At 46.6% G+C, this 72,089-nt stretch overlaps 4 protein-coding genes across 6 annotated transcripts; all 4 read right to left on the bottom strand.

Annotated features, from left to right (window-relative positions):
• Window positions 1-11,437: 11,437 nt before the first annotated feature.
• Window positions 11,438-13,060, bottom strand: LOC123099021 (uncharacterized). 2 transcript variants are annotated; one of them, XM_044521134.1, is made up of 2 exons: window positions 12,925-13,060; window positions 11,438-12,747 (listed from the first exon to the last, which is right to left on the bottom strand). In XM_044521134.1, exon 2 carries the CDS (start codon window positions 12,734-12,736, stop codon window positions 11,534-11,536), a length of 1,203 nt encoding a protein of 400 aa, XP_044377069.1. In that variant the 5' UTR covers window positions 12,737-12,747; window positions 12,925-13,060; the 3' UTR covers window positions 11,438-11,533. The 2 variants fall into 2 exon arrangements, with proteins under 2 accessions (XP_044377069.1, XP_044377077.1); XM_044521142.1 differs by having other exon boundaries at window positions 11,438-12,741.
• Window positions 13,061-15,836: 2,776 nt separating this feature from the next.
• LOC123099011 (uncharacterized) lies at window positions 15,837-17,699 on the bottom strand. The gene is made up of 2 exons (XM_044521123.1): window positions 17,565-17,699; window positions 15,837-17,389 (listed from the first exon to the last, which is right to left on the bottom strand). The coding sequence occupies exon 2, from the start codon at window positions 17,382-17,384 to the stop codon at window positions 16,173-16,175; it is 1,212 nt and encodes a 403-aa protein (XP_044377058.1). The 5' UTR covers window positions 17,385-17,389; window positions 17,565-17,699; the 3' UTR covers window positions 15,837-16,172.
• Window positions 17,700-21,144: 3,445 nt separating this feature from the next.
• LOC123099003 (uncharacterized) lies at window positions 21,145-23,026 on the bottom strand. Its single transcript, XM_044521111.1, has 2 exons — window positions 22,876-23,026; window positions 21,145-22,698 (listed from the first exon to the last, which is right to left on the bottom strand). The coding sequence occupies exon 2, from the start codon at window positions 22,691-22,693 to the stop codon at window positions 21,473-21,475; it is 1,221 nt and encodes a 406-aa protein (XP_044377046.1). The 5' UTR covers window positions 22,694-22,698; window positions 22,876-23,026; the 3' UTR covers window positions 21,145-21,472.
• A 43,750-nt stretch (window positions 23,027-66,776) lies between these two features.
• Window positions 66,777-68,649, bottom strand: LOC123098988 (F-box protein At2g26160). Of its 2 annotated transcripts, XM_044521100.1 has the most exons (3): window positions 68,477-68,649; window positions 67,035-68,282; window positions 66,777-66,955 (listed from the first exon to the last, which is right to left on the bottom strand). In XM_044521100.1, the coding sequence occupies exon 2, from the start codon at window positions 68,275-68,277 to the stop codon at window positions 67,042-67,044; it is 1,236 nt and encodes a 411-aa protein (XP_044377035.1). In that variant the 5' UTR covers window positions 68,278-68,282; window positions 68,477-68,649; the 3' UTR covers window positions 66,777-66,955; window positions 67,035-67,041. The 2 variants fall into 2 exon arrangements, with proteins under 2 accessions (XP_044377035.1, XP_044377027.1); XM_044521092.1 differs by having other exon boundaries at window positions 66,777-68,282.
• Between the last annotated feature and the right edge of the window lie 3,440 nt (window positions 68,650-72,089).

Here is a 72,089-nt window from a genome sequence, read left to right as displayed (position 1 = left end):
CACGTGATGATTGGGTGTGATAGATTCTTACGTTCACATACAACGGGTGTAAGCCAGATTTACACACGCGAAACACTTAGGTTAACTTGATGAGCCTAGCATGTACAGACATGGCCTCGGAACACAAGAGACCGAAAGGTCGAGCATGAGTCGTATAGTAGATACGATCAACATGAAGATGTTCACCGATGATGACTAGTCCGTCTCACGTGATGATCGGACACGGCCTAGTTAACTCGGATCATGTAATCACTTAGATGACTAGAGGGATGTCTATCTGAGTGGGAGTTCATAAGATGAACTTAATTATCCTGAACATAGTCAAAAGATCTTTGCAAATTATGTCGTAAAGCTCGCGCTTTAGTTCCACTGTTTAGATATGTTCCTAGAGAAAATATAGTTGAAAGTTGACAGTAGCGATTATGCGGACAGTAGAAAGCTTATGTCCTTAATGCACCGCTCAGTGTGCTAAATCCCAAACGTCGTTTGTGGATGTTGCGAACATCGTACATACACATTTTGATAACTACATGATAGTTCAGTTAAACGGTTTTAGAGTTGAGGCACCAAAGACGTTTTTCGAAACGTCGCGGAACATGTGAGATGTTTCGAGGGCTGAAATTGGGATTTCAGGCTCGTGCCCACGTCAAGAGGTATAAGATCTCCGACGATTTTCTTAGCCTGCAAACTAAGGGAGAAAAAGCTCAATCTTTGAGCTTGTGCTCAGATTGTCTGAGCACAACAAATCACTTGAATCGAGTGGGAGTTGATCTTCCAGATGAGATAGTGATGTTTCTCCAAAGTCATTGCCACCAAGCTGCTAGAGCTTCATGATGAACTATAACATATCAGGGATAGATATGATGATCCTTGAGGTATTCACGATGTTTGACACCGCGAAAGTAGAAGGAGCATCAATTGTTGATGGTTGGTGAAACCACTAGTTTCAAGAAGGGCAAGGGCAAGAAGGGACACTTCATGAAACGGCAAATCAGTTGCTGCTCCAGTGAAGAAACCCAAGGTTGAACCCAAACCCGAGACTAAGTGCTTCTGTAATAAGGGGAACAGTCACTGGAGCAGAATTACCCTAGATACTTGGTAGATAAGAAGGCAGGCAGGGTCGACAGAAGTACATTGGATGTACATTATGTTAATGTATAATTTACTAGTACTCCTAGTAGCACCAGGGTATTAGATACCGGTTCGGTTGCTAAGTGTTAGTAACTCGAAATAACAGCTACGGAATAAACGGAGACTAGCTAAAGGTGACCTGACGATATGTGTTGGAAGTGTTTCCAAGGTTGATGTGATCAAGCATCGCACGCTCCCTCTACCATCGGGATTGGTGCTAAAACCTAAATAATTGTTATTTGGTGTTTGCGTTGAGCATAGACATGATTGGATTATGTCTATCGCAATATGGTTATTCATTTAAGGAGAATAATTGTTACTCTGTTAATTTGAATAATACCTTCAATGGTCTAGCACCTAAAAGGAATGGTTTATTGAATCTCGATCGTAGTGATACACATTTTCATGCCAAAAGATATAAGATAGTAATGATAGTACCACTTACTTGTGGCACTGCCATGTAAGTCATATTGGTGTAAAACGCATGATGAAGCTCCATGTTGATGGATCTTTAGACTCACTCGTTTTAAAAAGTTTGAGACATGCAAACCATGTCTATTGGTGTATACGCATGAAGAAACTCCATGCAGATGGATCGTTTGGACTCACTTGATTTTGAATCACTTGAGATATGCAAATCATACCACATAGGAAAGATGACTGAAAAGCCTCGGTTTCAGTAAGATGGAACAAGATAGCAACTTGTTGGAAGTAACACACTTTGATGTGTGCAGTCCAATGAGTGCTGAGGCATGCAGTGAATATCGTTATGTTTTACTTCACAGATGATTTAAGTAGATACTGTATATTTACTTGATGAAACATAAGTCTGAATTATTGAATGGTTCAAGTAATTTCAGAGTGAAGTTGAAGATCATTGTGACAAGAGGATAAAATGTCTATGATATGATCATAGAGATGAGTATCTAAGTTACGAGCTTTGGCACACAATTAAGACATTGTGGAAATTGTTTCACAATTAATACCGCCTGGAACACCATAGTGTGATGGTGTGTCCGAACATCATAGTTGCACCCTATTGGATATGGTGCGTACCATGATATCTCTTATCGAATTACCACTATCGTTCATGGGTTAGGCATTAGAGACAAGCGCACTCACTTTAATAGGGCACCACGTAATTCCGTTGAGACGACACCGAACTATGGTTTGGAGAAACCTAAGTTGTTGTTTCTTAAAAGTTTGGGGCTGCAACGCTTATGTAAAAAAGGTTTCAGGTTGATAAGCTCGAACCCAAAGCGGATAAAATGCATCTTCATAGGACACCCAAAACAGTTGGGTATACCTCCTAATTCAGATCTGAAAGCAATAGGGATTGTTTCTTGAATCGGGTCCTTTCTCGGGGAAAGGTTTGTCTCAGGAATTGAGTGGGAGGATGGTGGAGACTTGATGAGGTTATTGAACCATCACTTCAACTAGTTTGTAGCAGGGCACAGGAAGTTGTTCCCGTGATGCCTACACCAATTGAAGTAGAAGCTTATGATAGTGATCATGAAGTTTCGGATCAAGTCACTACCGTACCTCGTAGGGTGACAAAGGATGCGTACTACTTCAGAGTGGTACGCAATCCTGTCTTAGAGGTCATGTTGCTAGACAACAATGAACCTACGAGCTATGGAGAAGCGATGGTGGGCCCGGATTCCGACGAATGGCTCGAGGCCATAAAATCCGAGAAAGGATCCATGACTTTGGAAGAAATACTTGATGGTCGTAAGGCCGTTGGGTACAGATGGATTTTAAAAGGAACACAGACAATGATGGTAAGAATCACCATTAAGAAAGCTCGACTTGTCGTTAAGATGTTTTCCGACAAGTTCAAGGAGTTGACTACGGTGAGGCTTTCTCACTCGTAGCGATGCTAGGAGTCTGTTGGAAATGGATTAGCAGTTACTGCATTATTTATCAAATCTTGCAGATAGAATGTCAAAACATTGTTTCCTCGAAAGTTTTCTTGAGGAAAGGTTGTATGTGATACAACCAGAAGGTTTTGACAATCCTGAAAGACGCTAACAAGTATGCTAGCTCCAGCGATCCTTCTAAGGACTGGAGTAAGCATCTCGGAGTTGGAATGTACCCTTTGATGAGATGTTCAAAGATTTTGGGTTTATACAGAGTTTATGAGAAACTTGTATTTCCAAAGAAGTGAGTGGGAGCACTATAGAATTTCTGATAAGTATATGTTGTTGACATATTGTTGATCAAAAATGATGTAGAATTTTTCTGTAAAGCATATAGGGTTATTTGAAAAGTGTTTTTCAATGGAAGACCTGGATTAAGCTACTTGAACAATAAGGTTTAATAATACTTTCAAATGAGCACATACCTTGACATGATCTTGAAGGTGTTCAAGATGGATCAGTCAAAGAAGGAGTTCTTGCCTGAGTAGTAAGGTATGAAGTTAAGAGTTAAAGCTCGACCACGGCAGAAGAGAGAGAAAGGACGAAGGTCGTCCCCTACGTTTCAGACGTAGGCTCTATAGTATGCTATGCTATGTACCGCACCGGAAGTGTGCCTTGCCATGAGTCAGTCAAGGGGTACAAGAATGATCCAGGAACGGATCATTGGACAGCGGTCAAAATTATCCTTAGAAGAATAAGGAAATGTTTCTCGATTATGGAGGTGATAAAGAGTTCGGCGTAAAGGGTTACGTCGATGCAAGCTTTAACACCTATCCGAATGACTCTGAGTAGCAAACCGGATACGTATAGTGGAGCAACCATTTGGAATAGCTTCAAGTGGAGCATGGAAGCAGCATTTACAATATGACATAGAGAATTGCGAAGTACATACGGATCTGAAAGTTGCAGAATCGTTGACTAAAACCTCTCTCACAAGCAAAACATGATCAAACCCCAGAACACATTGAGACTTAATCACATGGTGATGTGAACTAGTTTAGACACTAGTAAACTCTTTGGATGTTGGTCACATGGCGATGTGATCTGTCTGTTTTAATCACATGGCGATGTGAACTAGATTACTGACTCTAGTACAAGTGGGAGACTGTTGGAAATATGCCCTAGAGGCAATGATAAATTAGTTATTATTATTATATTTCCGTGTTCAGGATAATCGTTTATTACCCATGCTATAAGTATTGATAGGAAACTCAGATACATGTGTGGGTACATAAACAACACCATGTCCCTAGTAAGCCTCTAGTTGACTAGCTCGTTGATCAACAGATGGTTACGGTTTCCTGACCATGGACATTGGATGTCGTTGATAAGGGGATCACATCATTTGGAGAATGATGTGATGGACAAGACCCAATCCTAAGCCTAGCACAAAGATCGTAGTTCGTATGCTAAAGCTTTTCTAATGTCAAGTATCTTTTCCTTAGACCATGAGATTGTGCAACTCCCGGATACCGTAGGAATGCTTTGGGTGTAACAAACGTCACAACATAACTGGGTGGCTATAAAGGTGCACTACAGGTATCTCCGAAAGTGTCTGTTGGGTTGGCACGAATCGAGACTGGGATTTGTCACTCCATGTAAACAGAGAGGTATCTCTGGGCCCACTCGGTAGGACATTATCATAATGTGCACAATGTGACCAAGGGGTTGATCACGGGATGATGTGTTACGGAACGAGTAAAGAGACTTGCTGGTAACGAGATTGAACAAGGTATCGGGATACCGACGATCGAATCTCGGGCAAGTACAATACCGCTAGACAAAGGGAATTGTATACGGGATCGATTGAGTCCTTGACATCGTGGTTCATCCGATGAGATCATCGTGGAACATGTGGGAGCCAACATGGGTATCCAGATCCCGCTGTTGGTTATTGACCGGAAAATGTCTCGGTCATGTCTACATGTCTCCCGAACCCATAGGGTCTACACACTTAAGGTTCGATGACGCTAGGGTTATAAAGGAAGTTTGTATGTGGTTACCGAATGTTGTTCGGAGTCCTGGATGAGATCCCGGACGTCATGAGGAGTTCCGGAATGGTCCGGAGGTAAAGATTTATATATGGGAAGTCCTGTTTTGGTCACCGGAAAAGTTTTGGGTTTTATTGGTAACGTACCGGGACCACCGAGAGGGTCCCGGGGGTCCACCAACTGGGGCCACCGGCCCCGGAGGGATGCATGGGCCAAGTGTGGGAGGGGACCAGCCCCAGGTGGGCTGGTGCGCCCCCCCCCCCCTCCCACAAGGGCCCAAGGCGCCTAGGGTTTGGGGAGGGGGCGCCCCACCTTGCTTGGGGGGCAAGTTTCCCCCTCTCCACCCCTTGGCCGCCCCCCTAGATGGGATCTAGGGCTGGCCGCCGCCCCTAGGGGTGGAAACCTAGGTGGGGGCGCAGCCCCCTCTCCCCCTATATATAGTGGAGGCATAGGAGCAGCCCAACACATGAGTTTCTTCTCCTGTTGGCGCATCCCTACCTCTCTTTCTCCTCATATCTCGCGGTGCTTGGCGAAGCCCTGCTGGACTACCACGCTCCTCCATCACCACCACGCCATTGTGCTGCTGCTGGATGGAGTATTCCTCAACCTCTCCCTCTCACCTTGCTGGATCAAGGCATGGGAGACGTCACCGGGCTGTACGTGTGTTGAACGCGGAGGTGCGTCCGTTCGGCACTAGGATCTCCTGTGATTTGGATCACGACGAGTACGACTCCTTCAACCCCGTTCTCTCGAGCGCTTCCGCTTAGCGATCTACAAGGGTATGTAGATGCACTCTCCTTCCCCTCGTTGCTAGTTTCTCCATAGATAGATCTTGCTGACACGTAGGAAAATTTTGAATTTCTGCTACGTTCCCCAACAACCTCCTCCAACGAGTCGGTGGTCCTGCCTGTGCCGCTCCATGCCGGCTTGACCATGGAGTAGGTGCACTTCAATGCCGCCATGGAGGAGGAGCATCCAGAGCCACAACCGTTGTTAGTGTTCTGACAGTCATAGGAGGAGCATCAGTACAACCTCTCCCTCCTTGAGCAGCACCGGCTGATAGAGGACCAGATCTATGCGAGCTCGCGAGCAAGGAGGCCATGGAGTCCATGGCCGCGGAGAAGCCTAACTTCGTCTTTGAGCACCAGGCATTGTAAGAGGCGGCGCGTGTTCGCACCGCCTGCAATGCGGTCGCGGTGTTGATGGTGGTGGCGATCGCGGGCGAGAACGCCGGTAGCTGCACATCATCCGCGCTGCCAAATGTGCTTTGTTGGCGCCGCTACGACAACGAGGCCGACGCGTCCATGTCCATCATCGACCTCACGTCCACTAGCGGCGGATAGGTCGTGGACTCTGACGAGGAGTAGTGCATGGGCGGCGGCGGGGCCTCGAGTCTGAAGTGTGTTGGTCTGTGGCCCATCTCCTATTCTTCCTCACAGGCGACTGCACCTTCACTTCATGGATCTCATCTCTGCCTGACATGGACACGGCCGCCCGACATCGACACAGAGGGGAACAACAAGGACTTGAAGGATGGCCGCCACGTAGATTTAGACTAGGTTTAGGTCTGATTGCTTTTGTTTAATGAAATGTGCTAAAAATCTAATGCATATGCTTCAGTTTAGATAAAAATCATCTGATTTGCATGTATTTCTTCCAGTTTGTTCAAATGCATTTTGAAATGTATGGTGACATGGTTAGATGGTCGGTTCCCATATCACTATCCGCAGACCCGTCTGTATGCGTCCGCGGACGGATACAATGTTTGTTTTAAGGGTCAGTATTGCAGATGCCCTTACAAGGCTTATACCTAGAGCGGACGATCACGTTCTGAACGGTGTGGTGCTCAATGGAGGAAAGGATCCCGCGCATCAAGAATGAAGGATCTCTACAATTTTGATTTTGGAGCTTCACACAGTGTATGGCTTGATAAACTCTAGGGTTTTAGAGGGCAAAGTGGTGCGGGTGCAAAGAGTGGTAGCTAAGGGAGAGTGAATGAGCATAGCCGATGGCCCCTTGCATGCAAGGCGCAGTGAGGCAGGGTTTAATGAGAAGTAGGGCATCCCTTTTAGACGGTTGGTGGTGTGGGTGTTTCTTTACCTGGTGATCAATAGGGTGTTCGTTTTCACCTAAAACCTGTAAATTAATTTCTCCTTCTATCTTAATGAAAAAGAGAAGCAACTTTCCGTTGTTCTCAAAAAAATAAATAGCCATGCATGCATATCATGCCAAAATAAACCATGGTGATGGAGTTAGCATCAACTGCTAACCACTACATGCATGCGTAGACGTCATGCATGGCCTCCGAGCGCACCTCTGAAAACATGGCCAAATAAGAACCACATCTATCCTTTAATATAAGACTTTTTTGCAGTTTAATTTAAACTACAAAAACATCTTATATTAAGAGATAAAGGTAGTACTGGATTAAAAACAAGAATATCATACTGCTACTACTGCAACCTACTTCTAGTGCATATCGATCTTTGTATTACGCGGTTTCTAAATGGCTTTGGATTTAACTTGGAGCATGTCCTGCGTGTTTCCAGTCCATGGTTAATCCATGGCCTGGAAGACATGGCTTTGTCAGGTTCAATTTAGTCGTGTCCCCTTCGATCCCATCGGTAAAGCCGCAGACAGGGTCAAGACGTCAAGTCAAGAAATCCGCAAAAAAAAAAAACTTGGGCTGTTCAGATGTTCACTTGGAGAATCAAACACGAGTCCCTGGCGTTACGCACAAATCTGGTTCGGCGGGGAGTCAGGAGTCCACAAAATGCCTCTTCGGTGGTCTAGCGGACGAGGATGGAGCTCATCTGTTTGTCAAGTGTAAATCCGTGAAGGAAGCTTGGAGGGCCATGCAACTGGAACGAATCAGATCCGAGTAAGAGCAGATCACGTCCATGCATGCAATGCAGGATTACCTATGGGACCTAGATGAAAAAACGCGAGCGCAAGTCCTTGCCTTCTGGTGGCACTGGTGGAATAACAGGAACAAGGTCAGAGAGGGAGACTACCTGTCCATGTGTCAGAGCTAACCCGGCGCACCCTGAGCAACACATTGGAGTATTTGCAGTTGTTCACCATGAAAACAAAACCTCCTTCAGAATGCAAGTGGCAGCCACCGCCACAGGATAGAGTAAAAATCAACCTGGATGGTGCTTTCACTCCGGGTGAGTCCTTTGTGACGTGGGGAGTGGTGATCAGAGATCATACGGGAGAGGTGTTATTGGCTCGAGCTGGGCGCACAGAGCACACCGCCGATCCTTTTGTTGCACAAGTAATAGCCATGTCCCAAGCGATCTCAATGGTTGTCGATGTGGGTGCGCTCAGAGCGATCTTTGAAACGGATTCGAAACTACTTCAAGAAGCGCTCGACTTCACAAAGGCGGACTCTTCATCGCATGCGGCCATCATCGAGGACATCAAGTTCCAGCTTAAGATGTGGTCCTCTGAACAGTCCATAAATGCCTGTCGTCGTAGTACAAATACTGTAGCGCATGAACTAGCAAAACTCGGTCGCTTATGTTGCCCAAACGACTGTATCGAGTGGGACTCTCATGTACCGCCCGTCGTGGTTGTTTGTGTTTCGGGTAATTTACCCGTACACCGTTAAATTATAAAGCTTTGCTTTGCCGTAAAAAAAACTGCGCTGATAACTGAGCCTCCAACATCAGTCGAACCACACAAGAACCAAACGAATCTGCTCCGCCGAGACTACGTGCGGCGCCTGGCTCCGGCTGCAGACCCGCCGCGGACCACCGACCAACTCGGCCGCGAGCGCAAACCGTAGGGTCGACGCCTTGGTTTTCTTTTTTTCGACGCGGGCGAGATCGATTATACTATGTGATAGAGCTTAGACATGGCTTGTCACCTCGGTGGTGCGAAGATGCGGGCTGAGATTGTTGGTTGTATGCGAAGGCGACTTATTTGGTCTCACCTCGCTAGTTTTCAGCGTTACAGGCCAGCGTAAATAGCGACCGGCTAAGCCTATGTCTCGCCGAGCTCAAATGGCGGGAGCTTTGCAGTGGAGCTAGCTGGGCCGAATTTGCGCGGCCAGCCGTTTAATCAACCCAAGCACACCCTGTGTGGGGCAGCTAGCTCGTTCTGAGCTAGCTGGGCCGTTGTCGCGCGTGCGGCCTGTTCATTTAAAAACCAAGCACACTATGTGTGGGGACAGCTAGCTCAGAACTGCATAACACTTTTGTTTCCTGCAATATGTTTCATTTTCCACACCGGCGGGTCATCACAAGGTAAATGTCGATGCTGCTATTTGTAAACAACCTCCTGTTGGGCCTATAAGTGCGGTCTGTCGGGATCAATCAGGAGCATTTGCTGGGTCAGCAGCGGTGGTATTCCATGGCATGACCGACCCGAACATACTGGAAGCTTTGGCATGCCGCGAGGTTATTGCTTTAGCCAGGGACCTTGCACTTACTCATTTGAAGGTAGCTTCGGATTGCCTTTCGGTGGTCAAGGACATACATACTGGCACTATGGGTACAATTGCTCCAATCGTGGAGGAGATCATCGACTCGAGTAGGGAGTTTCAGTCTTGTTCTTTCGTCTATGAGAGACGTCTCTCTAATAAGGAGGCTCATGGCTTAGCTCGACATGCTTTACATTTAGGGGAGGGTCGCCATGTATGGCTGTTATACCCTCATGATACTTCTATTATTCCTGTAATTCGCTCTGTTGATCAATAAAGTAAAGCATGTTCTTCTCAAAAAAAAAGCTAGCTCAGAACTGCAAAATACTTTTTTTTTCTCTGCATTTTTTTTTTTGCCTCGGTTCAGGATATAAATTCAAATTAATATCTCGGTACTTTGCCTCCCTGTGTCTTACTAGTTTGCATGTCACCTTTCTTGGCCGCTTCTTTTTCTCTGAAACAAAGCCTGAGCCTCCAAATTCAGTCAAACCACACAAGAAATACAGCTGCAAAAGAGGAACGCAACTTGAGCATGAAACAACCTGACGTTCAAGAGCTAGCTACTTGCAACAGGGTGACAGTAAAGATAATAGACAGATAAGTAGTGACACGGTTTTAAGATCATTCATAGACCCACGGTAGCTGCAAACCGGTGCAGGTAACAGCTACTAGCTTCTACTTATAGTATACCAAGTTCAGACATGTACTGATGCACTCCACTTAAACAGAGTAACCAAGTTGACATATTTATACCAACGCATTCCCGGCTTGCAGAATAACCACAGAACGACAACATCTATAGCATGGTAAGACAACCAAACCATGAACAACAACATCTATAGCACGGTCAGATAACCTGAAGGGAGCAGCTTGGATAGGGGGCCGGCCTAGCAGTATAACAACCTCTCAACGGTCCTGAGGGAAGAGCCATGCTGCCAGACGCATCTCATCGCAGCGCTTCCATTCCTTTTACAAACCCAAACAAGTAACTAATGATCTTGTAAACGAGAAGATACACTTTCTGGCTCTTCCCTCAGGACCGGAACCTGAACTAGGGAGTAGGGGCACCTGCCACCAACGCGAGAGCAGCGATCGGGGGAGAGGGGACGAACTTAATCTCCAATGGAGATGATAATTCCTGCAAATCATCTAGACCATCCAGGAGCGGCAGTTGTTCACACACATAGGAGAACGGCTAATATTTCAAGTTATTGTCACATAGGATAAACTTTTAATCTCACTGTATTCTGACACACCGCCTTCTACAAAGTTGAGTCATCTATTTTGGAACGGAGGGAGCAACTCCCACTATATCATCTAATAGTGTTCTAGAAGCAATATTTTCCTCACGCCAATAATTGTCCGTGATTCCACAATAAAGAAGAGACAGAGAACAATTTAGATACTCCCCCCGATCCATATTGCTTGTCGCTCAAATGGATGTATCTAGATGGAGCGGAGGGATTTGATACAGAGAACACTTTTTTTCTGCAGTATTTCATTTTCCTGGGTTGATCACACAATGAAACAACCAAATTCCACAGTTGCTTACTTGCTACATGGTGACAACAAAGACCATGCCATAACATGACATTCTCATAAAAAGGAACAAGAGACCGCCATGCCAAAGATAACAGACAGATGGGAAGTGGCAGTCTCAAAGATAAGTTCAGATAATTTCTAGCACAACAATCCACAGTAGCTGCACGCTAACCGCTTTCATCGGACAGCTAGTAGTGGCCACCACAATAAGTTCAGATAATTTCTACTAATGCAGCGACACAGTTTTAAGATCGTTCATAGGCATAACAACCCACAGTAGCTGGATGCTAGCAGCTTTCATAGCGCTAGTAGAGTAGTAGTGACCACCACAATAAGTTCAGGCAAGCACTGATGGAACACGGCACTTAACAAAGTAACAAAGTTCAGATAATTTCTACGTACTAGGTAGGGAAGCCAAACAACACAGCTTGCAGAATAACAGCATAACGACAACATCAATAGCATGGTCAGATAACCTGGGAGCAGCTTGCATAGCGATAACGGGCTAACAATATAAGAACCTCTCAGCGGTCCTGAGGGAAGAGCCATGCTGCCAGATACATCTCAGCGCAGCGCTTCCAGGAAATATTTGGATCACCGGAACGGATGCTGCGGGATCTCATGGAATAGACGCCGAAAGAAGTATTCTCCTCCTCATAGGCATACTCTATGCGATTATCCTCATCATCATCCAAGAAGAAGATGCGATCGCCCGGCAACCCGTACTGCGACACGGACATGGACCTCGAGCACTTTCGCCCCACAAACAGCACTTGGTCATCCCCCACGGTCGACACCTTGACCCACCGTGAACGCTCAAAGTCAGCCTGGAAAACCTCAAACTCGTTCTTTCCAGCAATAACTTCATTGCCTTCTCCAGGTTCAGGAAACTGACACCAAATCGTCCTGCGTACCATCAGCAACATCCCACGCGATTCAACCAGGTAGAGCTTCTTTAAGGGCATACTGTTGTCGTCAAACACACATGAATACCATGGAGGAGAATCACCCCTGATGACCTGTCCAATCCAAGAAACCTGTGGATCGCCGGTGCTATGGTCTTCGCTGATGTTCACCACAAGGAGGTTCTCGTCCTTGGCAATGGCATACAGCTTGCCCTGGTAGAACGACATGTCTTCAAAATCCTTGCACTGGTCGTAAGCGCGTACTGACCACGACAAGGCCCCTGGCTGGCACATTAGAATCTGACTGGTGTGACCAATGCCAACAAGTGCAGCAACGAGATGTGGTGAGCACATGATTAGCTTACTTATGCGCAGCTCCTCTGAGTCATTGATATGCATCCATGTGATGTAGGGGTCAGCAAACTTTGGACCTCCGTACTCTGACCATTTAGCGACAGCATTTGGAGGCCGGAGTCGGACGCTGGAGAGAGCAGGGAGCGCCACGGTGGCCCTGGAGAAGGGGTCTACCAGGAAGCACCCGTGGGCACGTGAGAAGACGAGCCAGCTGCCACAGACATTCTCGTACCCTGGGAAGCCACAGTCAGGGAAGCGGAAGGGCTTGTCGTACATGAGGCTGTAAAAGGTGCCATCCGGCAGTGCGATCAGCGGCAGTGGCGGGGGCTGGAGCTGCCTCGCAGCCGCACGCCACTGGGGGCACACTGCGGCGAAGCGGGCACGGTCGGCGTACGCCGGGAGCAGGCTGAGCACCAGGCCGGCCAGTTCCAGCGGGAGGTCTGACCACGACTGCTTGTCTGCTTCCATCAGTCCTGCTCCTGCAAAGAAGAAACAACATCATCGAAAGCTATGGTATTTGGAACATCGCAACCAGTCCCAAACGCGTCAGGCAATGCGTCGAACACCTGGCGTGCATACCCAGCGGACATGGCGGGGGCAGGTGAGGAGAAGGCCTGAGCGAGCAAAAGGGGACGGGGGGAGGAAGAGGAGGGTACCTGAGAGACCTCGCCGGGGCCGAGGGTCGATTCGCCGGTCGGCGCCGCGCTGGTGGGTAGGCGCCGCTCCTGCTGCTGCCGTCGTGCGGGAGTGGGGAGCGTGGCGTGTGGCTTGCCGGAACGGGACCGTGTGAAAGTGAGTGCTAATGAGCCCAGCCAAGCTTTATGGTCCAGTGTGAATGCTGGAATGGGGCCGCTCTTGCCGAATTTTTTTTATTTAAACCTCCAAACATAGCCCAATACCTTGAGGAAGCAGTGGAACTCAGTAAATATATATATATTTAGAGTAAGGAATTAATTAAGAAATGAAGTAAGGAACTAAATGTGAACATTTTCAATATAAAAATGCCAAAAAAGGAATCTTCAAACATGCATTTCCTCACAAAAAGTGTGCTTTTGATAGACAAATATAATTCTTTAAAAAATGTAGATACTAATAAGTAAGCATATTAATATCAAATGATCAAATACAAGCGCATTATTGATGAGATTTTAGACTATATCAAAAGTTCATAAACCCGCAATATCCAGTAAATGAGACCAACAAAAACACATCCGCGCTCGCCACACGCCACGCCGACGAAGACGCCACCGGGAGAAGATCAACCCGAGGGACTCATTATCCTCTAATTACGTCTCCATGATGTCGCTAATAGGATACCTAAACAGAGAGAACATGTAACAAAATGACCCACCACGAGCAGAAGTATAGGGATCCTTCACAACATCGTTAGCGCGATGATTGGGTGTGATGGGGCATGTTTAATCCCCTTTGGAGATGACGACCGCTCCAAATCATCTGGAACCGTCCAGGAGTGGTAGCTGTTCACACACAAATGAGAGAAGAGTTCCAGTTGTGTGCGACTAAGTTTGTACATGATATACTTCAAAAGTGAAAGAATAATTCACATAAACAACTTGTAATAATTTATTTCCTTTTGGTTCAAAATCTATATTGTGCATGGACGTCTTCACCATCCCTAACAAAAATTTGCGAACAATTCCAAACAATGTGTTTATTTTGATTCAAAGTTTATACATGGACGTCAACCAAGCAAATAATAAAGACTTTGTTTTCAAATGCTGTTGCATAGATTCCAGTGCTGATTATACTCGTGTAAGTCCGAGAACCATAAAGTCATCAATATGTAAAGGACAGGAAAAATAAGCATATTTATGCTTCGAAAAAAAATATGTTCAACGGAATATGGAATTATTTTTAACAACTTATGTTAAACAAAATCTTACATAATTAACATATTTCAAAATTATGAAACACATTACTAAAAATTCTATGACCAATGTTTATTTATTGGAATATCATGAATAGATTTTTTTTACATACATGAACAAATACAATATTCTACTACTAAGAAGTACAATAATAAAGAAATTGAAACAGGCTAAAAAATGTTCTACCATCCATAAAAACAGTTATTTCATATAGATAATAAATAACTACTGTCAACAGAAAAATATTAGTAGGAAAATATCGTTCTATATTTTACTCCCTCCGTTCCTAAATATTTGTCTTTCTAGAGATTTCAAATGGTTACCATATATGGATGTATATAGACATATTTTAGAGTGTAAATTCACTCATTTTGCTTTGTATGTAGTCACTTGTTGAAATCTCTAGAAAGACAAATATTTAGGAACGGAGGGAATATTAGTTTAATTTCAAACAATTGTATGTTTTCTGCACAAGGAGTGGACAATAGGACTTCCTCTTTTTCTTGGGATCATAAAAAGGGAGAAACAAGAAAATGTAAAAAAAAACTAAAAATGGAAAAAAATATAAATTACAAAATAACAATATACAATTAAATAATTAAAACAAAAAATAATAAAGAGAACGAAAAAACTGCCAGAAAAAAATGTTTGTTGCACTCGCCTAACATGAGTGAGGGGGGCACACAAAGGATTCTTCCTTCCCGCAGCAGTTATTAGGAATTCCAACTTGCAGATGAATGCACTAGCTCCCATCCTTGCCACGCCCACACGGGAGAGGGAGGTTCATAATAATCTTTTCATGACTTTTTGTTTGATTAAAAATATAATTTGTAAACCATGTTTCACCAAAACATATTACGAACTTATATAGTAGAATTTACAAAAAAGATGTTTTTATAATCACAAGAAAAATGCTTTGTCAAGGAGAAAATACCAAAAAAATAGACCGATTAATGAGGCTAGTTCTTTTGGTTTTTTAAGCTTGAGATCAAGTATTTTTAGTTCTCGGTGGAAAAATGGAAACAGCTTGTTGACTCCTTTGCCGGCACGTTAGTAAATCTAGGTCCAGGTGTGCATACATATTTGGTATGAGTCCACATACTGGAAATTACTTAGCTGATCAGATCCTGTTCTAAGTTTAATTTGTTCTGCACGGTTACGGTATGCGTGTACTGGAGTAACAAAACTCTATATGAATTATTATTTTCTGGACACAAATGCAGAAAAGGTTATCTAAGAGTATGAATTAAGCAGAGGAGACATGCACTAGATGCTGCCTGGGGCAGTACAAAACAACACCTACAACTCATTCTAGTGGCACTACACCCCTGTCTGCTCCAGGCATATCCATTTTTGCATTACTGGGTTCATAAATAACTATTCAAATTAACTTCGTGCTTTTGAAATAACGGCGCGGAAAGGTGGCTGCCAGGTATGTCAATCCCATTTTACTTCCTGTCAACCGGTGAACAGGAGCAATAATTTACTGCGATTACACAGATAAAATACTTCCAAAGCACTGACTAGCTGAATCTCAAATCAAATTAAACGTACCTCACAAGTAGCACAATGTAGCAATTTGAGCAAAAAAAAAAAAAAAGAGACAACCATGACAATTCATTGCAAAGAAAGAAAGAAAGAAAGAAAGAAAACGAGGGAACCACCGTGACAAAGATTCAAACAAGCAGTAATGCATTTTAAGATCTTTCATGGGCACAGCAAAAGCCACCTTACTAATTGAAAACTACCATAGCAGTGGTAGCCAGCATAATAAGTTCAGGCAGGCACTGATTAATAGCACTTAACAGAGTAACAAAGTTCAGAAAAAAACAGGTAGTACTACTAATGCATTTCATGGCTTGTAGGGAAACCACTGAACACTATACCAACCACCATACATACGACCGTCAGATAGATAACCTAGAGCTGGTTGAAGAATAACCCCGGAACAACACCAACATATAAATAACCTGCAGAGAGCAGCTGCATATAAATAATGCTATGACACATTCTCATCAGTCCTGAGGGAAGAGCCATGCAGCCGGACGCTTCTCATCACAACGCTTCCAGGAAATAAATGGATGAGCGGAATAGACATCGTTGGATCTCATCTCAAAGAAGCAGAAAGAGGTGTTCTCCCCGTCGTATCGGTAATCCATACGATTCTCCTCCTCATCATCCATGAAGAAGATACAATCACCCGACAATCCGCACAGAGACACAGACATGGCCCTGGAGCACCTTCGCCCTAGAAACAACACTTGGTCAGCCCCCACAGTTGACACCTTGACCCACCGTGAATGCTCAAAGTCAGCCTTGAAAACCTCAAACCGTCCAGCAACAACTTCACCGCGCACTCCAGGTCCAGGTACACGGCACAAGATCGTCCTTCGTGCCATCAGCAACACCCCATGCGATTCAACCAGGTAGAGCTTCTTGCAGCGCATAGTGTTGTCCTCAAACACAGCTGGATGCCATGGCTCACCCTCAATGACTTGTCCAATCCGAGAAACCTGTGGATCGCCAGTGCTATGGTCCTGGCTGATGTTCACCACAAGGAGGTTCTCGTCATCAGCAATGGCATAGAGCTTTCCCTGGTAGAATGTCATGTCTTCGAACCTCTTACACTGGTCATAAGCACGCACTGACCATGACAATGCCCCTGGCTGGCACATTAGAATCTGACTGGTGTGTCCAATTCCAACCAGTGCAGCAACAAGGTTTGCCGAGCACATGAGAAGCTTACTTATGTGCAGCTGTTCTGATGTATTCATATGCATCCATGTGATGTAAGGGTCGGCAATCTTTGCACTTTCGTGGCCTGACCATTTAGCGACTGCATTTGGAGGCCGGAGTCGGACGTTGGAGAGAGCAGGGAGCGTCACGGTGGCCCCAGAGAATGGATTGACCAGGAAGCACCCGTCATCACGCGAGAAGACGAGCCAGCTGCCACAGACGCTCTCGTACCCAGCGAAGCCGCAGCCAGGGAAGCGGAAGGGTTTGCCGGAGAGGAGGCTGTAGAAGGTGCCGTCCGGGAGCGTGAGCAGCGGCAGTGGCGGGGTCTGGGGCTGCTGCCTCGCGACCGCACGCCACTGGGGGCACACCGCGGCGAAGCGGGCGCGGTCGGCGTACTCGGGGAGCAGGCTGAGCACCAGGCCTGCTAGGTCCAGCGGGAGGGCTGACCACGACGGCGGTGGCTGCAAGTGTGGTTTCTTCTCTTCTTCCATCAGTCCTGCAGAAGAGAAGCAACATCATCATCAACAACCACCCCAAACGCATCAAGTAATGCGTCGAGCACCTGGCGTGCATAGCCAGCGGACATGGCGGGAGCAGGGACGGATCCCCCATTCCCCCTGAGCGAGCAAAAGGGGACGGTGAAGGTGAGGGGAGAAGGAAGAGGAGGGTACCAGAGAGGCCGCGCCGGGAGTGTGTGTCGATTTGCCGTCCGCGGCGCGCCGCTGCCGGTGAGTAGTCCGCCGCCGCCGCTGCTGCTGTCGTGCGAGAGTGGAGCGTGGGCAGTGCAGTGGCTTGCCCGAACGGGACCAGTAACCAATGAGTGCTACTGAGCCAAGCTTTATGGGCCTGCTCTCGCTGATCCAAAACATCCAAACATGGCCCAATACCTCGAAGAAGCAGTGCAACTTGGAGAAGAAAAAAACTATTTAGAGTGAGGAAGTAATAATCTGAACAAGTGTGTAAAGAATAAAATCAAACATTTTTTAAAGACAAAATGCCACATGGGATTTTATTTATATATGTAAAAAATTGAGAAATCTTCGAACATGCTTTTCCTCACAAAAAAAGTGCTTTTGATAAACAAACATAATTGTCTACTATATAAAAAACAGAGTTGGTGATGATGGTGTGTCTGCCATCCTGCAATATAGGCCGTCATATTTATATCTGACGTATAGGAAGAAAATTATAACAATTTTGCAAAAAGTTACCGCACCCCTCTCCACATTTGCAAATAAGGTCTTCCCTCGTTCATCCTTTTCTCTCACAAGATAAATTACCCATACAAATGCATCTTGCTAGTTTTTTAAAAAGTACTTCCTCTGTAAAGAAATATAAGAGCGTTTAGATCACTACTTTAGTGATCTCAACGCTCTTATATTTATGAACGGAGGGAGTACTATGTGATATGAATAAGTAAGTACTACCTCCATCCTGGTTTATTGGTCCTCTTAGTATTTTGTGTCAAATTTTAACCATGGATTCAATTAATAAAATGTTAATGCATGTCACAAAAAATAGTATTATTGGAAACTATGTTCATACGAATCCAAGGTTATAATATTTTATGACATGCATGAACATTTTGTCAGCTACATCTATGGTCAAATTTTTGCACAAAACAGGAAGAGGACCAATAAACCGGGACGGAAGTAGTAGAACAATATCAAACGATCAGATACAAGCGCGGAATTGATGGGATTTTAGATGGTGTCAGAAGCGCATAAACCCACAATATCGGGTAAACGAGACCCGCAAGGACACACTCGCATTGGCCGGACTTGGTAGGTTTTATACAATTTTTTAATAATAATTAAGAAAGAATACATATGAGAGCAAAAAGGAAAGGAAAAAAAAACAAAAATGGACCAACAGAGTCGGACGCAGGAGAGAGCAGGGAGCGTGACGGTGGCCCTGGAGAATGGATTGACCAGGAAGCACCCGTCGTCACGTGGGAAGACGAGCCAGCTGCCACAGACACTCTCGTACCCTGCGAAGCCGCAACCAGGGAAGGAATAGAGCCTAGGGTACAAGATGCTGTAGAAGGTGCCGTCTGGGAGCGCGAGAAGAGGCAGTGGCGGGGGCACGAGCTGCTGCCTCGCGGCCGCACGCCAGTGCGGGCACACCGCAGCAAAGACGGCACGGTCGGCGTACTCGGGGAGCAGGCTGAGAACAAGGCCTACTATGTCCAGCGGGAGGTCTGACCACGACGACTGTGGCTGCAGGTTTGGTTTCTTGTCTGCTGCCATCATTCCTGCAAAGAAGCAACAACATCATCGAATGCTATCGTACTTCGAACATCGCAACCACCCCAAACGCGCCAAGCAATGCGTCGAACACCTGGCGTGCATACCCAGCGGACACGGTGGGAGCAGCAAAGAAAGCTCCGGTGAGCGAGCAGAAGAGTACGCCGGAATATGAGGGGAGAAGGAAGAGGTGGGTACCGGAGAGATCGCGCCGGCAGCGGGGGTCGAATGGTCGATTGGCCGTCCGCGCCGCGCCGGTGGGTACCCCGCCGGCCGCCGCTCTGGCTGCTGTGCGACTGGAGTTTTTTTTTAGTGGGGGGTACGGTGGGAGTACAGTGTGGAGCCCGAACTGGACCGGGTGACCAAGTGAGTGCAGCCCAGCGCTCAGCCAGCGGGCATTTCAGACAAAATGTAGTACCCCTAAAAAAGACAAAATATAGGAAAATATAGCTCTTGTTTATTTCCCATTCGTGGCCGTCTTCATCAACTTAAAATAAAAAGAGACTTCGTTTTCAGATGTTTTTCTTCGAGTTCCAATGTCGATTGTATTACTTCTGTAAGCTTGAGACTTAATAAAAACAGGTTCATGGAATGCAAAGATGGTGCATACTAAAATTTTGTATAAAACATTTTTAGTATTCGAGAAAATTTACAAATGTGATGTGAATATTTTTTCAGACACACATGGACAAGTAAAACCCTGTGTAAAAACATTATTTCAATTGATATGAATGTACAATATTATGAAATAATTAAATATATTCCACTGTCCATAGATATAACTATTTCTAGAACTTTCTGAAGATATGTTCATTAGTAGGAAAAATATTCTATGCATAAAATAAATACATGTATACATGTCTAATTCATTAAAAAAATGATGCAGAAAAACATAAAGAACAAATTTAGCGGTCGGAAAATAAAAAACAGTAAAGGAATTAAAGAAAAAAACAAACAAAAGGGAAAACCAAATTAATTAATTTATGAAAGGATCCTATTAACTGGGAACGTTCACTGGGGAGGACGTCATTTGCGAACGATTTCTATGACAATTTTAGTTGTAGGGGATGGCAATATGTTCAGACAAGCACGGAAATTCCTTGCTAGAGAAGGCAATATTTTCCAGAACCTGTCATCGTTTGATCCCCGATCGAGTGGTTGCGAGTGCATTCCCTGAGAGTTCCTTCTCAGCGAACATCCGCCAGTTAGCATTACCATTTATGAAATCCGTAAAAAGAAGAAAATAAATTCCAAAAATAAGAAGCAAAAAAACAAAGTCCCACCCTAGGTAAAATGGGTCGGGCCCATGGCAATACAAAATTATGTTGACCATGCTTATTCCACACCACGAGTGTGAGTCAATAGGATTTTCACCATGCGACGAGATAAAAAGAAGAAAAAATAGTTCCTCATAGAAGAACAAGAAAAAAAAGGTAGAATAAAGTAACTACTGAAAAGAAACACAAATGGATATAAATTTACAGAATTAAAACAAAATGTAAATACAGAGAAAGAAAACCAAGCCAAAGAAGAAGCAAAACCCCAAAACGGAACTCCCAAGAAAGAGATGCTTGCTGGGCTCGCCTAGCAAGAGGGATCCATCTTGCAAAGAGCGGATATCAAACGTGAGTTGAGAAGTTTCCCAGCAAACATGACCAGATAGGTACTGGAAATCACTTAGCTAAACAGATCATGCTCCAAGTTTAATATATTTTTCAGGGTTATGGAATCCGTCTACTGGGGTAACAGTATCTCTCTGTAATATTATTTTCTCACCATCACTCGGTGAAGGGAGCAATAAATTTACTGCAATTGCACAGATAAAATATTTCCAGAGCACTGACTAGTTGAATCTCAAATCAAATCAAACGTAGCTCACAAGCAGCACAGGATGCATTACAAGGTAGCAATTTCAGCCAAAAAAAGACCACCATGCCAATTCATGACAAAAAAAGGAAAGAAAGAAAAAGAGAGAGACCACAGTGACAAAGATTCAGATAAGCAATGGTGCATTTTAAGATCTTTCATAGGCCACGTTACTAATCAAAAACCACCATAGTAGTAGTAACCACCATAATAATTTCAGGCAAGTGCTGATTAACAAACAACACTAAACAGGGTAGCAAAGTTTAGATAGATAGTAGCAATACTACTAACGCATTTCACGTCTTGTAGGTAAACCAGTCAACACCATACCAACCACCATATATATATACCACAGTCAGATAGATAGCCTATGAGCAGGTTGCAAAATAACCCCGGAACAACAACATTTATAGCATGGCCAGATAACCTGGGAGCAGCTTGCATATATATAGCATTATGACTCATTCTCATCGGTCCCGGGGGAAGAGCCATGCAGCCAGACGCATCTCATCGCAAAGCTTCCAGGAAATATAGGGATGAGGGAAAAGGACACCGTCGGATCCCATTTTATAGGCGCCGAAAGAAGTGTTCTCCCTGTCGTAGCAATAGTCCATACGATTCTCCTCATCATCATCCAAGAAGAGGATATAATCACCGGGCAACCCGTACTGAGACACAGACATGGCCCTGGAGCACCTTCGCCCTAGAAACAGCAGTTGGTCATCCCCCACGGTCGACACCTTGACCCACTGTGAATGCTCAAGGTCGGCCTTGAAAACCTCAAACCCGCTCATTCCAGGAACTACTTCACTGGGCACTGCTCCAGGTCCAGGTACCCGGCACAAGATCGCCCTTCGTGCCATCAGCAACACCCCATGCGATTCAACCAGGTAAAGCTTCTTGCAGCACATAGTGTTGTCCTCGGACACAGCTGGATACCATGGCTCACCCTTGATGATTTGTCTAATCCGAGAAACCTGTGGATCGCCGGTGCTATGGTCCTGGCTGATGTTCACCACAAGGAGGTTCTCGTCATTGGCAATGGCGTAGAGCTTGCCCTGGTAGAATGCCATGTCTTCGAACCCCTTACACTGATCGTAAGCACGTACTGACCACGACGAGGCCCCTGGCTGGCACATTAGAATCTGGCTGGTGTGTCCAGTGCCAACCAGTGCAGCAACAAGGTTTGGCGAGCACAGGAGTAGCTTACTTATGTGCAGCTTTTCCGATGTATTGATATGCATCCATGTGGTGTAAGGGTCAGCAACTTGTGACCCATCCTCGAGTGACCACTTAGCGACTGCATTTGGAGGCCGGAGTCGGACACTGGAGAGAGCAGGGAGCATGAAGCTGGCCCTGGAGAAGGGATTGACCAGGAAGCAGCCGTCGTCACGTGGGAAGACGAGCCAGCTGCCACAGACACTCTCGTACCCCGCGAAACCGCAGCCAGGGAAGGAATAGAGCTTAGGGTAGAAGATGCTGTAGAAGGTGCCGTCTGGGAGCGCGAGCACCGGCAGTGGCAGGGTCAGGACCTGCTGCCTCGCGGCGTCACGCCACTGCGGGCACACCAGAGCAAAGGCGGTGCGGTCAGCGTACCGGGGGAGCCGGCTGAACACCAGGCCTCCTATGTCCAGCGGGAGGTCTGACCACGGTGACCGGGGCAAGCGCGGTTTCTTGTCTGCTTCCATCAGTCCTACAAAGAAGAAAACACCATGTTATCGTACATCGCAACCAGTCCCAGACGTGGCAAGCAATACGTCGAACACCTGGCGTGCATAGCTAGCGGACATGGCGCGAGCAGGGAAGAGAACTCCGGTGAGCGAGCAAGAGAGTGCGCCGGACAATGAGGTGAGAAGGAAGAGGTGGGTACCGGAGAGATCGCGCCGGGAGCGGGGTCGATTGGCCGTCCGCGCCGCGCCGCGCCGGTGAGCAGCTCGCCGCTCTCGCCGCTGTGCGGGTGGAGTTCTTTTTTTCTTTTTGTTTTTTGAGGGAGTGCGGTGTGGACGGGAGCGGGTGACCAAGTCAAGTCAAGCCAGGCCCAGCCAACCTGTATTTCCCATTCTTCTGTTTTTTTTTTTTGCGGGGGATTTGTTTCCCATCCGATTCAACGTTTGAAATGGACGTGGCCGTCTTCAACTTAACATAAAGCTACAGAGTTTCTTTTCAGATGTTTTTGTTCGAGTTCAAAGGCCTTTTTTCCGGATAGTTTGGATTGCTTACCACGTACGTCACGTGGTTCGGATTCAAAGGTCATCCGGGCTACTATATATCTTATTGATGTTTGGCCCCATGAAATCTATGAATAATTTAAATTTGTTTTGAAGGAACATAAAGGTTCATGGAATGCAACGTTGGTGCATATTAAATTTCGTATAAATTCTTTTACTATTAGAAACAATTTACAAACGTGATGTGCATATTTTGTCAGATACACATGGACAAATAAAACTCTGCTAAAAAATTGTTTTGATGGATATAAATGTACAATATGATAAAATAATTAAATATATCCACTATCCAAAGATATCACTATTTTTAAAAATGCCAAAACATATTCATTAGTAGGAAAAATATTCTATGCATTAGATAAATATATGTATACATGCTTAATTCATAAAGATAGAAAATGATGCAGAAAAATATAAAGACAAATTTTAGCGACCGGAAAATAAAATAACAGTGAAGTAATTAATGAAAAATGAAACAAAAAGGGATACCCCAATAAATTAATTTATGAAACCATAAAAAAGAAGAGGAAAAGAAACCAAAAATAAGAAATAAAAAAACCATCCTAGCTAAAATGGGTCGGCCACCATGACAATACAAAATTATGTTGACCATGCTTATTCCACACAATGAGTGGCAATAGGATTTTCACCTGTCGATGGGACAAAAAGAAGAAGAAAATTCCTTAAAAAGAATTGAAAAAAGGTGGAATAAAGTAACTATTAAAAAGAAAAAGAAAAGAAACACACATGCATATAAATTTACAGAATTAAAAAAATATAAATACAGAGAAAGAAAAGCAAGATGAAGAAGAAGCAAAAACCAAAAACGAAACTCCAAGAAGAGATGCTTGCTGGGCTCGCCTAGCAAGAGAGATCCATTTTGCAAAGAGCGGATATCAAACGTGAGTTCAGAAGTTTCCCAGAAAACATGACCAGATAGGTACTTGTTATGGCGCTGCTAGAAGGAGGGCGCGAGAGGGCCGGCCGGGGGCCTTTCTGCCCACGACTAGGCAAGAGAGAAGGGATTTCCTTCTTAATTCTTACTTGATTAGATTGATACATCTCCTCTTTTTATATAGAGAAGTTTACTTGATTCCCAAGCAGGGACGGAGCTCTGTAGGGGCCAAACCGGGCCATGGCCCGCCTAGGAATTTACCAAAAAATATTTTACCTATATGTCGTCTAAGCCCAACCCACGAACAGTCACAGCATCACCGTCCTCTCGTCTCACGCACGAACAGGCACACGCATCCCCCAATTCCCCATCCTCTCAGCTTGTAGCCGCCGTGGACATGGAGCACCATCCACAGAAGCACGACGCCCGCTGTCTCGCGGAGCCACCGCCGGAGACGCTCACGCCCCGCAGGATGTCACCTAGCCCTCGTCGCCTTGCTCTTGCCCTGCTCCCACTACTAGGAAAAGGCATGCTAGTGGCGCACCCGTTTTGCCTACTAATGGCGCACTACTGGTGCGCCACTAGCATCACGTCATTAGAATTAAACTCTAATGGCGCACCACTGGTGCTGGCGCACCACGTAGTGCGCCATTGGTATTGCCCACAGTGCGCCATTAGAATTCCTCCCAGGGGGCCATATGTACCCATGTGCTTTGGCATACTAATGGCGCACCAGTGGTTGATGCGCCATTAGTGTGATTATCACAGTGCGCCATTAGTGTCTTGTGTGGTGCGCCACTAGTATGAATATTAGGGATTATTTTTTTCTTTTCTGATATTTTCACAGGTTACAAAATATATTATTGGACAAAATTTAGACAACACCAAACAACAATAGCAGATTTATCGAATACAATAGAAGATTAGTCTCCGAATACAATTCATCATATTAGTCTCCGAATTCAAAAGACCGAACAAAGATAGAACATTACAAGTCTCGAGACCGCGAGTAGCGAGTTTGTCTTCACATTATAAGTCGATATCGATTATCTAAACTACCATCACATAGAAGAGAGCTGCGGTCATCACGATGAGCATCATCGTGATGAAACTGGTCTTCATCTAGTTCCTCCAACGCTCCCTCCTCTCTCCTGCTAGATAGCAGGCGTATCTAGATTCCGCCTCCGCCCTAGTGGTGTACCCTTTGTAACTGTTACCGCTGAAACGGTGAACCTGTCTCCGACACTCCTCCCAGTCGTCGTAGACTCCGAGAACCTTACCCTTGTACACGACATACGACGGCATCTCTATGCACAAGCCAAACAACAGACAATACATAAGCAATATATAATTATGCAACAAAAGGATTGGAAGAGAAAAGCAAGACATTAATAGCACGATTCATGGTCCTACTAATAAATAGCATCAATTACATGTAAGTTGAACGACTGTCCAAACCAAAGAGACATACAAGTTCATTAAAGTTTAATTACAACATGAGCCAATCAATGTTTCAGAACTACACATAGCATTGAAGGAAATATGCCCTAGAGGCAATAATGAAGTTATTATTTATTTTCTTATATCATGATAAATGTTTATTATTCATGCTAGAATTGTATTAACCGGAAACATAATACATGTGTGAATACATAGACAAACATAGTGTCACTAGTATGCCTCTACTTGACTAGCTCGTTGAATCAAAGATGGTTAAGTTTCCTAGCCATAGACATGAGTTGTCATTTGATTAATGGGATCACATCATTAGGAGAATGATGTGATTGACTTGACCCATTCCATTAGCTTAGCACTTGATCGTTTAGTATGTTGCTATTGCTTTATTCATGACTTATACATGTTCCTATAACTATGAGATTATGCAACTCCCGTTTACCGGAGGAACACTTTGGGTGCTACCAAACGTCACAACATAACTGGGTGATTATAAAGGAGTACTACAGGTGTCTCCAAAGGTACATGTTGGGTTGGCATATTTCGAGATTAGGTTTTGTCACTCCGATTGTCGGAGAGGTATCTCTGGGCCCTCTCGGTAATGCACATCACTATAAGCCTTGCAAGCAATGTAGCTAATGAGTTAGTTACGGAATGATGCATTACGTAACGAGTAAAGAGACTTGCCAGTAACAAGATTGAACTAGGTATTGAGATACCGACGATCGAATCTCTAGCAAGTAACATACCGATGACAAAGGGAACAACGTATGTTGTTATGCGGTTTGACCGATAAAGATCTTCGTAGAATATGTAGGAACCAATATGGGCATCCAGGTTCCGCTATTGGTTATTGACCGAGAATAGTTCTAGGTCATGTCTACATAGTTCTCGAACCCGTAGGGTCCGCACGCTTAACGTTACGATGACAGTTTTATTATGAGTTTATAAGTTTTGATGTACCGAAGTTTGTTCGGTGTCCCAGATGTGATCACGTACATGACGAGGAGTCTCGAAATGGTCGAGACATAAAGATTGATATATTGGACGACTATATTCGGACACCGGAAGTGTTCCGGACGTTTTCGGAAAAAACCGGAGTGCCGGAGGGTTACCGGAACCCCCCGGGAGAGATAATGGGCCACATGGGCCTTGGTGGAAAGAGAGAGGGGCGGCCAGGGTGGGCCGCGCGCCCCCTCTCCCTCTGGTCCGAATTGGACTAGGAGGGGGGCGGCACCCCCCCTCTTTCCTCCCCCCTCTCCCCCTTCCTTTCCCCTCCTAGTAGGAGTAGGAAAGGAGGAGTCCTACTCCTACTAGGAGGAGGACTCCTCCTCCTTGGCACGCCCACAAGGGCCGGCCGGCCTCCCCCCTTGCTCCTTTATATACGGGGGCAGGGGGGCACCCCAGAACATACAAGTTGATCTACAGATCGTTCCTTAGCCGTGTGCGGTGCCCCCCTCCACCATATTCCACCTCGGTCATATCGTCGCGGAGTTTAGGAGAAGCCCTGCGCCAGTAGAACATTATCATCGTCACCACGCCGTCGTGCTGACGGAACTCATCCCCGAAGCTTTGCTGGATCGGAGCCCGGGGATCGTCATCGAGCTGAACGTGTGTTGAACTCAGAGGTGTCGTACGTTCGGTGCTTGGATCGGTCGGATCGTGAAGACGTACGACTACATCAACCGCGTTGTCCTAACGCTTCCGCTTACGGTCTATGAGGATACGTGGACAACACTCTCCCCTCTTGTTGCTATGTCATCACCATGATCTTGCGTGTACGTAGGAAATTTTGAAATTACTACGTTCCCCAACAGTGGTATCAGAGCTTGGTTTTATGCGTAGATGTCATATGCACGAATAGAACACAAGTGAGTTGTGGGCGATACAAGTCATACTGCTTACCAGCATGTCATACTTTGGTTCGGCGGTATTGTAAGATGAAGCGGCCCGGACCGACATTACGCGTACGCTTACACGAGACTGGTTTCACCGTTACGAGCACTCGTGCTTAAAGGTGGCTGGCGGGTGTCTGTCTCTCTCACTTTTGCTGAATCGAGTGTGGCTACGCCCGGTCCTTGCGAAGGTTAAAACAGCACTAACTTGACGAACTATCGTTGTGGTTTTAATGCGTAGGTAAGAATGGTTCTTGCTAAGCCCGTAGCAGCCACGTAAAACTTGCAACAACAAAGTAGAGGACGTCTAACTTGTTTTTGCAGGGCATATTGTGATGTGATATGGTCAAGACGTGAAGCTATATTTTATTGTATGAGATGATCATGTTTTGTGACCGAAGTTATCGGCAACTGGCAGGAGCCATATGGTTGTCGCTTTATTGTATGAAATGCAAACGCCCTATAATTGCTTTACTTTATCACTAAGCGGTAGCGATAGTCGTAGAAGCAATAGATGGCGTAAACGACAACGATGCTACGATGAAGATCAAGGTGTCGCGCCGGTGACGATGGTGATCACAACGGTGCTTCGGAGATGGAGATCACAAGCACAAGATGATGATGACCATATCATATCACTTATATTGATTGCATGTGATGTTAATCCTTTATGCATCTTATCTTGCTTTGATTGACGATAGCATTTTAAGATGATCTCTCACTAAAATTATCAAGAAGTGTTCTCCCTGAGTATGCACCATTGCCAAAGTTCGTCGTGCCCAGACACCACTTGATGATCGGGTGTGATAAGCTCTACGTCCATCTACAACGGGTGCAAGCCAGTTTTGCACACACAGAATACTCAGGTTAAACTTGACGAGCCTAGCATATGCAGATATGGCCTCGGAACACGGAGACCGAAAGGTCGAGCGTGAATCATATAGTAGATATGATCAACATAATGATGTTCACCATTGAAAGCTACTCCATTTCACGTGATGATCGGTTATGGTTTAGTTGATTTGGATCACGTGATCACTTAGAGGATTAGAGGGATGTCTTTCTAAGTGGGAGTTCTTAAGTAATATGATTAATTGAACTTAAATTTATCATGAACTTGGTCCTGGTAGTATTTTGCAAATTATGTTGTAGATCAATAGCTTGCGTTGTTGCTTTCATATGTTTATTTTGATATGTTCCTAGAGAAAATTGTGTTGAAAGATGTTAGTACCAATGATGCGGATTGGATCCGTGATCTGAGGTTTATCCTCATTGCTGCACAGAAGAATTATGTTCTTAATGCACCGCTAGGTGACGGACCTATTGCAGGAGCAGATGCAGACGTTATGAACGTTTGGCTAGCTCAATATGATGACTACTTGATAGTTTAGTGCACCATGCTTAACGGCTTAGAATCGGGATTTCAAAGATGTTTTGAACATCATGGACCATATGAGATGTTCCAGGAATGAAGTTAATATTTCAAGCAAATACCCGAGTTGAGAGATATGAAGTCTCCAACAAGTTCTATTGCTAAAAGATGGAGGAGAATCGCTCAACTAGTGAGCATGTGCTCAGATTGTCTGAGTACTTCAATCACTTGAATCAAGTGGGAGTTAATCTTCCAGATAAGATAGTGATTGACAGAATTCTCTAGTCACCATCACCAAGTTAGTAGAACTTTGTGATGAACTATAGTATGCAAGGGATGACGAAAACGATTCCGAGCTCTTCGTGATGTTGAAATCAACGAAGGTAGAAATCAAGAAAGAGCATCAAGTGTTGATGATTGACAAGACCACTAGTTTCAAGAAAAGGGCAAAGGGAAAGAAAGGGAAACTTCAAGTAGAATGGCAAACAAGTTGTCACTCCCGTGAAGAAGACCAAAGCTGGACCAAAGCCTGAGACTAAGTGCTTACACTGCAAAGGAAATGGTCACTGGAAGCGGAAATGCCCTAAATATTTGGTGGATAAGAAGGATGGCAAAGTGAACAAGGGTATATTTGATATACAGGTGTTTGATGTGTGCCTTACTAGTGTTTATAGTAACCCCTGAGTATTTAATACTTGTTCGGTTGCTAAAGATTAGTAACTCAAAACAGGAGTTACATAATAAACAGAGACTAGTTGAGGGGAAGTGACGATGAGTGTTGGAAATAGTTCCAAGATTGATATGATCATCATCACACACTCCCTATATTTTTGAGATTAGTGTTAAACCTAAATAAATGTTATTTAGCATTTGCGTTGAGCATGAATATGATTTGATCATGTTTATTGTGATATAGTTATTCATTTGAAGTTAAATAATAATTGTTATTCTGTTTACATGAATAAGACCTTCGATGGTTATACACCCAATGAAAATACTTTGTTGGATCTCGATCGTAGTGATACACATATTCATAATATTGATGCCAAAAGATGCAAAGTTAATAATGATAGTGCAACTTATTTGTGTCACTCCCGTTTGGGTCATATCGGTGTAAAGCGCATGAAGAAACTCCATAAAGATGGGATTTTGGAATCATTTGGTTATGAATCATTTGATGCTTGCGAACCGAGCCTTTTGGGCAAGATGACTAAAATTCCGTTCTCCGGAACAATGGAACAAGCTACTGACTTATTGGAAATAATACATACCGATGTATGCGATCCGATGAGTGTTAAGGCTCGTGGCAAGTATCGTTATTTTCTAACCTTCACAAATGATTTGAGCAGATATGGGTATATCTACTTGATGAAACATAAGTCTGAAATAGTTGAAAAGTTCAAAGAATTTCAGAGTGAAGTGGAAAAATCATCGTAACAAGAAAAATAAAGTTTCTACGATCTGATCGTGGAGACGAATATTTGAGTTATGAGTTTGGTCTTCATTTGAAACAATGTGAAATAGTTTCACAACTCACGCCATCTGGAACACCACAATGTGATGGTGTGTCCGAATGTCGTAATCGTACTTTACTAGATATGGTGCGATCTATGATGTCTCTTATTGGTTTACCACTATCGTTTTGGGGTTATGCATTAGAGACAGCTGCATTCACGTTTAATAGGGCACCATCTAAATCCGTTGAGACGACACCGTATGAACTATGGTTTAGCAGTAAACCTAAGCTGTCATTTCTTAAAGCTTGGAGTTGCGATGCTTATATGAAAGAAAAGGTTTTCAAACTGATAAGCTCGAACCCAAATCGGAGAAGTGCGTCTTCATAGAATATCCAAAGGTAACTATTGGGTACACCTTCTATCACAGATCCGAAGGCAAGTTATTCGTTGCTAAGATGGATCCTTTCTAGAGAAGAAGTTTCTCTCAAAAGAAGTGAGTGGGAGGAAAGTAGAACTTGATGAGGTAATTGTACCTTCTCCCTTATTGGAAAGTAGTTCATCACAGAAATCAGTTCCAGTGATTACTACACCAATTAGTGAGGAAGCTAATGATGATGATCATGAAACTTCAGATCAAGTTGCTGCCAAAACTCGTAGGTATTCCAGAGTAAGATCCGCACCAGAGTGGTACGGTAATCATGTTCTGGAAGTCATGTTACTAGACCATGGTGAACCTACGAACTATGAGGAAGCGATGATGAGCCCAGATTCCACGAAATGGCTTGAGGCCATAAAATCTGAGATATGATCCATGTATGAGAATAAAGTATGGACTTTGATTGACTTGCTCTGATCAGCAAGCCATGTTAAATAAATGGATCTTCAAGAGGAAGGCGGACATTGATAGTAGTGTTACTATCTACTAAGCTCGACTTGTTGCAAAAGGTTTTCGACAAGTTCAAGGGGTTGACTATGATGAGACTTTCTCACCCGTAGCGATGCTTAAGTCTGTCCGAATCATGTTAGAAATTGATGCATTTTATGATTATGAAATTTGGCAAATGGATGTCAAAACTGCATTCTTGAATGGATTTCTGGAAGAAGAGTTGTATATGATGCAGCCAGAAGGTTTTGTTAATCCTAAAGCTGCTAACAAAATGTGCAAGCTCCAGCGATCCATCAATGGACTGGTGCAAGCATCTCGGAGTTGGAATATACGCTTTGATGAGTTGATCAAAGCATATGGTTTTATACGGACTTTTGAAAAGACCTGTATTTACAAGAAAGTGAGTGGGAGCACTACAACATTTCTGATAAGTATATGTGAATGACATATTGTTGATCGGAAATAATGTAGAATTATTCTGCAAAGCATAAAGGAGTGTTTGAAAGGAGTTTTTCAAAGAAAGACCTCAGTGAAGCTACTTACATATTAAGCATCAAGATCTATCGAGATAGATCAAGACGCTTGATAAGATTTTCAATGAATACATACCTTGACAAGATTTTGAAATAGTTCAAAATGGAACAGTCAAAGAAAGAGTTCTTGCCTGTGTTGCAAGGTGTGAAGTTGAGTAAGACTCAAAACCCGACTATGGCAGAAAATAGAAAGAGAATGAAAAGTCATTCCCTATGCATCAGTCATAGGTTCTATAAAGTATGCTATGCTATGAACCAGACATATTGTATACCTTGCTTTGTGTTTGGCAAAGGAATACAATTTTGATCTATTTAGTAGATCACTGGATAGCGGTCAAGAATATCCTTAGTGAGGACCAAGGAAATACTTCTCGATTATGGAGGTGATAAAAGAGCCTATCGTAAAAAGTTACATCGGTGCAAGCTTTTACACCGGTCCAGATGACTCTAAGTCTCAATCTGGATACATATTGAAAGTGGGAGCAATTAGCTAGAGTAGCTCCATGCAGAGCATTGTAGACATAGAATATTTGCAAAATACATACGACTCTGAATGTGACAGATCCGTAGACTAAACTTCTCTCACGAGCAAAACATGATCATACCTTAGTACTCTTTGGGTGTTAATCACATAGCGATGTGAACTAGATTATTGACTCTAGTAAACTCTTTGGGTGTTGATCACATGACGATGTGAACTATGGGTGTTAATCATATACATATATGAATATTGGTGTTAAATCACATGATGATGTGAACTAGATTATTGACTCTAGTGCAAGTGGGAGACTGAAGGAAATATGCCCTAGAGGCAATAATAAAGTTATTATTTATTTCCTCATATCACGATAAATGTTTATTATTCATGCTAGAATTGTATTAATCGGAAACATAATACATGTGTGAATACATAGACAAACATAGTGTCACTAGTATGCCTCTACTTAACTAGCTCGTTTACTAAAGATGGTTATGTTTCCTAGCCATGGACAAATGAGTTGTCATTTGATTAACGGGATCACATCATTAGAAGAATGATGTGATTGACTTGACCCATTCCGTTAGCTTAGCACTTGATCGTTTAGTATGTTGCTATTGCTTTCGTGATGACCTATACATGTTCCTGTGACTATGAGATTATGCAACTCCCGTTTACCGGAGGAACACTTTGGGTGCTACCAAACGTCACAATGTAACTGGGTGATTATAAAGGAGTACTACAGGTGTCTCTGAAGGTACATGTTGGGTTGGCGTATTTCGAGATTAGGATTTGTCACTCCGATTGTCGGAGAGGTATCTCTGGGCCCTCTCGGTAATGCACATCACTATAAGCCTTGCAACCAATGTGGCCAATGAGTTGGTTACGGGATGATGCATTATGTAACGAGTAAAGAGACTTGCTGGTAACGAGATTGAACAAGGTATTGGATACCGACGATCGAAACTCGGGCAAGTAACATACCGATGACAAAGGGAACAACGTATGTTGTTATGCGGTTTGACCGATAAAGATCTTCGTAGAATATGTGGGAGCCAATATGAGCATCCAGGTTCCGCTATTGGTTATTGACCGAGAATAGTTCTAGGTCATGTCTACATTGTTCTCGAACCCGTAGGGTTCGCACGCTTAAGGTTTCGATGACAGTTATATTATGAGTTTATGAGTTTTGATGTACCGAAGGAGTTCGGAGTCCCGGATGAGATCGGGGACATGACGAGGAGTCTCGAAATGGTCGAGACGTAAAGATCGATATATTGGACGACTATATTTGGAGTTCGGAAAGGATCCGAGTGATTCGGGTATTTTTCGGAGTATCGGAGAGTTACGGGAATTCGCCGGGGAGTATATGGGCCTTATTGGGCCATACGGGAATAGAGGAGAGAGGCCGAAAGGAAGGAGGCGCGCAGCCCCCCTCTGGTCTGAATTGGACAAGGGGTGCGGCCCCTTTTTCCTTCCTCCTCTCCCCCTCTTTCCCCCTTCTCCTACTCCAACAAGGAAGGAGGGAGTCCTACTCCCGGTGGGAGTAGGACACCCCTTGGTGCGCCCCTCCTAGGCCGGCCGCCCCCTCCTCCTTGGCTCCTTTATATACGGGGGCAGGGGGCACCCCATGACACACAAGTTGATCTACGGATCGTTCCTTAGCCGTGTGCGGTGCCCCCCTCCACCATATTCCACCTCGGTCATATCGTCGCGGAGTTTAGGAGAAGCCCTGCGCCGGTAGAACATCATCATCGTCACCACGCCGTCGTGCTGACGGAACTCATCCCCGAAGCTTTGCTGGATTGGAGCCCGGGGATCATCATCGAGCTGAACGTGTGCTGAACTCGGAGGTGCCGTACGTTCGGTGCTTGGATCGGTCGGATCGTGAAGACGTACGACTACATCAACCGCGTTGTGCTAACGCTTCCGCTTACGGTCTACGAGGGTACGTGGACAACACTCTCCCCTCTCGTTGCTATGCCATCACCATGATCTTGCATGTACGTAGGAAATTTTTGAAATTACTATGTTCCCCAACAACTCCATGCTGATGGGATTTTGGAATCACTTGATGCTTGCGAACCATGCCTTATGGGCAAGATGACTAAAGACTCCGTTCTTCGGAACAATAGAGCGAGCAACTGACTTATTGGAAATAATACATACTGATGTATGTGATCCGATGAGTATTGAGGCTCGCAGCAAGTATCATTATTTTCTGACCTTCACAGATGATTTGAGCAGATATGGGTATATCTACTTAATGAAACACAAGTCTGAAACATTTGAAAAGTTCAAAGAATTTCAGAGTGAAGTGGAAAATCATCGTAACAAGAAAATAGAATTCCTACGATCTGATCGTGGAGGAGAATATTTGAGTTACGAGTTTGGTTTACATTTGAAACAATGCGGAATAGTTTCGCAACTCACGCCACCCGGAACACCACAACGAAATGGTGTGTCCGAATGTCGTAATCGTACTTTACTAGATATGGTGCGATCTATGATGTCTCTTACTGATTTACCGCTATCGTTCTGGGGTTATTCTTTAGAGACGGCCGCATTCACGTTAAATAGGGCACCATCAAAATCCGTTGAGACGACGCCTTATGAACTATGGTTTGGCAAGAAACCAAAGTTGTCGTTTCTTAAAGTTTGGGGATGCGATGCTTATGTGAAGAAACTTCAACCAGATAAGCTCGAACCTAAATCGGAGAAATGTGTCTTCATAGGATACCCAAAATAAACAGTTGGGTATACCTTCTATCACAGATCCGAAGGCAAGACATTCATTGCTAAGAATGGATCCTTTCTAGAGAAGGATTTTCTCTCGAAAGAACTGAGTGGGAGGAAAGTAGAACTTGATGAGGTAACTATACCTGCTCCCTTATTGGAAAGTAGTTCATCACAGAAACCGGTTTCTGTGACACCTACACCAATTAGTGAGGAAGCTAATGATATTGATCATGAAACTTCAGATCAAGTTTCTACTGAACTTCGAAGGTCTACCAGAGTAAGATCCGCACCAGAGTGCTACGGTAATCCTATTCTGGAAGTCATGTTACTTGACCATGACGAAACTACGAATTATGAGGAAGCGATGATGAGCCCAGATTCCGCAAAATAGCTAGAAGCCATGAAATCTGAGATGGGATCCATGTATGAAAACAAAGTATGGACTTTGGTTGACTTGCCCAATGATCGGCAAGCCATTGAGAATAAATGGATCTTTAAGAAGAAGACTGATGCTGATGGTAATATAACTGTCTATAAAGCTCGACTTGTTGCGAAAGGTTTTCGACAAGTTCAAGGGGTTGACTACGATGAGACTTTCTCACCCGTAGCGATGCTTAAGTCTGTCCGAATCATGTTAGCAATTGCCACATTTTATGAAATCTGGCAAATGGATGTCAAAACTGCATTCCTTAATGGATATTTTAAAGAAGAGTTGTATGTGATGGAACCAGAAGGTTTTGTCGATCCGAAAGGTGCTAACAAAATGTACAAGCTCCAGCAATCCATCAATGGACTGGTGCAAGCATCTTGGAGTTGGAATATACGCTTTGATAAGTTGATCAAAGCATATAGTTTTAATATAGACTTGCGGTGAAGCCTGTATTTACAAGAAAGTGAGTGGGAGCACTACAGCATTTCTGATAAGTATATGTGAATGACATATTGTTGATCGGAAATAATGTAGAATTTTTCTGGAAATCATAAAGGAGTGTTTGAAAGGAGTTTTTTCAAAGAAAGACCTTGGTGAAGCTGCTTACACATTGAGCATCAAGATCTATAGAGATAGATCAAGACGCTTGATAAGATTTTTCAATGAGTACATACCTTGACAAGATTTCGAAGTAGTTCAAAATGGAACAGTCAAAGAAAGAGTTCTTCCCTGTGTTGCAAGGTGTGAAGTTGAGTAAGACTCAAAACTCGACCATGGCAGAAAATAGAAAAGAATGAACAGTCATTCCCTATGCCTCAGTCATAGGTTCTATAAAGTATGCTATGCTGTGTACTAGACCTATTGTATACCTTGCTCTGAGTTTGCCAAAGGAATACAATTTTGATCTAAAAATAGATCACTAGAACAGCGGTCAAGAATATCCTTAGTGAGGACTAAGGAGATGTTTCTCGATTATGGAGGTGATAAAAGAGTTCGTTGTAAAAGTTACATCGGTGCAAATTTTACACTGATCCAGATGACTCTAAGTCTCAATCTGGATACATATTGAAAGTGGGAGCAATTAGCTAGAGTAGCTCCATGCCGAGCATTGAAGACATAGAATATTTGCAAAATACATACGGCTCTGTATGTGACAGACCCGTTGACTAAATTTCTCTCACGAACAAAACATGATCGTACCTTTGTACTCTAGTAAACCCTTCGGGTGTTGGTCACATGACGATGTGAACTATTGGGTATTAATCACATACAGATGTGAATATTGGTGTTAAATCACATGGCGATGTGAACTAGATTATTGACTCTAGTGCAAGTGGGAGACTGAAGGAAATATGCCCTAGAGGCAATAATAAAGTTATTATTTATTGCCTTATATCATGATAAATATTTATTATTCATGCTAGAATTGTATTAACCGGAAACATAATACATGTGTGAATACATAGACAAACATAGTGTCACTAGTATGCCTCTACTTGACTAGCTCGTTGAATCAAAGATGGTTAAGTTTCCTAGCCATAGACATGAGTTGTCATTTGACTAACGGGATCACATCATTAGGAGAATGATGTGATTGACTTGACCCATTCCGTTAGCTTAGCACTTGATCATTTAGTATGTTGCTATTGCTTTCTTCATGACTTATACATGTTCCTATAACTATGAGATTATGCAACTCCCGTTTATCGGAGGAACACTTTGGGTGCTACCAAACGTCACAACGTAACTAGGTGATTATAAAGGAGTACTACAGGTGTCTCCAAAGGTACATGTTGGGTTGGCGTATTTCGAGATTAGGTTTTGTCACTCCGATTGTCGGAGAGGTATCTCTGGCCCTCTCGGTAATGCACATCACTATAAGCCTTGCAAGCAATATAGCTAATGAGTTAGTTACGGAATGATGCATTACATAACGAGTAAAGAGACTTGCCAGTAACAAGATTGAACTAGGTATTGAGATACCGACGATCGAATCTCGAGCAAGTAACATACCGATGACAAAGGGAACAACGTATGTTGTTATGCGGTTTGACCGATAAAGATCTTCGTAGAATATGTAGGAACCAATATGGGCATCCAGGTTCCGCTATTGTTATTGACTGAGAATAGTTCTAGGTCATGTCTACATAGTTCTCGAACCCGTAGGGTCCGCACGCTTAACGTTACGATGACAGTTTTATTATGAGTTTATAAGTTTTGATGTACCGAAGTTTGTTCGGAGTCCCGGATGTGATCACGGACATGACGAGGAGTCTCTAAATGGTCGAGACATAAAGATTGATATATTGGACGACTATATTCGGACACCGGAAGTGTTCCGGATATTTTCGGAGAAAACCGGAGTGCCGGAGGGTTACCGGAACCCCCCGGGGAGAGATAATGGGCCACATGGGCCTTGGTGGAAAGAGAGAGGGGCGGCCAGGGTGGGCTGCACGCCCCCTCTCTCTCTGGTCCGAATTGGACAAGGAGGGGGGGGCGGCGCCCCCCCTCTTTCCTTCCCCCTCTCCTCCTTCCTTTCCCCTCCTAGTAGGAGTAGGAAAGGGGGAGTCCTACTCCTACTAGGAGGAGGACTCCTCCTCCTTGGCGCGCCCACAAGGGCCGGCCGGCCTCCCCCCTTGCTCCTTTATATACGGGGGCAGGGGGGCACCCCAGAACACACAAGTTGATCTACGGATCGTTCCTTAGCCATGTGCGGTGCCCCCCTCCACCATATTCCACCTCGGTCATATCGTCGCGGAGTTTAGGCGAAGCCCTGCGCCGGTAGAACATCATCATCGTCACCACGCCGTCGTGCTGACGGAACTCATCCCCGAAGCTTTGCTGGATCGGAGCCCGGGGATCGTCATCGAGCTGAACGTGTGCTGAACTCGGAGGTGCCGTACGTTCGGTGCTTGGATCGGTCGGATCGTGAAGACGTACGACTACATCAACCGCGTTGTCATAACGCTTCCGCTTACGGTCTACGAGGGTACGTGGACAACACTCTCCCCTCTCGTTGCTATGTCATCACCATGATCTTGCGTGTACGTAGGAAATTTTGAAATTACTATGTTCCCCAACAAGCATCACTACTTTCGACTCGACTCATGGGACCGGAGCGTGGATGAAGCCGCCGTCTATCATGATGGTCATGAAATCGCGGGCGTTGTCAGCCTGCGTTTGTAGCGCTGTGTCTATCTCACTGTTGGACGGTTGATATCTGAGGTAGAATTGCCCCGAGGTACGAAGGACATCTTGATGGATAATTTCCGCAAACTCCGTCTGGATGCGAAAGAATTCTTGTCTGATGTCCGCGTCCTGAATTGCCGACAAGCTCGCGGCCCAATCTTTGAGATTATCTGGTAGCAGAAGGTCATGATGGTCCCGTATGATCGCCTGCATGTGATGGAGGGCGTAGTAGGCATCCTTCTGACCGCCAGGCGGCTGCTTGACGTAGGAGAACTTTGTATTGTGGGCAAACACGTGCGCGCCATACCGCCTACGAACTGGCTTGGCGAAGGTGCCTCCAGATTTGGCATAGCCGGGGAGAACATCATCAAGTACTTTCTTGATATTTGTGTAGTCTATCTTGGAGTCACGGTCTGGGTCGAAATATGTGGCCATGGAATATTTCGGGCTTAAGAGGATGAGTGTGCAATGTGTGTCACTGCACAGAACACGGAATGCTAGAAAAAAAGAACGATCGAAATTTAAGAAATCATATGTTACGGGGCGGTTAGGGGATGACTTACTCGGGAAAGTAAGGCACGAGGAAGTTATCCTTATCTGGGTTTGCCAAAATGACGCCTTCGAGGTAAGAACTCGCGACATGCCAGTCCCCAGCGCTGCACAAGTTCTTGGCACGCATGTAGAAGGGGTCGACTATCACGATGTCCGAGGTCTTGTCTCTAATGATCCGCATCTCCATACTCAGCGAAAACAGCCGAACGAAGGTGTAGTGCAGCGGATGAAGGTTAAACATAACAAAGATGTCATCAAACCGCAGGACGATCGTACCCCCGTTGGGGCCATCCATAAAGCCCTTGCCCTCTGGCACCTTGGCCACGAAAACCGGGTATGCCACATCATTCTCTCTGAGATGCCGCTTCTCCAAAGAAAGAACACTGTCATGCAGACTCCGCATAGCACCGGTTGCAGCATTGAGCATATTTGTTGGTAGCATCGCCCTACCCGCCACATGCACCCTCCTCGAGATATCCTTAGGTGAAGGTGGCCCGTCCTGAGCACGGATCGTACTCGTTGCCGGCTGGCTCGCACCCTTGTTACTCTTTATTTACCGTGATGATGGCATCGAGCTCGGCTAATGTCGAGGCACCGCCAACGGCGGGCAGGCAACTGACGGAGGGGCCGCTTGCTGCAGAGGTGCCGGCCGGCATACACCCGGGTGCATTAAGCTCCAATGCCCGTGCCGGCGCCGGAGACACCAATACCGCCGCCGCCGGTGACACCAATGGCGCCGCCTGCGCGTTGTGCGAGTTGTCGGCCGTGAAGCTGGGAATCCGGGGCGCCCCTGTTGGCCACCCGCAATCCACATCGTCATCCCATGAATCAAGGTAGGCATAACACCGGTGAGCGTCGTTCCCAGTTGTTGTTGCACTTGCTCTTGGATAATCTCTGGAATCCGTGCCACTTGTGCCTTGAGTTCTTCAACCTCGCGCGACTGGCTTTCCGAGCTGGTCTTTTTCTCCTTTCGCCCACCAGCGGTATAGTATGACAACCATTTTGTGGACAAGCCTTTGCCGGCCACATGACCAGCTGACGACGACTTACTGAGCTTATCCTTGTTTTTCATTACGTTCAATGCCCTATTTAGAGTGCTGTCCCAAGCAGGGGTGCTCTGAGACGACCCCGCGCTACTGCTTTCAGTCTCCTTCGCCAGAACAAGCTCAAGCGCCCTGGTCTTCGGATCCGTGGTAAGCTCCTTTGTTATCGGGTCCTCCTTGTACCGGGCCCTGACATAGTTCCTGGTCTGCTTGTCACTGCTGTATTTCTCGAAGCGGGGCGGTAGGCCTTGCTCGGCACGCTCCGCATCCTCCTTGTCCCATATAGGCTCCGCCACTCTGTAACCGCCGGGACCGAGTTTGTGTTCCCCTAAGTTCAACTCCCGCATTTCTTTCCCCCACTGACTTGATTCAGAGGTTGCACTGCTCTCGCACTTGATCTTGAACTCCTTGTAGTCATCTTCATTGATCGAAGGATTGTTTGCCTTGATCTTCTCATAACTATCACCTTTCTCAATCACTCTCTTCACCGCGCTTCTCCAAGTAGACAGGGCCGTGCTCATCCTCGTGAGGGCGGCATTGTTCACTTTATTCCCTGAGAGGCGTGTGTTTTCAAATTCAGCGGGGAACTTGTATTGTTCGTGCAGCTTCGTGAAGAGGAGGTTGCGCAAATTCCCTCGGTCCTTATGCCTAAGGTTCTCGGTGTTGATCGAGACGGTGCTCCGGAGAATGCACCCGAGCTGAACCGAGTACCCCTTGACTATATGTTTGGGCTCCGTTGGATGCCCGTCGGAGTCCGCTTGAGTACATTCCTCCTTGACGGTGCGGAGCGCGTTCGGGCGCCGGTCCTTTCGTTGCTTCTTCGGTTGGCTGCCATCTGTGCGTGCGCCGCCATCATCAGTGGTGGCATCCTCGGCGGCACCATCAGTGGTGGCATCCTCGGCGGCACCATCAGTGGTGTCATCCCCGACGGCACTAGGGGTTGTGTAGTCAGGATCGGTGTCTTCCGCGGCATCCTCATAGCGGTGAGGTTGTTCCTCCATCTCCTGGGACAGCTCCCAGAATTGCTTGCCGCCCGAACCGCCAGCCTCATCGTTGTTGGCCATGTTTCGCTCTAAATAGGAAAAAAGTTTGGTCAAAAAGTTGGTTATTGTCAAGGAACAAGATCATGGTCTCATCATTTAGGGTTTGTCGACACCGAGGCATCCTAAAAGCTAAGCTTTTATCATTTAGGGTTTGTCGACGCCGAGGCACCCTAAAAGCCTAAGCGTACATCATTTAGGTTCTCATCGACACCGAGGCACCCTATAGAAGCCAAGCTTTCATCATTTAGGGTTTGTTGACACCGAGGCACCCTAAATGCCAAGTTAAGTTTTCATCATTTAGGGTTTATCGGTGCTGAGGCACCCTAGGTTGGGCCTAATCACTTGGCACTAATCACTTGGCTCTATTGCCACCTATGTTGGGTTTATCATCTAGGGTTTATTGATGCTAAGGAGAATTCTAAGTTGGGCCTAATCACTTGGCTCTATTGCCACCTATGGTTTAATGCAGCAAGAATGGTGGGGCAGTTGATCCTACTTAACTAAGTACTAAGATACCCCGGCCCATGCATTAGTTGCAAGTACCCCATATGTCCTATTTTTAGCAAAGTCATGCTAAAATTCACTGAAAATTTCAGCATGACCTTTTCTGAAAATAGGACATATGGAGTACCTTAATTTGCCGGAACGGAAGTTAATCGACATTCTAGCAAACTCAAGGGCCTCTCGGGGTACCTGCAAATTCATCACGACACAATGGTCGGAGACAAAACCCAGCAAACTAGCAAAGTTACTGACGTGTTTACAGAAATTGTTTTCTGTAAAAGATGATCATCATCTTTGCAAGTCTTTCTCAATGTGATCATAAGTAATTCAGAGGCATCACAATAAAGCAATACCCTGGAGTACAATGCTTTATAATGTTCCATCATCATTACAGAAAAATAATAACAATATATACACACTGGAGTACAATGCTTTATAATGTTCCATCATCATTACAGAAATCCAAGAAACACATGGTCTTGAGGATATTCTTTATGACTGATTATTTCAGTTTTACATGCAGATTTTGACCAAAAAACACATGGTCTTTTTAACAGTTTTCAGTTTGGACAGAATACTGAAAACTACAGTTTGGACATAATTCCTAACACTTTGGTCTTCTAGTTACCAAACAAAACAGACATAATTCTAGATGCCATAACTGAATTTTTTGACAGTAGCTCAAGTTTTTTTACAGTAGCTCCTAACTGTACCTAACTGATTTTTTTGACAGTAGCTCAAGTTTTTGACAGTAGCTCCTAACAGTAGCTCCTAACTGAATTTTCTGCTTAAAGGGAAGGCTGACTTAAGTGGCAAGATGATACAATTTGCGTAACATAACAATATATGCATCTTAATATGACACCATCTCCTAACAGAAATAGTATCCCAGGTTTCCATCTTAATATCACAAAGAATACCATAAAAAACTTGAGCTACTGTCATAGCTGAATGTGGTTCAGTAGAGGCAGCTGCTCATCTGATAATGATCACCAGCTAAAGATGCCACTGCTCAAACAGACCAACAACTGAATACTGGGGCTTTAAGTTGCTTGCAGAGACTAGATAGCTCTACTCATTCTCAGGAGCCAGCACTACATACTTTATCCTATATTTTATTTTATTGGGATATAATAAAGAGCACAGTTTGCAATTAGTCTATATCTAGTTGCAAACAGGACTGGATCCAGTTTCAGTCCTGCATGTCTCTTACCTTGCAGGACAGTGGTAGCAGCACACTGCTTGCAATGGTTAATGTCCAACAGAGTAGCAGAGAAGATGGAAAACTCACAGGTGCGAAGATGCAGTTAAAACAAGGTTACAGCATACACAACTATATTCTCTAGTGCAAAATAACTCATTTTCATCTATAAACCATGGACAAATACATGATACAGTGCATTTTTCTTCAGTGTGTCCAGTGCATTTTTTCGTCTATAAACCATGGACAAATACATGATACAGTGCATTGTGAAAAGCCTCTAATTTATCTCACGAAGCTAATCTGAATCTAATGCATTGTGACTTTCTAAGCACTAGCGGTCAAGCTGTTCTTGGCCTCTTGCCATGTGGATGACAAGTCCACTGAGGAAAAAACTTAGAATGATCTGTCAGAAATTAACAAGGCTCACAAATACACCAACTTTAGTTTTACTCAAATGGCAGCAACAACATATAGGTTAAGAAAACTTGCGTAGCACCAAAAGAGGGGGGGGCATGAATTTAACTGACAGTACATAATTTCAAACTCTAAAGATTGTAGGTTTAAAATCAGAGGTTTCTATCTGCAGTCTGCAGACTTGGAAACAATCACAGTAGATAAAATGACAGCAAATTAAATTAGATAAACTATCACAGTAGAAACTTGCTGACATAAATAAATGGCATCAAGAGGAGAGTCTGAACTCTGAAGTGACAGACAAGCACACAACAACATTGATTCAAATAGCAACATCACTATTTCTTCAAGGCCACAAGCAGCACAATTCTTCCAGAGGAGAAGAGAGGCAGAGGGAGGAGGGTTACCTGACCATGATGAGGTGGTGGCCGGAGCGGAGACAATGGAAGGCGGAGACGGTGAGCTTGGGGGAGGCGGGGATAGACGGCGGAGAGGTCACGGGCCTCCTCTCCTAGTGGACGTGGGGCCTCCTCTCCTGGTGGACGTGGGGCGGCTCCGAGGCTCCAAGTCTCCGGCGGCTCTGAGGCTCCAAATCTCTGGCGAGTTTCTAGGGTTTCGAGGGAGGCGATGGAGGCGGCGCTCGCGGGGGAGGCGGGGCTCGGGGGGAGGTGGCGCTCGAGGGGGAGGAAGGGGAGAGGGAGGCGGCGGGGGCGCGTGGGCGGCTGCGGTGCAGTGGGTCGGGGCAGCGGCGGCGGCGGCGCGGTGGAGGGAGGGACGAGGGAGGGAGCGGCACGATGGAAGGAGAGGGACAAAGTGTCTGGCGAGAGGGAGGGACGAGGGAGGGACGCAGTGTATGGATGGGGGAAGATTACTAATGGCGCACCCCCTGGCGGTGCGCCATTAGAATGTTTTTTTCATAGCAATGGCGCACTAGCGTGACCGTGCGCCATAAGTATTCTTTTTTTAGATAGCAATGGCGTAGCAGCCAGCCGTGCGCCATAAGTAAGATTTATTATTATTATTATTTTGTTGCATCTAATAATTTTTTAGAAAATGAATATGACTATGAAACAGTAATAAATTTTTATAAAAACAATAATAAATTTTTAAAAAATATCATCATATTTGTTATTTGAAAATATTTATGAATATAAAAAATATCATCAAATTTTTTATTTGAAAATATAATCAAATTTGTTTTTTGAAAATATAATCAAATTTGTTTTTTTTTTGGATTTTTAGTTGCATTCATTTGTGACGGTGGAGCGGGGGAGGGTGCGGGGGTCGTCGGCGGTGGTGGAGCGGGGGAGGGTGCGGGGGGTGCTCAGCAGCGAGGGGGATCTGGTGAGGGGGGATAGCGATCAAGATGGAAGAGGATCGAGATCGAGTGTCCTCATGAATATTCAATATTTTTTCATGAACTCAAAAAGTGCCCATGAAATTTAAAAATATTCATGATAGTTCAAAAAGTGCCCATGAAATACAATCGAGAAATGAAGACTACAATTTAAATACAATCGATCTTAGCTAGCTAGCTATCTGTTCACAATCTTCTTGCCCTTCTTTTTCGCAAATGGAGTTCTTCTGTGGAACGAACGTCCTTTAGGTAGGGTGGTCCTACTTCTTCTTGTGGTGTATGCTGCTACTTCATCGTCGTCGTCATGTTCGATCTTCGGGTCGCCATACTTGTCAAAGTCTTGCTCATTGGCTACTCCATCCATTCCGATGATCTTCCTTTTGCCTCTCCTCACGACAACACGACTCGGCTTTGGCGGATCGGTAATGAAGAAGCATTGGTCCACTTGGGAAGCCAGTACCCATGGCTCATTTTTCGCGGTGACGTTTGCGCCCGCGGTCTTGGATTTGGCTTTGGGTATAACCATGGTGGTGAAATACCAGTCTTCTTTTAGGACGCTCTTGGCCCATCTGACACGGAACATCGGGTCCATCTCTCCTGTGTAGCTCAGCTCCCAGATCTCCTCAATCCTTCCGTAGTATCTGTCCTTGTCGTTACCGGTGTAGGATTCCATCGTTACCCCGGAGTTCTGATAACCATCGCTCTTCATGTCCTTGTCCTCGGTGTAGAATGTGTAGCCGTTGATATCGTACGCCTCATAGGTCATCAGGTTGTTCTCGGCGCCCTGTGACAAGGCGAATATGAGTTGTTCTTCCGCGGAAGAATCCTCATGTAAAGGGTACGACAGAAGCTTCTGCTTGAACCAACGCGTGAAACATGAGTTGTGCTCTTTGATTATATCTTCGTCCGTCCTCTGTTGGCCTCGGTCATTGTACGTCTTCTCAATAAAGGTTTTGTGCTCTACCTATTGGAAATATGCCCTAGAGGCAATAATAAAAGCATTATTATTATATTTCTTTGTTCATGATAATTGTCTTTATTCATGCTATAATTGTGTTATCCGGAAATCGTAATACATGTGTGAATAACAGACACCAACTTGTCCCTAGTAAGCCTCTAGTTGACTAGCTCGTTGATCAATAGATAGTCATGGTTTCCTGGCTATGGACATTGGATGTCGTTGATAACGGGATCACATCATTAGGATAATGATGTGATGGACAAGACCCAATCCTAAACATAGCACAAGATCGTATAGTTCGTTTGCTAGAGTTTTTGCAATGTCAAAGTATCTCTTCCTTCGACCATGAGATCGTATAACTCCTGGATGCCGTAGGAGTGCTTTGGGTGTATCAAACGTCACAACGTAACTGGGTGACTATAAAGGTGCACTACAGGTATCTCCGAAAGTATCTATTGTTTTATATGGATCGAGACTGGGATTTGTCACTCCGTATGACGGAGAGATATCACTGGGCCCACTCAGTAATGCATCATCATAATGAGCTCAAAGTGACCAAGTGTTTGGTCACGGGATCATGCATTACGGTACGAGTAAAGTGACTTGCCGGTAACAAGATTGAACGAGGTATTGGGATACCGACGATCGAATCTCGGGCAAGTAACATATCGATTGACAAAGGGAATTGCATACGGGGTTGATTAAATCCTCGACATCGTGGTTCATCCGATGAGATCATCGTGGAGCACGTGGGAGCCAACATGGGTATCCAGATCCCGCTGTTGGTTATTGACCGGAGAGCGATCTCGGTCATGTCTACATGTCTCCCGAACCCGTAGGGTCTACACACTTAAGGTTCAGTTACGCTAGGGTTGTAGGGATATGTATATGCAGTAACCCGAATGTTGTTCGGAGTCCCGGATGAGATCCCGGACGTCACGAGGAGTTCCGGAATGGTCTGGAGGTAAAGATTTATATATGGGAAGTCCTGTTTCGGGCATCGGGACAAGTTTCGGGGTTATCGGTATTGTACCGGGACCACCGGAGGGGTCCCGGGGGCTCACCGGGTGGGGCCACCCATCCCCGGGGGCCACATGGGCTGTAGGGGATGCGCCTTGGCCTGCTTGGGCCAAGGGCACCAGCCCCACTAGGCCCATGCGCCTAGGGTTTCCAAGGGGGAGGAGTCCTACTAGTGGAAGGCACCTCCTAGGTGCCTTGGGGGGGAGGGAAACCCCCCTTGGCCGCCGCACCCCCTAGGAGATTGGATCTCCTAGGGCCGGCCACCCCCCCTTGGCACCCCTATATATAGTGGGGGAGAGGAGGGACTTCAGACCTTGAGTCCTTGGCCTTTGGTTGCCTCCTTCTCCCTCCCCAACACCTCCTCCACCTCCTTATTGCTTAGCGAAGCTCTGCCGGAGTACTGCAGCTCCATCAACACCACGCCGTCGTGCTGCTGCTGGTGCCATCTCCCTCAACCTCTCCTCCCTCCCTTGCTGGATCAAGAAGGAGGAGACGTGGCTGTTCCGTACGTGTGTTGAACGCGGAGGTGCCGTCCGTTCGGTGCTAGGATCTCCGGTGATTCGAATCACGTCGTGTTCGACTACATCATCCCCGTTCTTTGAACGCTTCCGCTCGCCATCTACAAGGTATGTAGATGCATCTATTCACTCGTTGCTAGATGAACTCCTAGATGATCTTGGTGAAACGAGTAGGAAAATTTTTTATTTTCTGCAACGTTCCCCAACAGTGGCATCATGAGCTAGGTCTATGCGTAGTTCTTCTTGCACGAGTAGAACACAATTGGTTGTGGGCGTAGATTTGTCAACTTTCTTGCCGCTACTAGTCTTATCTTGCTTCAGCGGTATTGTGGGATGAAGCGGCCCGGACCAACCTTACACGTACGCTTATGTGAGACCGGTTCCACCGACTAACATGCACAAGTTGCATAAGGTGGCTGGCGGGTGTCTGTCTCTCCTACTTTAGTTGAAGCGGATTCGATGAAAAGGGTCCTTATGAAGGGTAAATAGAAGTTGACAAATCACGTTGTGGTTTCACGTAGGTAAGAAAACGTTCTTGCTAGAACCCTACTTCAGCCACGTAAAACTTGCAAACAACAATTAGAGGACGTCTAACTTGTTTTTGCAGCAAGTGCTTTGTGATATGATATGGCCAAAGTTGTGATGAATGATGAATGATCTATATGTCATGTATGAGATGTTCATGCTATTGTAATAGGAATCACGACTTGCATGTCGATGAGTATGACAACCGGCAGGAGCCATAGGAGTTGTCTTTATTTTTTGTATGACCTGCGTGTCATTAAAGAACGCCATGTAAACTACTTTACTTTATTACTAAACGCGTTAGTCATAGAAGTAGAAGTAGTCGTTGGCGTGACAACTTCATGAAGACACGATGATGGAGATCATGATGATGGAGATCATGGTGTCATGCCGGTGACAAGATGATCATGGAGCCCCGAAGATGAAGATCAAAGGAGCTATATGATATTGGCCATATCATGTCACTACTTTATATAATTGCATGTGATGTTCATTATGTTTTATGCATCTTGTTTACTTAGAACGACGGTAGTAAATAAGATGATCCCTTACAAAATTTCAAGAAGTGTTCTCCCCTAACTGTGCACCGTTGCTACAGTTCGTCGTTTCGAAGCACCACGTGATGATCGGGTGTGATAGATTCTTACGTTCACATACAACGGGTGTAAGACAGTTTTACACAGCGAAAACACTTAGGGTTAACTTGACGAGCCTAGCATGTACAGACATGGCCTCGGAACACGGAGACCGAAAGGTCAAACACGAGTCGTATGGAAGATACGATCTACATGAGAATGTTCACCGACGATGACTAGTCCGTCTCACGTGATGATCGGACACGGCCTAGTCGACTCGGATCGTGTAACACTTAGATGACCAAAGGGATGTCAAATCTGAGTGGGAGTTCATTATAATTTGATTAGATGAACTTAATTATCATGAACTTAGTCTAAATTTTTACAATATGTCTTGTAGATCAAATGGCCAACGTAGTCCTCAACTTCAACGCGTTCCTAGAGAAAACCAAGCTGAAAGACGATGGCAGCAACTATACGGACTGGGTCCGGAACCTGAGGATCATCCTCATAGCTGCCAAGAAAGATTATGTCCTACAAGCACCGCTAGGTGATGCACCTGTTCTCCCTGCAGAACAAGACGTTATGAACGCTTGGCAGGCACGTTCTGATGACTACTCCCTCGTTCAGTGCGGCATGCTTTACAGCTTAGAGCCGGGGCTCCAAAAGCGTTTTGAGAGACATGGAGCATATGAGATGTTCGAAGAGCTGAAAATGGTTTTCCAAGCTCATGCCCGGGTCGAGAGATATGAAGTCTCTGACAAATTCTTCAGCTGTAAGATGGAGGAAAATAGTTCTGTCAGTGAGCACATACTCACTATGTCTGGGTTACATAACCGCTTGACTCAGCTGGGAGTTAATCTCCCGGATGATGCGGTCATTGACAGAATCCTCCAGTCGCTTCCACCGAGCTACAAGAGCTTTGTGATGAACTTCAATATGCAGGGGATGGAAAAGACCATTCCTGAAGTATTTGCTATGCTGAAATCAGCAGAGGTAGAAGTCAGAAAGGAACATCAAGTGTTGATGGTCAATAAAACCACTAAGTTCAAGAAGGGCAAGGGTAAAAAGAACTTCAAGAAGGACGGCAAGGTAGTTGCCGCGCCCAGCAAGCAAGCTGCCGGGAAGAAGCCAAAGAATGGACCCAAGCCCGAGACTGAGTGTTTTTATTGCAAGGAAAGTGGTCACTGGAAGCGGAACTGCCCCAAATACTTAGCGGACAAGAAGGCCGGCAAAACCAAAGGTATATTTGATATACATGTAATTGATGTGTACCTTACCAGTAATCGTAGTAACTCCTGGGTATTTGATACCGGTGCCGTTGCTCATATTTGTAACACACAACAGGAGCTGCGGAATAAACGGAGACTGGCGAAGGACGAGGTGACGATGCGCGTCGGGAATGGTTCCAAGGTCGATGTGATCGCCGTCGGCACGCTACCTCTACATTTACCTACGGGATTAGTTTTCAAACCTCAATAATTGTTATTTTGTGCCAAGTTTGAGCATGAACATTGTATCAGGATCTCGTTTAATTCGAGATGGCTACTCATTTAAATCCGAGAATAATGGTTGTTCTATTTATATGAGAGATATGTTTTATGGTCATGCTCCGATGGTGAATGGTTTATTCTTTATGAATCTCGAGCGTAATGCTACACATATTCATAGTGTAAGTACCAAAAGATGTAAGATTGATAGTGATAGTCCCACATACTTGTGGCACTGCCGCCTCGGTCACATAGGTGTCAAACGCATGAAGAAGCTCCATGCTGATGGACTTTTAGAGTCTCTTGATTACGAATCATTTGACACGTGCGAACCATGCCTCATGGGTAAAATGACCAGGACTCCATTCTCAGGAACAATGGAGAGAGCAACCAACTTATTGGAAATCATACATACTGATGTGTGCGGTCCAATGAGTGTTGAGGCTCGCGGTGGCTATCGTTATGTTCTCACCCTCACTGATGACTTGAGTAGATATGGGTATGTCTACTTAATGAAACACAAGTCTGAGACCTTTGAAAAGTTCAAGGAATTTCAGAGTGAAGTTGAGAATCAACGTGACAGGAAAATCAAGTTTCTACGATCAGATCGTGGAGGAGAATACTTGAGTCACGAGTTTGGTACACACTTAAGAAAATGTGGAATAGTTTCACAACTCACGCCGCCTGGAACACCTCAGCGTAATGGTGTGTCCGAACGTCGTAATCGCACTCTATTAGATATGGTGCGATCTATGATGTCTCTTGCCGATTTACCACTATCTTTTTGGGGCTATGCTTTAGAGACTACCGCATTCACTTTAAATAGGGCCCCGTCGAAATCCGTTGAGACGACACCGTATGAATTATGGTTTGGGAAGAAACCTAAGATGTCATTTCTAAAAGTTTGGGGATGCGATGCTTATGTCAGGAAACTTCAACCTGAAAAGCTCGAACCCAAATCGGAAAAATGCGTCTTCATAGGATACCCTAAAGAAACTGTTGGGTATATCTTCTACCTCAGATCCGAAGGCAAGATCTTTGTTGCCAAGAATGGGTCCTTTCTGGAGAAAGAGTTTCTCTCGAAAGAAGTAAGTGGGAGGAAAGTAGAGCTTGATGAAGTATTACCTCTTGAACCGGAAAATGGCGCAACTCAAGAAAATGTTCCTGAGGTGCCAGCACCGACAAGAGAGGAAGTTAATGATAATGATCAAGATACTTCTGATCAAACTCCTACTGAAATTCGAAGGTCCACGAGGACACGTTCCGCACCAGAGTGGTACGGCAACCCTGTCTTGGAAATCATGTTGTTAGACAACGGTGAACCTTCGAACTATGAAGAAGCGATGGCGGGTCCGGATTCCGACAAATGGCTAGAAGCCATGAAATCCGAGATAGGATCCATGTATGAAAACGAAGTATGGACTTTGACTAACTTGCCCGTAGAACGGCGAGCCATAGAAAATAAATGGATCTTTAAGAAGAAGACAAACGCGGATGGTAATGTGACCATCTATAAAGCTCGGCTTGTCGCTAAGGGTTATCGACAAGTTCAAGGGGTTGACTACGATGAGACTTTCTCACCGGTAGCGAAGCTGAAGTCCGTCCGAATCATGTTAGCAATTGCCGCATTTTATGATTATGAAATTTGGCAAATGGACGTCAAAACGGCATTCCTTAATGGTTTCCTTAAGGAAGAATTGTATATGATGCAGCCGGAAGGTTTTGTCGATCCTAAGAATGCTGACAAGGTGTGCAAGCTCCAACGCTCGATTTATGGGCTGGTGCAAGCATCTCGGAGTTGGAACATTCGTTTTGTTGAGATGATCAAAGCGTTTGGGTTTACACAGACTTATGGAGAAGCCTGTGTTTACAAGAAAGTGAGTGGGAGCTCTATAGCATTTCTCATACTATATGTAGATGACATACTTTTGATGGGAAATGATATAGAACTTTTGGACAGCATTAAGGCCTACTTGAATAAGAGTTTTTCAATGAAGGACCTTGGAGAAGCTGCTTATATATTAGGCATCAAGATCTATAGGGATAGATCAAGACGCCTCATAGGTCTTTCACAAAGCACATATCTTGATAAGATTTTGAAGAAGTTCAAAATGGATCAGTCCAAGAAAGGGTTCTTGCCTGTTTTGCAAGGTGTGAAATTGAGCTCAGCTCAATGTCCGACCACGGCAGCAGAGATAGAAGAGATGAGTGTCATCCCCTATGCCTCAGCCATAGGTTCTATTATGTATGCCATGCTGTGTACCAGACCTGATGTAAACCTTGCCGTAAGTTTGGTAGGAAGGTACCAAAGTAATCCCGGCAAGGAACACTGGACAGCGGTCAAGAATATCCTGAAGTACCTGAAAAGGACTAAGGAAATGTTTCTCGTTTATGGAGGTGACGAAGAGCTCGTCGTAAAAGGTTACGTCGACGCTAGCTTCGACACAGATCTGGATGACTCTAAGTCACAAACCGGATACGTGTATATTTTGAATGGTGGGGCAGTAAGCTGGTGCAGTTGCAAGCAGAGCGTCGTGGCGGGATCTACATGTGAAGCGGAGTACATGGCAGCCTCGGAGGCAGCACATGAAGCAATATGGGTGAAGGAGTTCATCACCGACCTAGGAGTCATACCCAATGCGTCGGGGCCGATCAAGCTCTTCTGTGACAACACTGGAGCTATTGCACTTGCCAAGGAGCCCAGGTTTCACAAGAAGACAAGGCACATCAAGCGTCGCTTCAACTCCATCCGTGAAAATGTTCAAGATGGAGACATAGAGATTTGTAAAGTACATACGGACCTGAATGTAGCAGATCCGTTGACTAAACCTCTCCCAAGAGCAAAACATGATCAACACCAGAATTCCATGGGTGTTCGATTCATCACAATGTAACTAGATTATTGACTCTAGTGCAAGTGGGAGACTGTTGGAAATATGCCCTAGAGGCAATAATAAAAGCATTATTATTATATTTCTTTGTTCATGATAATTGTCTTTATTCATGCTATAATTGTGTTATCCGGAAATCGTAATACATGTGTGAATAACAGACACCAACTTGTCCCTAGTAAGCCTCTAGTTGACTAGCTCGTTGATCAATAGATAGTCATGGTTTCCTGGCTATGGACATTGGATGTCATTGATAACGGGATCACATCATTAGGATAATGATGTGATGGACAAGACCCAATCCTAAACATAGCACAAGATCGTATAGTTCGTTTGCTAGAGTTTTTGCAATGTCAAAGTATCTCTTCCTTCGACCATGAGATCGTATAACTCCTGGATGCCGTAGGAGTGCTTTGGGTGTATCAAACGTCACAACGTAACTGGGTGACTATAAAGGTGCACTACAGGTATCTCCGAAAGTATCTATTGTTTTATATGGATCGAGACTGGGATTTGTCACTCCGTATGACGGAGAGATATCACTGGGCCCACTCAGTAATGCATCATCATAATGAGCTCAAAGTGACCAAGTGTTTGGTCACGGGATCATGCATTACGGTACGAGTAAAGTGACTTGCCGGTAACAAGATTGAACGAGGTATTGGGATACCGACGATCGAATCTCGGGCAAGTAACATATCGATTGACAAAGGGAATTGCATACGGGGTTGATTAAATCCTCGACATCGTGGTTCATCCGATGAGATCATCGTGGAGCATGTGGGAGCCAACATGGGTATCCAGATCCCGCTGTTGATTATTGACCGGAGAGCGATCTCGGTCATGTCTACATGTCTCCCGAACCCGTAGGGTCTACACACTTAAGGTTCAGTTACGCTAGGGTTGTAGGGATATGTATATGCAGTAACCCGAATGTTGTTCGGAGTCCCGGATGAGATCCCGGACGTCACGAGGAGTTCCGGAATGGTCCGGAGGTAAAGATTTATATATGGGAAGTCCTGATTCGGGCATCGGGACAAGTTTCGGGGTTATCGGTATTGTACCGGGACCACCGGAGGGGTCCCGGGGGCCCACCGGGTGGGGCCACCCATCCCCGGGGGCCACATGGGCTGTAGGGGATGCGCCTTGGCCTGCTTGGGCCAAGGGCACCAGCCCCACTAGGCCCATGCGCCTAGGGTTTCCAAGGGGGAGGAGTCCTACTAGTGGAAGGCACCTCCTAGGTGCCTTGGGGGGGAGGGAAACCCCCCTTGGCCGCCGCACCCCCTAGGAGATTGGATCTCCTAGGGCCGGCCACCCCCCCTTGGCACCCCTATATATAGTGGGGGAGAGGAGGGACTTCAGACCTTGAGTCCTTGGCCTTTGGTTGCCTCCTTCTCCCTCCCCAACACCTCCTCCACCTCCTTATTGCTTAGCGAAGCTCTGCCGGAGTACTGCAGCTCCATCAACACCACGCCGTCGTGCTGCTGCTGGTGCCATCTCCCTCAACCTCTCCTCCCTCCCTTGCTGGATCAAGAAGGAGGAGACGTGGCTGTTCCGTACGTGTGTTGAACGCGGAGGTGCCGTCCGTTCGGTGCTAGGATCTCCGGTGATTCGAATCACGTCGTGTTCGACTACATCATCCCCGTTCTTTGAACGCTTCCGCTCGCCATCTACAAGGTATGTAGATGCATCTATTCACTCGTTGCTAGATGAACTCCTAGATGATCTTGGTGAAACGAGTAGGAAAATTTTTTATTTTCTGCAACGTTCCCCAACACTACCACCCAAGGATCGACCATGTCTATGTGTTGTAGCGCGACTAGGTTTGCTCTTTCAAAGTCGGCAAGTCGACCCTCGAAGTCGACATGCATTTCGCGGCAACCCTCACGGTGACCCCATCCAGCGAGCCTGCCGAGGTGCCTGTTGACGGGCAGACCAACGGGGTCCTCAATGCCTAGATAATTTGTGCAGTAGGAGATGCACTCTTCGGTCAGAAAGCCCCTGGCTATGCTTCCCTCCAGACGTGACATGTTGCGAACATATCCTTTGATGACACCATTCATCCTTTCGAACGGCATCATGCTGTGCAGGAACATCGGCCCGAGTTGGATGATATCCTCCATGATATGGACCAGCAGATGCACCATAACGTCGAAGAATGCGGGCGGGAAGTACATCTCAAGCTCGCATAGTATCACCATGATCTCTTCCTGTAGCCTTCTGAGTTGCCTCACGCCAACCGACTTCCGAGAGATGACGTTGAAAAAGTTGCATAGGCCAAATAGCATTTCACGGACGTGCGCGTCCATGATCCCATGGATTGCAACTAGAAGTATCTGCGTCATCAGCACGTGACAGTCGTGAGACTTCATCCCGCTGAACTTCTGCTTCACTGGGTCTAGGTATCTGCTTATCTTCCCCACGTAACCGTAAGGAAGTTTTACTCCTACGAGGCAGGTGAAAAACTGCTCGATCTCCTCCTGACTTAGAGTGAAGCACGCGGGAGGGTAGTCATTTCCGGTCTTCTTGGCCTTTTTGCCTTTGCGACGACTTTCCGTGTCTTGCTTCGCCTCATCATCATCATCATTAGTGTGAAGCTCCTCCATGATGCCCATTGATTTCAAGTCTGCCCTTGCTTTCGGCCCATCTTTGGTCCTCTCTGGCATGTTGAACAGGGTACCAAGCAGACTCTCGCACACGTTCTTCGTGATATGCATGACATCAAGGCTGTGAGGCACACGGTGGATCTTCCAGTACGACAAGTCCCAGAAAACAGACCTCCTTTTCCATACCATCAGCAGTGGCTCTGGCGCCTTTCACTTCTTTCCCGGCTCTGGCACCTTTTGCTTCTTTCCCGGCAGTGGGCAATCTTTCCAATTTTTCAACAGCTGGTCTATTTCCTCGCCGCTCCTCGTACGCGGGCGTCTTCAGGGTTCGGTTTCACCATCGAACAGATCCTTGCGTTTCCTCCACGGGTCATCGTTGCGAAGCCACCTTCGATGTCACATGAACACGGTTTTCGAAGACCCGGGATCTCTATCTAGCTGGCGATACGTTGTGTCATCCATGCACCTGACGCATCCAGAAAATCTATGGACCACCTGTCCCGCGAGATATTTGTAACTGAGATAGTCGTGCACCGTCGTGAGCAGTGCGGCTCTCATAGGGAAATATTCTTTCTCTGCAGCGTCCCACGTATTGGCTGGCGTTTTCCACAGCGTGTCTAGCTCCTCTTTCAGCAGCCCCAGATACAGATTGATGTCGTTCCCTGGTTGTTTCGGCCCTTCAGTTAGCATACTCATGTGAATGTACTTCCTCTTCATGCACAACCAGGGGGAAGGTTGTACATCCACACAAACACAGGCCAGGTGCTATGTGTGCTTCTCTGGCTGCCAAACGGATTGACTCCATCGGTGCTCGCGCTCAGCACGATGTTCCTTGGATCCTTCCCAAATTCTGGGTGTTCGAAGTTCAACGCTTGCCACTGGCTCGCATCCTTTAGGTGACTCAGCATCTTGTCTTTTTTATTTATCTCCGGATCATTTGTGTCATCTTCTCGCTTCTTCTCCTCCCTATCCGCGTGCAACGCAGGAGCTTTGCTACCTTAGGGTCCGTGAAATACCGCTGCAGACGAGGAGTGATCGGAAAGTACCACACCACTTTTCGAGGAGCTTTCTTCCTCTTCTTGTATCGAGTGACGGTGCACACCAGACATATGGTAGACTCCGCGTGCTCATCCCGATAAATGATGCAATTGTTCATGCACACATGGTATTTCACGTGCGGTAAATCCAGGGGACACACGATTTTCTTCGCCTCCTCAAAACTGGTCGGGCACTTGTTCCCCTTGGGAAGACGTTCGTGCCAGAATGACATGTTCTCGTCGAAGCATGCGTCGGTCATTTTGTGTTTTACCTTCATCTCTAGAGCCATGAGCGTTACTTTCAGGCGGGTATCCTTAGACCTGCATCCTTCATACAATAGAGTAATCGCGTCTATCTCCAATTGATCCAGCTTGGCTTTCTCTCGGGCGGCAGCTCTTGCGTTATCCGTCTGCTTGAGAAGCGGCTCTTGAATATGAGGGTCCTGCACCCAGCCCATCGATGGTCCATCATCGTCTGCTCCGCCGGCATCTTCATTTTCATGATCATGCCCTTTGTCTGCTCCCGCATCTTCCTCATCATCATGTCCGGCATCTTCTACATGATGACTGTGTACAGCATCACCGTCGTGATCATGTCCTGGAGATTCTTCGTCTTCTCGCCCGCCCGAGCCATGGTGGTTGTCTTGCTGCCCTTCCTCATTTCTTGCCTGACCCCCATGGACGACTTCATAGTCATCTTCATCACCTTGCCACCGATAGCCATCCATGAAACCACGCAAGAACAGGTGGTCCCGCACCTGCCCGGAATCCGGGTCCGCAATAAGGCTCTTCAGCTTGCATCTTCGACACGGACATCTTATCTCCTTCTCGTTCTTTTGAAGCATCTCGGCCTTCGCGGAGCTCAAAAACCTATTCATGATGCCTTCGGTCATCGTGCGGACCATGGTCGCCTGCGGGGTAGAGCAAAACGATATTTTAAAACCAAGAAAAAATTTGGCATGACTTTCCCTAAAAATAGGACAAAAAAGAATGCATAGTGCCAAAATTCTCGCCGAAACGAAAATGAATCAACATTCCAGCAAAATATTGGCAACTATCGCATTTCAAATATCAGTACCTGCAAACACAAACATATATGCAACACCACAAACATATGCAACACCACGAACATACATAGATCTAGCTAGGCCACAAAAAGTGCATGTGCACGTTGTTGGAGAGGGAGAACAACATAAAGATAGCTTCCCCCTTACTTACCTATCAAAAAATGTAATTTAACCACTTAATTTGGATGAATCTATGGTGCAAATGAGGTGAGGAGGAGGAGGCAACCGATACAAGCTTGGAGGAGGAGGTGGAGAGAATGAAGTGGGGAAAGTGAGTGGGTAGGTGGGCTGTCCAAAATATCTTGTTGGTCCCAGGTTACTAATGGTGCACCACCTGCAAATGCGCCATTAGTAACCCTGGTTACTAATGGCGCACCTGCTGCTGGTGCGCCATTAGAAGTTTTGCAAAAAAAATAAAAAAAAATATTCAATGGCGCACCGTGGCACAGTGCGCCATTACTAGTTTAAACTAGTAATGGCGCACTATGCTACGGTGCACCATTAGTAGTTTTGCAAAAAAAGAATAAGAAAAACAACAGTAGTGGTGCACTGTGTGGCCGGTGGGCCATTACTAGTAACTAGTAATGGCGCACCGTGCCATGATGCGCCATTAGTATGTTTGGAAAAATTAAAAAAAATGTTACTAGTGGCGCACCATGTGCCTGGTGCGCCATTAGTGTCTTCCACACTAATGGCGCACCTGCACATGGTGCGTCACTGCTATATAGTAGTGGCGCACCACATGACAGGTGCGCCATTAGTGTCCATCTCATCTATAGCCCTTTTCCTAGTAGTGCCCCTCGCGCGGTCGCGCCGCCCAGTCGCCCAGGTGCCCATTGTCTCACGATTCGCAAAGCTAACGCCGCGGCGACACCCGCCGGGATCTTGCGGCTGTTCTCCTCCAACTCCCGCCTGCCAAGTCCCTGGTTCTGCCCCTGCCACATCACACTTCACAGCCAACACCAACCAGCAGGGCAACATGCGCAGGAGACTGATTTTGTTTAGTTTCATATACATTCAGTAATCAGGCCTGCAAATTGCAACATAGGTAGTCATGGGCAAGGAAAATTGGACTCGGAGAAGAATTGATTTAGTGTTTAAAAGGAAAAGATAATATAACTGAAGTTGAGGAAGACCATGTATTGCCCTTGCTTGAATTGCAACAGCAACAACCTGAACAACAAGATAACCTAGATGGAAGAGTTCGAACAAGTGACCTGAACAACAAGATAACCTAGATGGATGTCAGGACCCCGACTCGATGTCACATCGATCTAGCTGGTAACACCTCATATCACTTTGCGGCCTCACGCACGGTATCCCCATGGGTGTCGTCTTACCTTTTCCTGGGACCGTTTGCGCCTTTTGGCTCACGTATATGATAGTGTCGCTAGCATCCATATGATAAAGAGCCCGGGCTGACATGACTAGTCGTAAACCCAAAGTGGCACAGACTTACAGGGACAGGCATCCATGACCCAGCTTCGAACGTGTCGGTCATCAGCAAGTGGGTCCGGGCTGTAGCACTGGGCTAGCAGGACTCCGGTAAACCGGGCTGTAGCGGGCTAACAGGACTCCGGTACTCAATGCGTGACATTTCCCCGAAGGGACAGACACAGGAACGAAGAAGGACACATGCCGGCCAGCCTAAGTGTTCCAGAGCAGTAGCAAGCTACCATGGCTCAGCGGTAACACTAGGAGACATTTCCCGGTAAGAGAGGCTACTAAAGATAAACAACTAGATAGTCAGATCCCACACATACCAAGCATTTCAATCATACACACAATATGCTCGATATGTGCATATACAACGAAGCATCACAACATGACTCTACGACACAAGTACTTTATTTAGGGCTCAGAGAGCCATACATAACATACACACAAAGGTACGGGTCTCACGACCCAACATACAAGTCATACAATCATACAAGCCAACAGCGGAAGTAACTTGTCTGGGTATAGACAACTAGTAAAATAAAAGAGGCTTGGGAAGCCTAGCTATACTATGTGGTCCTTCACAAGCTCAGGGTCACCACCTGGGTCTTTAGCCTACTCGTTGATGTCAACGTCTACATAGAACCCATCAGAAGGGGTTGCAGCGTCTTCTGTAAAAATGTAGAATATAGCAACATGAGTACAAAGGTACTCAGCAAGACTTACATCAGATCCTACATACATGCACAGTATCAGGAAGGGTTGGTGGAGTTATTGCAGCAAGCCAGCTTTGACTCTTGGCTAGACTATCCTACGATACTCCAACTTGAAATAGTTTTGCGCACACGAGTCCACTACTCACCACTTCAATACACTACCGAGGATCCACCTCCGTCTTCCTACGGAAGAGCCATCCTCGGCACTCACACTTATCTTGAGGCTTTTAGTAGTTTCCATTTACTTGTCTATGAACTGTATAGGCAACCAAGTAGTCCTTTACCGCGGACGCGGCTATTCGAATAGATCATGTTAACCCTGCAGGGGTGTACTTCCTCATACATGTTTCCACCACTTAGCGTCTGCACACGACATGTGCTCGGCAGACTTCAAGCGAAAGCCGACGTGGGTGTAGACCACGACCTACCTAAACACTTAAGCCTCTAGTCCAGGTTTATCGCCTATTCAGGTTCCATCCGCAGGGAGTCCGGCCGAGGTTTCCCATACGGCCCCGAACGATGTGAACAGGGTTCCCGAGATACCTAACGGGTATTCGGTACACCCGGCCACGTACCTACCGCATCACAGCCCACCCCTACGGTCAGCGCTGTCCACGGCCTCCAGTAGGCTACAAACACCAGAAACTACTTGCAACTCCTGGACAGAGAGCTAGGGTGAATAAGAAGTCGAGCGGGGTCATATTTCAGGGCCCAATGCATGGTAGTAGCTGTATCTTAAATCACACATACAGATCTCAGTGCTTAAGGTCGGCTTCAATGAAACAACCCACCATGTACTCCTACATGGCCTCTCATCGATACCTTTACCAAATCGTGTTCACCACACCACTCTTATTACCGACATAATCATTTCACTCTAGCCCATCACCCAGATGAACCAGACCTGACACAACTCTAAGCATAGCAGGCATAGCAAGGTAGGAACAACACATACATATGGCTCAATCAACTCCTACACATGCTAGTGGGTTTCATCTAGTTACTGTGGCAATGACAGGTCATGCAGAGGAAATGGGTTCAACTACCGTAGCACACAGCAGTTTGAATCGCGTTGTCTTAATGCAGTAAAATAGAGCAGGAGCGAGAACATGGGATTGTATCGATATGATCAAATGGTTGGTTGCTTGCCTGATGATTCGTTGCACGGATACGACTCTTCGTTAGGGTAATCACGACACTCCTCGGGGACAGATTCTGTCGCAAAGGATAACGATACACAGGCATCACCAAACAATGCGCAACAATATGATGCATGCATGAAACATGGCAATATGAGTGTGTTGGGCTAATGCAACTAAAGCCAGTAGGGTTTGAGCAAATTTGAATCAAAGATTCAAATTCCAAATTCAAATATGGCCTTTTAAAGTGCCTTTCCTTGTTCTGATTAAAATATCAATTTAACTTGTTTGATCATGCATGAAAATAGTACAGATGGATAGATTGGATTTTTCTGATCATTTTTCATATATAATTTGTCCAATTTGGAGTTACAGAATAAAAGTTATGAATTTTTGAAGTTTAAATAATATTCTGGAATTTCCTGATTTAATTTAAATCCAGAAATATCATTTACTGCGTCAGCCTGACATCACAGTGACATCAGCAGGTCAACAGAGCTGGCTCGGGTCAAACCTGACGTGTGGGGTCCACACGTCAGTGTCACAGGGCTAATCCCGCGTTGACCCCGGGCTGGTTAGCTTTGACTAAGCCCTGGGCCCACTTGTCAGCGTCTGTAGGTGGTGGATTAGTGGTTAATCAACTAGGCCACGTCAGCTCGCCGGAGTTCTGGCCGGCGGCGACCAACAGTGCGGCGGCGATAGTGGTTTTGGTCGTTTCGGCCACCAAATGGAACGCGGCGACCACCGGAGTGAAGCTGAGGACGACCCGCGGCTCTTGGCGGAGTCAGTTGGGGTCGGGGTGGCCGGAGTCGACGGCGGCGAGCTCGGCTGCGGCCGCCGGGGTTCGGTCGTGCACGGGAGTGGTGCTGGAGCTCGAAGTCGAGCAAAGTGAGGCGCTAGGGATGCTCTACTGGTTCTTGCGAACGTGTTGGACTCGCCGGGGTGACCAAATGGTCACCGGAGCTGCGTCGACGGCGAGCTCGGCGACGGCGGAGGTTCGGCCGTGGTGGGGATGCAGCTACGGTGAGGGAACGAGGGGAAGAAGAGGGGGAAACGGTGGCGTAGCTCACCGCGGTTGCAGTGGGCGTCGAAGCGGGCTCGGGGACGCGCTGGAGACGGCGAATTCGTCGGCGACGGTGGTCGGAGCCCGAAGAGGGGAACGGCGACGTGGCGGCGATGCAGGGCTTCCGGGGACTCGTGGAGCGGTGGGGAGGAAGAGGGAGTTGTGACGGAGCTTCTGAGCTACTCGGGGGAGCGAGGGGTGGCCGGAGACAGTGGCTACGGCGAACGGCGGCGACGGTGTGCTTCGGCCGAGAGCGAGAGAGAGCGAGGGAGAAACGGGGGAGAGTGAGCGAGAGCAGGGGGGATCAGGACGGGCTGCGGACGTCGTCCACGCAGCCAGGAGGGCGTCGGCAAGCAGGAGGTGGCCGCGCGGCCGCGCGCGCGCGAGCACGCAGCAGCTTCGGGGCGTGGGGAGGAAGACGACGGGGAGCTACAGTGTTGGGCTGGGTCGGCTGCTAGCTGGGCCGGCCAGCTGGCTAGGCCGCGCAGGTAAGTCTTTTCCCTTTCTTTTCTGTTTTCTGTTTTATTTAATATATCTGCAACTTTGTTGAATTAAATAAAATACCTAGGCAACTCCAAAATTCACCAAACTACTCCTGGTCCATAGTTGGATTATTTCCAACATGAAACATTTTAGTTTGGAGATATTTGAGCATTTAAATATTTTATATTATTTTAAATGCCCAAATTCAAATATCTATGATTTAATTCAAAGACCCTAGGATGGCCTAGAAAAATGTGCACCACTTTTGTCAGAGGTTCTGAACCAAGGCTAAAATGATGGACATTTTAGAAGGGCATTTCAGGTTCATTGAAAAATTATTTTAGTAACCCTAGTTGGTTTCAGAGGGGTCTGGGGGTTCTGTCATCCCCATTTCAAGTTTCTGATGAAAGAGTAAACAGGATGCAACACTCTAATGCATGACTAGCTAGGGTGTGACAATGGAAGAGTTCGAACAAGTGACCTGAACAACAACATAACCTAGATGGAAGAGTTCGGACAATTGAACCTGAACAACAACATAACCAAGGTCTCAACACTTTTGTATTAGTTAACTTAATAGTGTGTCATGGTTGAACTGTGCTTTGGTACATATATGCATATCTGCTAGCTCAATCTTGTGACCTGAGTGCTCGCAATATGTCCTTATAATTCAGAATTTGAAAAAACATTGTGCTCTTCTTTAGTCTGGCCCGCCTAACTTTTTCGTTCAAGCTCCGCCACTGCTCCCAAGCAAGGCTTACTTGACCCCTAAGCAAGCGACCCTTATCTCTAATTAACCCTAAGAGGGCCCATTAGGCCCATTACGTACTCTAACACTACACCCCACCTGGACATGCAGCTTGTCCTCGAGCTGCAGCCTAACCAACTTAAAATCATGACTCGACGCAACACAAATCTAACACGTAAAAACAAGCCTTTTACATCTTGACTTGTTTTATTATTCTCAACTTGAAATGGACTGGGGCGCTTTATTTTGGATTCCTTAACAAAAAGTAGACACCATCCGCACGTCGGACGTGCATGTGTAGAGCCACCTGGATCCCATGGACACCACCTGGACAAAAGGAGTGCATGTGTATGACCACCTCGAAGTGGTCGCAAGAGTGACCAGCAGAGGCACCCTCGCGGCGGCCGGCGACGGAATGCAGTGGTGCTACGCGGTGCGTTGCTGTCGGTGACACCATGCCTTCTCCCTGCCAGACGGCTGTTGGTTTGCACCGCACAGGGAAGAGTGGAGGGCTTGCGATGGAGAATGACAAGGAGGTGTGCGCCCCCCAACCGCCGATGTCGCAGACTTTAAGGTCGCTGCCCGCGGGGAAAACAACATGCCCGCCGCCCATGGGGAAAACCGCATGCCCAAGATCCCCGATGCAACGGATGATATCGAGGTCCTTTGCGCAGCGAAGGGCAACTTGGAGGAGCGGCAGCCGCAGACCACGCATCTCCCGCACACACCGACGCGCTAGGAGGCCGTGTGCAGCAGCCTGCAGCCTCGCCGCCGCTGACACATGGCGGGTAGCGATCCAAGACAGAAACGGTCACAGCGACGGCGGGGACTGGACTTGGTGAAGCGGGACTCCCGCCGGTGCGGTCGATGCGAGACCGGAGCTAACCGGCAGTGGCTGTTGTAGCTGCATCGGCTGCTGTGGTGGCGCACCGGGCGCGGCGGAGGCCGCCAGGAGCGACGGCTGCCACTGCAGCCAGGGCTGGGTGGTGGTGGCGATGGATGGCAGCTGCAGCGGCTGCTGCGATGGCCCGGCGAGCGCGACGAAGGCCGACTGGTGCGGCGGCTGCCACGGCAGCCATGGCGGCGCAGGGGCAGCGATGGGCGCTGGAGGCGCGGCGGGAGCCGGCGTCGGCCACTGCGGCCACTGTGGGGCGGCGGCGGGCGGTGCCGGCAGCTGCAGCTGGGGCTGCAGCGTCCCAGCGAACACCCCTGGATGCGGCGAGTACCACGGCAGGGGCGGCGGCCCGGTGGCGGCAGTCGGCGGCAGGGGCGGCGACGGCCCGTAGGGGCTAGCCAGGTACAGCTGGATCCCCTAGACGGCTGTGACGAGGTCGTTGAGGACCCCGGTGATCTCCTCCGGGGTGTAGGCGGCGGCCGGTGGTGCGGTAGAGGGCGCCGGCATCTGGGCGGTGACGGCGCCGGAGGATGCGACCAGCGGCACGGACGGGGAGGGCAGCGGCGTGGTGGTGATGGTCGGCAGCGGAAGTGACGGGATGGGCGGCAGTGAAGACATGATCAGAACTGAGCTACCTGATACCAAATTGTTATGGCGCTGCTAGAAGGAGGGCGCGAGAGGGCCGGCCGAGGGCCTTTCTGCCCACAGCCGGGCAAGAGGAAAGGGATTTCCTTCTTAATTCTTGTTTGATTAGATTGATACATCTCCTCTTTTTATATAGAGAGGTTTACTTGACTATTAAGCAAGGCTTACTTGATCCCTAAGCAAGCGACCTTTATCTTTAATTAACACTAAAACTAATGGGCCCATTAGGCCTATTACGTACTCTAACAGTACTGGAAATCACTTAGCTTATCAGATCATGCTCCAAGTTTATTATATTTTGCAGGGTTATGGAATCCGTCTACTGGGGTAACAGTATCTCTCTGAAATACTTGTAATTTTCTGGACACATGTGTAGAAAAGCAAATGCATGAGTATGAGTTAAGCAGAGGAGTCGTGAACTAAATGCTCCCAGGTGCAGTGCAAAATAGAGTAAAAATATCAATTTCAATTTATGTCGGCTTCAACCCATGAAGGGGACAAACAAATTAACTGCGGCCGCACAGACGAAACTATCCCGGAACACTGACTGAATCTCCAAATTCAATCAAACCAAACCACACTAGAAGCACAACCGCACAAAGTTCATCACAAGTTAAATATCATAAAATATGAGCAACTTGCAAAACAAGTCTACCACTACAGAGTTAGTTACTATAGGGAGTCGGGATGACCATGCCAAATCACAGGAAAAAGAAGAGACAATCACCATTCTAGCGTGTAAAAGACAATTGATCAGTGTTTCGTCAAAAAGAGACACACCACTCCCCTTTTAAAGAGAATATTTCCTAAGGGCATCTCCATCCTTAAATCGTCCGTACCCGTTCAGACCGAACTGTTTGGACCTATTTTGCTATTCAATGTGGTACCCTATCGATCCGCAGAACGGTCCGGGCGTCCGTTTTTCCCGCAAAACGAAAGTGAACTGGGGGAAGGGCTTGGCGGGACTCGAGACCGCCGCCACGTAGGACTATGACACACCCGACCCATTGGAATCCCCATTCCAGTCCACTTTTCCTCCACTCCGTCTCTGCCCCTCTTTACTTTGCATCTGCACTCTCCTCGTCCGTCGCCGCTGATGTACCTCTCCGGCCGCCAGCCAGGCATCGTAGGATGTCTGCGACCCCCACCAACGCATCTGTCCTCCTTGGACTACGCCATCGTCCACTCAGGATACCTCCGCGGCTAGGTACCTCTCGCCCCTGCCGACGACGTCTATGGTGGACACCATACCCGATAGGTGTTCGGTTAATGCCATTGACCTTTTTTGGAACTTCTTGTTGTTTTCAAGCACGATGACCGGGTACTCGATGAAGGAGGATGAGTTGTTTTGATGCGTGGGTGACCGTATTTGTGGACTTTGTAGGCATGAACTCAAGGGACTCAATCTTCTGGTGGTGCGTGCATGGTTCGTTTCATGGTCAAAAGCACTTCATGCCCTACGGCATACACATCATCCATGAATACAATATGAGGTCGATATCGCATCGATGGTACATTATCGGCAACTTCGTCATGAAGTTTTGCGCCGCGGTTGAATGAGTGGAGACAATGTGCCCATTGGGCACGTCAACCATGGAAATCGTAAGTTTTGCTTCTTGTTGCTCTACATGTTGGTTAATTCATCCATTCACACAATGTTGCTCTAAACATTGTATAGCTTGCATGCACCGCCGCGATGTACTACAGGACCGAGGGCAGGTCATTCATGCATATACATTGTTAGATTAAGCTCACATATGAAGAAAGGTGGTAAACAAATATAAGGGAAAAATAAAGAGGCATACAACTAAAAATAAAAAAATAAAATACGAATACATACTAAAAAGTAAAAGATGAAGAATAAAGAAGCAAGAAAAAGAAAGGAAACAAAAAAAATGTTGTTGGGTGACCAAGCAAAAGTAGGGCGCATATATGAAGCAAAAACTCCACTCATCGAATACAAAAGAAAAAGGCTCGTCACAACTTTGTACTCTTCAAATCCACGACATGGCAACATGGCCTGACAGCTTATCATGCATAGAAATTTCAATTTATGTCGCCTTTGAACCGTGAAGGGAGCGAGAAATTAACTGCGGCTGCAGAGATAAACTACTCTCAAGCAGTGACTGAATCTCCAAATTCAGTCAAACCATAGAAGCAAATCAACCAGTTCAGAGTGCAAAATTATCGCAAAAGAAGAAGAGATCACCAAACCAAATATACTGATAAGCAACGATGCATTTTAAGATCATTCACAGACACAGCAATGACCACAGTACTATTTGAAAACTGATGCAGTTAGCTTCCATAGTAACCACCATATTAAGTTCAGGCAAATTACTGATACATGGCCGCAACTAACGGCATAAGCAAGTCAAATACCAACGCATTTCGCGGCTTGCATGGGACCACCGAACACCATAATCAACCGCCGTACGTACCACAGTCAGATGGATTAACCTGTGAGCAGCTTGCAAAATAAACATCAGTTTTGCTAAAGCATATCTTATATAGCAACAACCCAACAACAATATAACACCTTCAATTCAGTCCTGAGGGAATAGCCATGCTGCCAGACGCATCTCCTTCTGGCGCTTCCAGGAAATAATTGGATGAGGGGAAGAGATGTCGCCGAGTTGCATGTCATAGGCACTGCATGATGTGTTCTCCTCGGCGTAATGGTAATCCACACGATACTCGTCATCGTCGTCCAAGAAGAAGATGCGATTGCCCAACAACCCGTACCGAGACACGGCCACAGCCCTGGAGCACCTTCGACCCAGAAACAGCACCTGGTCATCCCCCATGGTTGACACCTTGATCCATTGCGAGTGCTCAAAGTCAGCCTCGAATACCTCAAACTCGCTTCGTCCAGCAATAAATTTACGAGGCCCTCCAGGTCTAACTTCAGGAACCTGGCACCAAATATTCCTGCGTACCATCAGCAACATGCCACGCGATTCAACCAGATAGAGCTTCTTCACGGGCAAACCGTTCTCTTCAGTCCCAACATGGTATAACCTGAAATCCGCCTTGCCCTCGATGACCCTTCCAATCCGAGAAACCTGCGGATTGCCGGTGCTTTGGTCGTTGCTGATGTTCACCACAAGGAGGTTCTCGTCATCGTCAAGGGCATAGAGCTTGCCCTGGTAGAATGCCATGTCTTCAAAATCCTTACATTCATCACACGCGCGTACCGACCACGACAAGGCCCCTGGCTGGCAGATTAGGATCTGACTGGTGTGCTCAACGCCGACCAATGCGGCAACAAGGTTTGACGAGCACAGGATTAGCTTAATTACGTGCAGCTTCTTTGACTTCTTGATATGCATCCATGTAGTGTAAGGGTCTGCAAATTTTGACCCATGCTCGTCGAGTGACCATTTAGCGACTGCATTTGGAGGCCGGAGTCGGACGCTCGAGAGAGGAGGGAGCGTCACGACCGCCCTGGAGAAGGGATTGACAAGGAAGCACCCATCGTCACGGGGGAAGACAAGCCAGCTGCCACAGACGCTCTTGTACCCAGCGAAGCCGCACCCTGGAAAGCAGAAGGGCTTGTCATAGGGGAGGCTGTAGAAGGTGCCGTCGGGCAGCGCGAGCAGGGGTAGTGTTGTGGTCTGGAGCTTCTGCCTCGCGGCGGCGCGCCACTGCAGGCACACTGCGGCGAAGCGGGCGCGGTCGGCGTACGCAGGGAGCAGGCTGAGCACCAGGCCTGCCAGGTCCAGCGGGAGGGCTGACCACCACGGCGGTGGCTGCGAGTGCAGTTTGTTCTCTGCTGCCATCGGTCCTGCAATGCGGAGAAGAAACATTATCAGAGAAGAATGACGGCACAACAACATTTTTTGCCGCGCAGAGGCAATAAGTCGAACAAGTTGTGTGCGTGGCCAGCGGACGCTGCTCATGCATGGACGGAGACACCCCCCGTAGGCGATCAAGGGAAGACGGAGAAAGGTGGGTGAGTAGAAGGAGGAGGCGGGTTACCAGGGAGAGCAGCGCCGTCCAGAGCGGGGGTCGATCTGCCGTTGGCGCCGGACGCCGGTGGCAGGCTGCCACTCCTGTTGCTGCTGCCGTGCCGTAGTGGAGTGTGGCTTCCCGAACGGGGCCAAGTTTTTTTGTATGTGACCAACTGAGGGTAATTTTGGAGGGATTTGTGCAGCCCAGGCCCAGCTATATGGGCCGGTCCCTTAGTCGGCGCCCCCAGCTCTTGAAAAACGATTCTAAAAAAAAGTTCTTGGAAAACAGTATCTTAAAACCATTTTCTTTTCCAAAACCCTTAATTAGAGATTTGAACTAGTACAAGTAGGAGAGCAGCGTTTTGGCTCCCGAGCTCATATGCTCCTGCTATCTGTTCCATTCAATAGAGCCTCGTGATCTGAGCCAAATTCCATTTTGTGGGAATACGCACAGTGTATACGCAGAGGAATACATGATGATCTGACATGTACCAGGTACAGAAGGCCCAACTGTCAGCCCCTCAGCACCCACCCCCGTCCTCTCTCTCTCTCTGGAATAATTGACGAATTTGGTGACAGATCTGAGCGTCTGGTGCCCGTCCTTGTCGCGTGCAGCCATTGTCCGCTAAGTCAAAGCAAGGTTATCTTCTTTGGCTTCAGGCGTCAAGACTCGCATACGGCATGCTAGACGGCAGCGCAACACCGACGTCTGACGATATCAATCAGTGGCGGCTGCTAACCGCCCTGTAACCCGGGATGTACCACAACGAGGCTTGGAGAATGGAGCGCAGCCACGCAGTGCGTGAGCCTGGTGAAACTCAGGTACTCAGCTGCCCATCGGCGATAGCAGACTGTCGTCGCGGACGTGCCACGCGAGTCTGTCCTTCGCATCAGCTGTAAATCTGTAATATCTTCGCCATCACCGTCGACCTCTAGCCTGAGCACATGGTGCTGCCTTTGCACAGCGTCGGCGGCGGCTAGCAGCCTGGAACACGCCTTGCAGGTCTCTCGCATCACGGTGAACAACCCAGCACGAGTGCCTCCACTCGGCAGCGTGCCAGCGTCCCTGTCCACGCATCATGTCAGCAGGAGCACCGCCGGAGCCGGTGGCCAGCACACACGTTGTCTGAGCACCTCTGGCGCCTAGCCTCCAGCACGAAGTAGTCAAGAACGACACGTTAGGTAGGAATAAATGAACGTGGGGCATGGATGGGCAGTCATTTACTAAAAATTGAAAAGATTCATATACGGGAGTGAATACATGCAACTTTTCCAATCTCGAGGATGACTGACGGCATAGATATCAAGAGTAGCTGAGCTCGGGCTCCAAATTGGATATCCCTACAAGGAGAGCAGTGTTTTGGCTCCCGAGCTCATATGCTCCTGCTATCTGTACCATTCAATAGAGCCTCGTGATCTGAGCCAAATTCCATTTTGTGGGGATACGCACAGTGTATACGCAGAGGAATACATGATGATCTGACATGTACCAGGTACAGAAGGCCCAACTGTCAGCCCCTCAGCACCCACCCCCGTCCTCTCTCTCTCTCTCTCTGGAATAATTGGCGAATTTGGTGACAGATCTGAGCGTCTGGTGCCCGTCCTTGTCGCGTGCAGCCATTGTCCGCTAAGTCAAAGCAAGGTTATCTTCTTTGGCTTCAGGCATCAAGACTCGCATACGGCATGATAGACGGCAGCGCAACACCGACGTCTGACGATATCAATTAGTGGCGGCTGCTAACCGTCCTGTAACCCGGGATTTACCACAACGAGGCTTGAAGAATGGAGCGCAGTCGCGCAGTGCGTGAGCCTGGTGAAACTCAGGTACTCACCTGACCATCGGCGATAGCAGACTGTCGACGCGGACGTGCCACGCGAGTCTGTCCTTCGCATCAGCTGTAAATCTGTAATGTCTTCGCCATCACCGTCGACCTCCAGCCTGAGCACATGGTGCTGCCTTCGCATAGCGTCGGCGGCGGCTAGCAGCGTGGAACACGCCTTGCAGGACTCTCGCGTCACGGTGAACAACCCAGCACGAGTGCCTCCACTCGGCAGCGTGCCAGTGTCCGTGTCCACACATCATGTCAGCAGGAGCACCGCCGAAGCCGGTGGCCAGCACACAGGTCGTCCGAGCACCTCTGGCGTCTGGCCTCCAGCACGAAGTAGTCAAGAACGACATTTTAGGTAGCAATAAATGAACATGGGGCATGGATGGGCAGTCATTTACCAAAAATTGAAAAGATTCATATACGGGAGTGAATACATGCAACTTTTCCAATCTCGAGGATGACTGACGGCATAGATATCAAGAGTAGCTGAGCTCAGGCTCCAAATTGGATATCCCTACAAGGAGAGCAGCGTTTTGGCTCCCGAGCTCATATGCTCCTGCTATCTGTACCATTCAATAGAGCCTCGTGATCTGAGCCAAATTCCATTTTGTGGGAATACACACAGTGTATACGCAGAGGAATACATGATGATCTAACATGTACCAGGTACAGAAGGCCCAACTGTCAGCCCCTCAGCACCCACCCCCGTCCTCTCTCTCTCTCTGGAATAATTGGCGAATTTGGTGACAGATCTGAGCGTCTGGTGCCCGTCCTTGTCGCGTGCAGCCATTGTCCGCTAAGTCAAAGCAAGGTTATCTTCTTTGGCTTCAGGCGTCAAGACTCGCATACGGCATGCTAGACGGCAGCGCAACACCGACGTCTGACGATATCAATCAGTGGCGGCTGCTAACCGCCCTGTAACCCGGGATGTACCACAACGAGGCTTGGAGAATGGAGCGCAGCCACGCAGTGCGTGAGCCTGGTGAAACTCAGGTACTCAGCTGCCCATCGGCGATAGCAGACTGTCGACGCGGACGTGCCATGCGAGTCTGTCCTTTGCATCAGCTGTAAATCTGTAATGTCTTCGCCATCACCGTCGACCTCCAGCCTGAGCACATGGTGCTGCCTTCGCACAGCGTCGGCGGCGGCTAGCAGCGTGGAACATGCCTTGCAGGTCTCTCGCGTCACGGTGAACAACCCAGCACGAGTACCTCCACTCGGCAGCGTGCCAGCGTCCGTGTCCACGCATCATGTCAGCAGGAGCACCGCCGGAGCCGGTGGCCAGCACACACGTCGACCGAGCACCTCTGGCGTCTGGCCTCCAGCACGAAGTAGTCAAGAACGACATGTTAGGTAGCAATAAATGAACGTGGGGCATGGATGGGCAGTCATTTACCAAAAATTGAAAAGATTCATATACGGGAGTGAATACATGCAACTTTTCCAATCTCGAGGATGACTGACGGCATAGATATCAAGAGTAGCTGAGCTCAGGCTCCAAATTGGATATCCCTACAAGGAGAGCAGCGTTTTGGCTCCCGAGCTCATATGCTCCTGCTATCTGTACCATTCAATAGAGCCTCGTGATCTGAGCCAAATTCCATTTTGTGGGAATACGCATGCTGTATACGCAGAGGAATACATGATGATCTGACATGTACCAGGTACGGAAGGCCCAACTGTCAGCCCCTCAGCACTCACCCCCGTCCTCTCTCTCTCTGGAATAATTGGCGAATTTGGTGACACATCTGAGCGTCTGGTGCCCGTCCTTGTCGCGTGCAGCCATTGTCCGCTAAGTTAAAGCAAGGTTAT

This window comes from Triticum aestivum, chromosome 1B (assembly GCF_018294505.1).
Source record: "Triticum aestivum cultivar Chinese Spring chromosome 1B, IWGSC CS RefSeq v2.1, whole genome shotgun sequence".
In the NCBI taxonomy this organism is placed as follows: domain Eukaryota; kingdom Viridiplantae; phylum Streptophyta; class Magnoliopsida; order Poales; family Poaceae; genus Triticum; species Triticum aestivum.
Note: the sequence above shows the minus strand (reverse complement) of the source record. Positions and strands in the feature narration are given on the sequence as shown.

Coding starts and splice junctions, on each gene's coding strand:
- LOC123099021 (XM_044521134.1), bottom strand. CDS start 12,736: ATGGAAGCAGACAAGCAGTCGTGGTCAGACCTCCCGCTGGAACTGGCC.
- LOC123099011 (XM_044521123.1), bottom strand. CDS start 17,384: ATGGAAGAAGAGAAGAAACCACACTTGCAGCCACCGCCGTCGTGGTCA.
- LOC123099003 (XM_044521111.1), bottom strand. CDS start 22,693: ATGGAAGCAGACAAGAAACCGCGCTTGCCCCGGTCACCGTGGTCAGAC.
- LOC123098988 (XM_044521092.1), bottom strand. CDS start 68,277: ATGGCAGCAGAGAACAAACTGCACTCGCAGCCACCGCCGTGGTGGTCA.